The following is a 66787-nucleotide window of genomic DNA, read 5'->3' on the forward strand; positions in this document are numbered from 1 at the left end:
GTCAGCTGGCTTTATCCACAAAGTTGAGTAGAATTGAGCAATAACTTCATCATTCCAATCATATTGGAATGTCATGATACTCTTCATCTTTTTCCTTTCACAGGCCCTCAATGCCTGTGTCATCTCTGGGTCCCCAATGGCCTCACAACCTTCCCAGTTGATATAGCGTTGAAGCAGGATAGGTTGATGCTTCTTGGGGAGAATCACGGAATTATAAAAATCCACGTGATGAAGCGTCCAAAAGCGGTTTCCATCAATCCTGGCATCGCGAATGCGCAATGCAGGATTTTGGAAACGGAGATCCTGAAGGAGAGCAGAACCTCCACTGGCAGTGAAATCAGTTACTGGCTCATTGCCAGCACGCCGAGCCTCCGCCCGGTGGAGGACCAGCCCACGAATCACAGGGGCGTGGGCCGGGGGAAGATCAACTTCATCATCCTTCCCGCCTTCATCATCACTCGTAGCCTCCCACGCCTGCGGATTCGTCGCGGGTCGGGACCGACCGGAAGGATTCCGGGATGTCCGACAGCGAGCACTTTGAGACCCGGAGGCCTCAGCACCTTGCATGACATTTCCGCTTCCTCGCCCACGCTTGGATCGAGAGCGTGGGGGAGTCCATGTATTTCTTAGTCATCCGAGGAGTCGGATTCAACCACGGACGGGTTCCTCCGACGCACCATTCTAAGAAACAAAAATAGAACCTATGATGAACAAGGATCAAACATGTTTGAGTAGAAACGCATAAGATATTGAGCATGCACTTCAACCGTTCATATGAGCGGTTCAACTACAACGAACAATATCAAATCGCTAAACTCAAACAGTATCCGTGATAAATGAAGATAATCTAAGTGTTGCAAGCACTTAAACTAAAATGTACCGAACGAATGATACATTAGATAATCAAGAACACGTAGGATCGAGTAAAAGGAAATGAAATAGGGCAATACCTCGATCCGGAGATTTAGTCAAGAAATCCCAACGAGATTGAGGAAGATGATGGAGAACGCCGGGATGAACGGATCTCCAACAGCTCTTCCAAAGATGAGAGGGCACAAGAGAGTTTTTGGAGTGGAGTGTGAAGGAGAGAGAGGAAGAAGAGTGGGCGGCGGCGGCTGGAAAATGAAACTGAGAAGAAGAGAAGAGGAGAGAGGAAGAGAAATAAAAGGGGGAAGTCGGCCGGTCAGAATTCAGAAAACCGGTTCAACTGGTTCAAAAACCGGTTCAACCGGTTTCTGGTCAAACTGCGCAGTAAAAGCGCGCAGAAAAAGGTGTTGACTACGCGAAATTTCTGGTAGTCTGACAGCGCAGACTGCGAAACTGACAGCGCAGACTACGCAACTGACAGCGCAGACTGCGCGCAGACTGACGGCGCGGAGGTCAAAACCGGTTCAACCGGTTTTTATACCGGTTCAACCGGTTTCCACCAGGGGAAAACCGGTTGAGTGGCCTACTCAGCTGGTTTACTCAACCAGTTTCCAGATATTGCCCAGAAGGGCTAAAATAGCACTTAGCAAATATGACATGAGAGATTTTAATGATAAAAATGTTATTTCTCATTTCATATTGCTCAAGTAATCAATTTACATCCATCAAATTTGATCAAAATTTTAGTTATTAAGACACGTTTCGAGAATCCAAGATATTTAGCTCACTCCTAAGAAAACAAAACCTAGTCTCATCAAGGGGTTTTGTGAAGATATCGGCTAGTTGATTTTCGGTGCTCACATGAAACAGTTCGATATCTCCTTTGGCTTCATGGTCTCTCAAGAAATGGTGTCTGATGTCAATATGTTTAGTTCTAGAGTATAGCACCGGATTGTTTGCAAGTTTTATGGCACTTTCATTGTCACACAAAAGTGGAATTTTGTTGAACTCACAACCAAAATCTCTAAGGGTTTGCTTCATCCATAACAACTGTGCACAACATGCCCCAGCTGCTATGTACTCAGCTTCTGCAGTGGAAAGTGCAACACAATTTTGTTTCTTGGAACTCCATGACACTAAGGACCGCCCAAGGAATTGACAAGTCCCAGTAGTGCTTTTTCGATCTACTTTGCAACCGGCATAATCTGAGTCAGAGTAGCCAAGCAAATCGAAAAGGGAGCCTTTGGGATACCATAATCCTAGGTTTTGGGTGTGGACTAAGTATCTTAGAATTCTCTTAACGGCTACAAGATGGCAATCTTTAGGGTTTGCTTGAAAACGTGCACACATGCAGACACTCAACATTATATCAGGTCTAGATGCACATAAGTAAAGCAGTGATCCTATCATTGATCTATATAATTTTTGATCTACAGGTTTACCTTCCTCATTTAGGTCGAGATGTCCATTTGATGACATTGGAGTCTTGGCGTGTTTTGCTTTTTCCATGCCAAACTTCTTGAGCATATCTTGTGTATATTTGGTTTGGCATAGAAAAGTACCTTCCTTGAGCTGTTTGACTTGAAATCCCAGGAAGTATTTAAGCTCGCCCATCATAGACATCTCAAACCTGTTCGTCATTACTTTGCTAAACTCTTCACAAAATTTTTCATTAGTACTACCAAATATAATGTCATCAACATATATTTGGCACACAAATAATTCATTGTCAACTTTTCGAGTAAATAAAGTAGAGTCACCTTTTCCTATTTTAAACCCATTCTTAATCAAAAATCTTTAAGACAGTCATACCAAGCTCTAGGGGCTTGTTTAAGCCCGTAGAGTGCCTTGTGAAGTAGATAAACATGATTTGGCTTCTTTGGATCTTCAAAACCCGGTGGTTGCTCCACATATACCCTCTCTTGTAGTGGTCCATTTAGAAATGCGCTCTTGACATCCATTTGATATAGTATTCTTTGCCTTGGGATCAAATTGGTTATTGGGCAGTCAAAATTGTTACAGGTGTACCCGAAGCTATTCCGGTAATAGGGTCCCCTTTAGTGGAATTATTACGTGGAAGTGCTAGTGTGGGCCAATCCACTTTGACTCGTTGAAATCATGGTTAGTAGCATAGGCAATTAATATTCTAATTGATTCTAACCTTGCTATCGGCGCATATGTTTCACCAAAATCAAGTCCTTCCACTTGAGTGTAGCCTTGGGCAACCAACCATGCCTTGTTTCTTGTAACCACGCCATGTTCATCTTGTTTGTTCCTAAAGACCCATTTAGTCCCAATCACATTTTGTTTGGGTCTTTGGACTAAGGACCAGACTTCATTCCGAGTGAAGTTGTTCAACTCCTCTTGCATGGCAATTATCCAATCCGGATCACCCAATGCTTCTTCAACCTTAAGTGGCTCAAGAGAGGAAACAAACGAGTAAAATCCACAAAAATTAGCTAAACGAGATCGAGTCGTTACCCCTCTCCTGATGCTACCCAGGATGTTGTCCACCGGATGATCCCTTTGAATTGTATGATGAAGTCTAGGATGAGGCACTGATGGTTGTCTTTGTATTTGCTCCTCCTCATCATTCACTTGATCAAGAGGCACTTCACCATCAATACTTTCGTGTTCATCTTCTACCACTGTTGGCATCCTTTGATGATTTTCTTCATGGCTTGGATGACTTGAGGTTGATGGGTTTGCTTGGGTGGAGACTTTGTCACTCACCACCCTTGCACCCACATCAACAACCTCATTGGTCATCCAGAAAGTTCCTTCCTCGTCATCCTTTTCTTGTGGTCTCACTTCACCTATCGCAAGTTTCTTTATGGCCTCACAAGGTAGCTCTTCATTTCCTGCAGTGTCATTAGAAACATGCCCTTGTGAGCCATTAGACTCATCAAATGTCACGTCTATCGCTATTTCAACAAGACCGGTGGTATTGTTGAAAACACGATAACCATGCGCATTTGATGCATAACCAAGCAAGAAACCCTCGTCCACTCTAGGAGCAAACTTTGAGCTCTTGACTTTCTTGTTAAGAATAAAACACTTACAACCAAATACTCTAAAATAATCAACTTTAGGTTTGTTACCAGTGAGAAGCTCATAAGCAGTCTTTTTGTAGATCTTGTGAAGATAGAGACGGTTGATTGCATGACAGGCGGTGTTGACCGCCTCTGCCCAAAAGTTGTCCGGTGTCTTGTACTCATCCAACATGGTTCTAGCTGCTTCAATTAAAGTTCGGTTCTTTCTTTCCACAACACCATTTTGTTGTGGAGTGTAAGGAACCGAGAACTCATGTTTGATTCCTTCTTCTCCTAAGAATTCTTCGACACCTGTGTTCTTGAATTCCGTCCCATTATCACTTCTCACTTTCTTGATTTTGAGCTCAAATTCATTTTGAGCTCTCCTCATGAATTTCTTCAATATTTCTTGAGTTTCACCTTTATCACTCAAAAAGAAAACCCAGGTGAATCGAGAAAAATCATCAACAATGACTAAACCATACTTACTACCACCAATGCTAATGTAGGCCACAGGTCCGAAGAGGTCCATGTGAAGAAGCTCCAATGGCCTCTTTGTTGTGACCACATTCTTTGATTGACGTGGGACTCCATGTTGCTTTCCAGCTTGGCATGCGCCACAAACCCTATCTTTCTCAAATACAACATTTGTTAGTCCAATGATGTGATTATCCTTTTGAAGTTTGGCCAAATTCCTCATACCGACATGGGCTAACCGGCGATGCCATAGCCAACCCTTGTCGGACTTAGCCACTAAACAAGTCTCAGGCGTTACTTTAGTTGTTGTGAAATCAACAAGATAAAGTTTGCCCTTCAAGCGACCCGTAAAGGCAACTGAGGAATCCTCCCTTCTAAGGATCTTCACATCCACATCAGAGATTAAACAATTATAACCCATTCCACAAAGTTGTGAAACGGACAACAAATTATAGCTTAAAGAATCTACCAATAAAACATTTGAAAGTGATTGTTGGTCAGAGATAGGAATTTTACCAATACCAATCACCTTACTCTTGCCACTATCTCCAAACACTATTTCTTGTGCTTCTTGAGTTAGTTGCAATGAATGAAACATGTCTTTCTCCCCGGTCATGTGATTTGTACATCCACTGTCAAGCACCCAACTTGACCCACCAGAGGAGTAGACCTGCAAAACAAGTTTAGGCTATGCTTTTAGGTACCCAAATTGAATTGGGTCCTATAGTGTTAGTTATCGCCTTGGGTACCCACACACTTCTTTTCATGACTTTTCTTTTAGTGTAGGCACCCACATATTTCACAACAAATTTCCCTAAATCCTAAGTCAACATATAATCACAAAGATAAGAGTGGGAAATGGGAGCATTAAATTGTTGTCCACTTGAGGATCCCACTTCCTTCATCTTACTCTTTGTGGAACTCAAGTTTACCTTTACCTGAGGTGACTTGTCATTTGAGGAGTGAATCCTCCCCAAGGCATCATATAGGGTGGTTCCCTCTATGAACTTGGGGGATCTCCACCCCTTATGCACTGTGCTAGGGTTTTCCTTGGATGAGTTGAACCCAAGCCCCCTTCTTCCATTGTTGGGCTTAAGGGACTTGTACTTGGGTTCAACTTTCTTTAACCCATCATTGCTAGAGCATCTTTTCAAAATTTCTTTGACCTTCACCTGTGGGCTATTCTTCCTTGCATGGTTAGTTAGACAACAAGAAGCATGATATTTGGCACAATGTTTGCAAGAATTATCATTTGAGGAGCTAGACTTAGATTCAATTACTAAAGATGAGGCATTGATGTTCTTGCAATTTTCAAGTTGCACTTGAAGTTCTTGATTTTGAACATTCAAGCTTAACATGCTTGTTTCAAGTGCATTCTTTTCATTTGCAAGATTAGCTATAGAGGTTTTCATATTAATTACTTCTTTATCTTTATTCTCTATAGTTATCTTGACTAAAGAGACTTCCTTAGTCAAGACATCTAGCATTTCATCTTTATTGTGAATCAACTCTTGAAGCTCTAGGTTTCTTTCCTTTTCAAGGATAAGCAAGTCTTCTTGAGCATCAAGAGTTGCTTTTCTTTTATCTAGCTTCTCCATTAATTTGGTGATAACATTGTATCCATTCAAGCCAAATTCTTTAATCATTTTATTTTTTATGGCAATTTGATCATCATCATCATCATTTGGAAAATCATTACTAAATAAGGTTACCTTATCTCCCTTTGCCATGAGGCAAGTCGGAGTGTAGGAGTCGTCTTGTAGGTTGGTGAAGAGTTGCGCGCTTGATGTAGATTGGATGGCCACATTTGCCACCACTTCCTCTTCCTCGGAGCTAGAACTCTCTTCATCGGAGTTCCATTCTTCACCAATATGGGCTTGACCATATTTCTTCTTCTTGAAGTATCCCTTGGTCTTGCCTCCCTTTTTAAACTTGTCCTTCTTGTATTCCTTCTTGGCTTCTTGTTCCTTCTTGTTAGGACAATCCGCTATGAAATGATCGGTTTGGCCACATTCATAGCATGCCCTCTTCTTTCCTTTCCTTTGGAACTTGTCATTCTTCCTTACAAATTTCTTGAATGTTTTGATGAACATAGCTGTGTCTTCATCACTTGAGCTATCTTCATCACTTGAGATCTCGACCACTTTCTTTGCTTTGTGGTCTTTGTTCTTCTTGGGGTTGTCTTGTTCATTTGTGATCAAGGCATGAGAGTCTCTTGTCTTGATGGGGGCTTCTTCGGACTCGTGTTGTTGAATTTTTGCAAATAATTGATGAGGCGTCATATCCTCATAGTCATCACGATCCCTTATCATCCTTGCAAGACTCTTATCCTTTTCTTTATAAGCTCTCATGAACAATCTTGTGACCTTGGAGTCACTCCAATCTTCACTCCCAAGTACTCTTATTTTGTTGACCAACACCATCAACCGATCAAAGAGTGATTGAAGCGACTCACCCTTTGTCCAATCATATCTTGCAAGCTCACTTTCCAAAGCTTCAACTCTATGTCTCTTAGCTTTGGGATCTCCTTCATGTGACATTTTAAGAATATTCCAAATGTCACGGGCATCTTCTCTTCCTTGAACTTTCCGGTATTCTTCCGGACAAAGACTTCCTTTAATTATGCTCACTGCTTGAGCATTGCGATGAACCTCTTGCATCATTTTCGGAGTCATCTCTTCTCCTTGGGCGGGCTTATACATACCTACATTAACAATCTCCCAAGACTAGGATGCACACCGATTAAATGCGACTTCATCTTGTCGGCCCACTCGTCATAGTTCAACTCACTAAGAGTTGGTAACTTTCCAAGTGGGGAGGAAGAGAAGTTAGGAATATAATTTCTAGAGTAATCGAATTGAACTTTGCTAAATTCGTTACCTTTGCTTTTGGTAGATGATCCTTCGGTGTTGAGACTTACTTGCTCAATACCTTAGACACCAAAAGATCCACTAGATCGTCATTGTAATCAAATGTTCCCTTACCTTTATCTTCTTCGGCCTTTCTTCTTGATTCTTCTTCTTTGGCCTTTTTCTTAGCATCTTCCTCTTTCATTTTGAGGAACATTCTCTCCGCAATCTTCATGGCGAGGTCGAGGACCTTGGGGTACACTTCCTCACCGGAAGATGTGACGGGGATTTCCTCGAGGAGAGGATCCACATGGTCCCGTTGTGTAGACATGATCGTTTCCTCACGCAGTTAAGCGTAAAAAGAGGTACGAAGCTTTGATACCAATTGAAAGTAGCCTAGAGGGGGGTGAATAGGCTACACCTGAAAATTTTCACTAAAAACTTCGAGATAGGTTAAATTAAAGTTGCACTGGTGCAAACAGGTTCAGTCGATTTTAATTACAACTGAACAAGTTTGAACCTGCTCAACTTAAAATAGATAATCTATTGAACAAATACGAAGTAGTGAAGAATATAGCTAAAGACTTGCCCTACACAAAATCTACTCGAATGAATAATATGAACCAACCACCGAATATAAAGCGCTTAACAAGAACACACAAGAACACGCGATATAACCCGAGGTTCAGCAACCACCACAAAGGTGTCCTACTCCTCGTTGAGGAACCCACAAAGGGCCGGGTATTTTCCAACCCTAATCCTCCACAAGCCGACCACAAAGGTCAAGGCAATCTCTTCTCAAATCAGCTCAAAGAGCGGGTGATACAAACTTCTTGGGGTCGTCCACAAATTTGGAGACTCCCAAGCAACCTCTAACCGTCAAGGAACACGAGGTTCCAAGAGTAACAAATCCGCACAAGGTTAAGTTTGCAACGAGCTCAAGAACAAAGAGAATGGGAGAATCGAGATGAAATTGACAGCGAGTTCGATCGAGTTCACCTCACACCAAGGGTCCTTCAAATGATTGAAGGAGATGCGATTGCGGGTGTGAAAGGTGAAATGAATGCGCTTGTTTGAAGGTTGGTCAGCCAAGAATTCGTGGGAGAGACCGGAGTAAATGAGAGAGAGAGTGTGAGGGGGTATATAAAGGATCCCCCAAAAGCTGGCGGCCGTTGGGAGAAAAGAAGTAAAAACCGGTTGAACCGGTTTTCAGACCGATTGAACCGGTTTCTACCAGGGGGATCCCGGTCCACTGAGCTACTCAGCCGGAGACTCAACCGGTTTCAAAACCGGCTGAGTAAGGAAAAATTTCGGCTCAACCGGTTTTAGAAAAATATCTGCTGCGACTTTTCTGACAGCTCTGACTGTCAGACATGTCAGAGCAGAGGTGGCAGGCGAACAGTACCAAAACCGGTTGAACCGGTTTCAGGACCGATTGAACCGGTTTTGGGGGCTGAAACCAAATTTTGAGTATTTTGAAGAGAACAAAAGTGGAGTCTTTGTGGGAAGTAAAATTTGTTTTTCTCAAGGGCATTCATGATCTGGAAAATGTTCTCCAAGATGTTTTCAAAAGATTTTGAACTTGGCTCATTGCACAACTTACTTAACCGTCGCGGATCCCTCTTAATTGCACGGTGATTCCTATGACTCAAGAATTATAAATTTAGCACTGCCGTTGTTTCTAAGCACTTGGAGTCCGCTGTGCTTTATACTTTTATGCTCGTAAGATCTGTGCTTCTCCTGTCTATAGAATTTCTGTGTATATGCTAGGAGCAAACTTGTTAGAATCTCAGTTTGTTTTGTCATTAATCACCAAAACCCTTAATTAGGGTTGATTGCACTTACAGCACCGGACAGTCCGGTGCACACCGGACATGTCCGGTGCGCCAGCCACGTCACCAAAGCCGTTGGGTTCCGACCGTTGGAGCTCTGTCTTCTGGGCCCGCCTGGATGTTCGGTGGCGCACCGGACATGCACTGTAGAGTGTCCGGTGCGCCAGCATGGGCGTGCCTGACTTCTGCGCGCGCTGGCGCGCATTCAATGCGCTGCAGGTAGCCGTTGGCGCCGAAGTATCCGTTGCTTCGATGTCACACCGGACAGTCCGGTGTACATCGGACATGTCCGGTGAATTATAGCGGACTAGCCGTTGTGAATTCCCGAAGCTGGCAAGTTCCAGAGCCGCTCTTTCTTGGAGCACCAGACACTGTCCGGTGTACACCGGACAGTCCGGTGAATTATAGCGGAGCGCCTCTGGATTTTCCCGAAGGTGACGAGTTTGACTTGGAGTCCTCTGGTGCACCGGACACTGTCCGGTGGCACACCGGACAGTCCGATGCGCCAGACCAGAGGTGCCTTCGGTTATCTCTTTGCTCTTTTGTTGAACCCAATACTTAGTCTTTTTATTGGCTAAGTGTGGACCTTTAGCACCTGTATAACTTATAAGCTAGAGCAAACTAGTTAGTCCAATTATTTGTGTTGGGCAATTCAACCACCAAAATCATTTAGGAAATAGGTGTAAGCCTAATTCCCTTTCAAGGACGACGATTTCGGAGGCCTGCTCTCCCACTCTCTCTGTGCTCACATAAGGTGGGACGGGAATGGGCGGTGTGCAACTCGTCTAAGAATCTGTTCACGTGGTGTAACCAGAAGCAGACTCACCTCCTCCGTATATGTACACGCGCAGAGGGAAGCAAACGATGAGTAACAGTCGCTATCAGAGCTACCGTTACAGCCAGCCAGAAACTGACGCCATCAGAGACGTCTGTTACTAGCCGATAGCCATTACAGCCCGTCCATTACTAGCCATAACACAGGAAACAGTCAGTAACGGACGATAGTAATGGACGGTCATCACTCCAAGCAAAATACACACCGTTAGGAAGGAATATTCGAATCAAGGTCCAATTTACCACGGCCTCAGCCACGGCCCAGCCGGCAGCATGCGCGTGTGGTAGTCCTTTATCCTTTTCTCAACTTCTCAATAGATGCAACAATGGTCCACTTATTTAAGTTGATTGATTTGTTCCTTGAACTTTCGGTATGATACTAAAATATTAATACACCGTAGCATTAAAGTGGACCTTTAGCATTGACTATTATTGAATATTAATTTAGGTCAGGGCCACAGTATGGTTTCTATGGTTTATGAGTTAAACTAATGATTAATGAATTATTTTTGTGTTAAATTGATATATGCAAATATAATTGTGAGTTAAACTGATGAACATGTTTGTGAATTGATAAGTGATAAGTTATGTTAATTTGGTGTTACATTGATGTGGTATGTGAAATTATGAGTATAATTATTATTTTTTATTGTTAAATTAGTTTGAAATTAAATAGAAATTGATTATTATCGCGAGCTAAACGAGCTAGCTCAAGCTCGTAAACGAGTCGAGCCAAACCGAACTGACTCTATAGCTCATTAGTTTAATGAGCCGAGCAAGCTCGTTAGTTTAACAAGCTAGTTCGAATTCGGATGAGCCGAGCCATACTAGCTCGATATCTGACCCTAGTTGTGAGAATGCAACTTGACGTATATTTGTCTACACGTCACCACACAATCCACGAGTGTGATGATTGGCACTGTGTGAGAGAGGACGGTTTTATGTCCTCATAGCATAAATAGTTGGTCTCAGCGCGCGAGGCAGGCAGCACATGAACAACACAGTATTGCCGTCGGCCTCAGGCTCTTAGCTGCACAGCAGGAAAAGCGTTATATCCCTTCAAACTAATGTTAACTTGGTACTTCCTCCGTTCTCCTAAAATATAGTTACTTCTAGCCCATTTTTTCTGTTCATATACATTCAAATGATAATTAATATAGATATATATACAAACTCCATTGGTATATAATTAATCTAAAACGAATTATTATATTTTAGGATAGAGGTATTGTTTATCATTTAAAGCAGTTTATTTAGTTAGAAAGGGATTCGAAGAGATTGAGAGATAAATTAGTTTATTTCTTCCTCAATCCTCTCCTATTCCATTCAATCCCCTTCTAAGCAAAGGGATGTCACATAAAAAAAGAAATTTTATCGATAAAGCTGACCCAAAGGATGCTTAAGGAGCAAAAGGGAAATCATTCGAACAGTAGCTAGTGCCTATTCCAGCGACTATAAGTAACTATCGAACTCTCGAGGGAACTGGCCTTGAGGATGGAATATGTAAGTTTTGTAATCCAAATAATCCTAGAGTTCGGAACATGCGGCTTGCAAAACATCGTTCAGGCTAACACAAAGGGGAGCTACTCTAGGTAAAAAGGATCATGATCGCATCACCACTCTCACACTGACAACAACTTAACGGCCGCTGCTTTCACAAAACAATTGTTTGCATTGGCCACGGCATGTCATCCCCTGGTCCCACATATGACCGCATCATCAGAAAGATGTCAAGGCACGCAAGACGTAGCCCGCCCCCTCGCAGAGTTTTCCCTTGGATATGTCGATACTAAACCGTGAAGCTGCCTTCATGCTTCATTTGCTGCGCTTCAGATCATACACCACGCATGCGTCCGCAGCAGTTTTCATCTGTACGCAGAAAATACATGGATGTCAAAAATATCCGGATTCTAAAAAAACTCAGCCAGCCGGTAGTGGAAAGACAGCCCCACCGGTATTATATTAAGAAGTTCAATCAAAACCACGACCGAGAAAGGTCACGAAAGTTGCCCCGATGTATCATGAGGGTCTAACCTCTATGGGCTAGATCTTTACTTGTACTTTGAGCCCTCTCATACCCTACACGAGGATCCACCCTAATAGGTCGGTCCATCTCATGTGCACCATGGTTCTTAAGGCGGTAAGGCAAGATAAGGCGCTGGACCACCGCCTAGACGCTAGGCGACGCCTTATCAACCTGAGAATCAGCAAAACAGCCCCATGGAGGAGGAAGAAAAAGAAAAAAAGAAAAAAAAAGGAGAAGGAAGGGGTAGGAGGCCCAGCCCACCAGTCAACCCATATAATCCTTCCTCTGGCAACCCTAGGTTGCCTCTCTCCCCCACCATTCAGCTGCCGCTGCCCCCGATTGAGCCGCCGCCGCCTCAGATTCGCCGTCGCCGCCGACGATTTGGACGCGGCCGCCAACGATTCAGCCTCCGCCGCCCTGGATTTGGCCTCCGCCGCTCCCGATTCGGCGCTGCCACCCCGAAACAGCGCCGCCCCTTTCCCTTCCCCTCTGCCCTATGCCCTCTTGCTGCTTCTTACCTAGGCGACGGGGACGCCTTGGATCTTTCGGGCGCCTGGACGCCTAGGCGACGCCTTTAAAACAAGGATGTGCACACAACGAGGAGAACCAGCGAGTGATCTTTTTTAACCTCAGTCTAAAATTCGCTCCTACTGGGATCCGAACTCAGAACCTGAGTGTTACTCAGACCAACTAACCAACTCAGTTAAAGACCCTTTTACAAAATCTTAGACTTCTCACTAAATCCACTATCAAATTGCATTTTGAGAACCATGTAGAACATGCAGCACAGCAACAGTTCTAACACCATATACAGATCTAAACCCAGCTATTTAGATATACTGTTGTAATGACCAGGTTCGGGTTAAATGCGTGCAAATGTGTACATTGCAATTGCAATAAGCTGCAGGAAAATTCAAGCACCGATACCTGGATGACGTTGGTGGCTTGCTTCACTGCCCAGCCAACTAGAGTGGAAACAAACACCAAGATAACGACGGGACTTTGGTTCAGGATGCCTTTGCATACCTGTTAAAATGTTTATTAATAATACAGAAATGTCAAGTGCTAGATAACTCGCATGCCAACTCGGAATGGCAATATATAGAAATGATGCAATCTTACACTAAGCAAGCTTGTTGACTCCTCATCAGCAAAGAGAAACAGGAAAATATATAAAACCTGTAAGTTTAGTCCAAAGAAATAGTTTAGAGGGTGAACTATAAAGGCATGTTTTGCTAGCTGTGTAAAAAATTGCTGGATGTGATTGTGCTGAGACATTATTCAATCCACAATACAACATTCAACCCCTAATTTTCTACTCCCCACATTCCAAATTACAAGATGTTCTAACTTATTAAAACTCGACCTGCGGGGGGTAAGACAACCCCCGAGTATTATATTAAGAAGAAAACCTTCTCACATAGGTCGAGAAAACCCCCGAACCCCTGCCCCACCCATACACAGCGGCATCGAAGTCCATGTGAGAACGACCGCGACTGGGGCTGAGCCTTAGACCCGAGCTTTGGCGTGGGACAGGCGAGGGGATTTTTTTAACCACAGCCTGAGATTCGCTCCCACGAGGAGTCGAACCCAGGACCTGAGGAGTGCTACTCAGACCACCTAACCAACTCAGCTAGAGGCCCTTTCGCGTTTTAACTTAATAGATACATAGCTTTTGTTACGCATTTACAATTTTGCATCCTAGATACATAGTAAAAGCAATGCATCTAGAAAAGCTAAAATACATAGTAAAAGCAAATGCATCTAGAAAAGCTAAACGTCTTATAATTTGGAATGGAGGGAGTACATTGGAATGAATTCAAACTGCACAAGGATCGCAATCTTGAGGATATCACACAGTATGAACGATGACATACCTCACAAGAAACACAGCAGAAGGCCATGAATGGCCTGTACCCATAATATAATTTCAGAAGCCAATTGCCTGTGTGTTTTACATCCTTGTGGCTAGTCTTACCTGACAAGAAAGAACTAGTATAGAAAATATGGCATTACATAGTTAGCAAGTACTCCATTTCTGGCTTTTAGGTACATAACTTTTGCTACATATCTAGATATATATTGTGTCTAGATACAAGGTGAAAACTATGTACTAGAAAAGCCACGAAGACTTATAATTTGGAATTGAAGGACTAATAAATAAGTAAAAAATAATTGAAAGTGAGAAACTCTTGAATAGAACGCATGCATAATGAAACCATCAGGCAATTATTGAAAATGTAATTGCTAACAGATTAATTCTGTTGCCTTGACTACCTAAAGAACAGGATTAGGTGCTGACTAGAAAACAAACTGGGAACTTGCAAAAACTGAACAAAATGGTAGAGGAAACTGACCTGTACATTTGAAACCAGTGGCTCGTAATATCCAATCCAAGCAATATCAAGAAGACTAAACCAGGTCTGTAACAATGCTTGCAATTAGGATTTGTACTAGACATTGAGATACAAGACAAATCAATACAAGCTCTTCTGCTTTTGATACCTGTAAAACTGGGAGAGAAGGGCCAACAAACAAGCAGTGCTAACCCTGAAGAAAAACAATGTGAGCTGTAAAATTATTTCAGTCTGTAGAATACTATAATGTATTCACCCTGCATATCCAGAGTTTAAAGATTCATTCAAGGAGTACCTATCTGTAACCATGTCTAACACAGCTCCAAAGGTTGATGCTGATTCATAGAATGAAATAAACTGATCAGATAATGTTATAACTTAACAGATAGCTTATATACTGTGTGGAAAAAAGGAAAAAGAGATTTAGCTGAGATCAATCTTTACACATAACCATTTGAAAGTTGGTCTCCAGCACACAATGCAAGGAAATTTCATTATAGCAAAGATGGGTATTAACCTTCTTCACATAATGACAGGCTACATGACTTGAAAACAGGGAGAATGTGAATTATTACCTTGATTGAACTTCCTTGCAAACCAACCATCCACACCATCAAGGACAAAGCTAGCATGTTTGTAAAGATGTTAGAACAATATACATAAATCATTGGCAACCTCAAGAAGTTTGCAGATATAAGACGCTCACCTGATGAAGTACAGGATAGCAAAGAGAGCCTTGTTGGAATAGCAAACCGCAAATGCAATGAAATTTATGATGATCCTAAAATACCCTGTGTGATAATGACAATTCTTGGAATTTTAGTCACATAGGCTTCTGTTTTTCATTCATGCTAAAAGCAGTAGATAAACATATTGTCTCGTTGGTTAAACTATGTGTCCTCTACTAAATTTATGGTTCCATTTATGTAGCTATACTTGGGCAGCAAAGTGGCAACAAAACTAAAACGCAGTATGTGGATGTTGCTTCTGCACTGCATAGCAAACTGGCAACATAACTAGAATGAAGTACAAAATCAATGACAGAAAGTAGGCAATGTTTCCAGTTGCACGAATCATTACTCATTAGTACAATTATCCAGACTTTGAGATATAAGTAACAAAAAAAATATAAATATTATATAATAGGTTTTGGAACAGCAAAATAGAATGTCAATAGATAACCATCCAGAGGCGTACCGATAATGTTAGGGATGTAAAGATAAACTGATGGCATTTTGCCAGAGGGCAATTGTGCCTAGTCGCCTAGAGAAGATCAGGAGTAACCAAGAGCTTGAGGTCCGTAAGTTCTGCCCTTAAATTGGTGAGCATAAATAAACTTAACGGGATTCCTGTCAGATGAGTATATCGTTTATATATTGATCCAAAAAAACAAAGTTTTTACAAGAAAATCAAGTACAGTGTTAGTATAACCCTTGTACCTTTTACAAACTAAAAAAACTCGTATTTATATGTCCCAATGAAATATCAACATAATCGCTGGTTTTCCAAAAGAGGAGATGAAAGCAAACATTTATTTTTTGCCCATAGCAGTACAGATGACTACGGTGGCAAAATATCTGAATTGTGGCAAATAAAGCTTGAACTAGGCATGATTAAAGCATTTGCTTCTTTGCTAGTATATAAATCTAGAAGCATCCGATATCATATTTAAGCCTGTAATATGCCTAGTTTTTGCATCATGGAGTTCGGCGGAGCCAATACAACACGTAGACCCGATAGTTTTTGCCAAAAAAAACAAGCTATTAGTAGGCACAATACATAAACATACCTAGTGGTTATCAGATCTGATCCGAATACAGATAGCCAAATAGGTTAAATTAGGGTTCAGGTGCACATTTTGCACAGAAGGGAAGAGAAGGGGCAGGCATACCTGGTGTGGCAGGCGCTCGTCGCCGACGCCGCAGGCAAAGGGCCCGACGAAGACCTGGGCAGCTGGGAGAAGGGCGGCAGCGGTCGCCGGCGTGTTCGGTTGCGCTGACGCTAGGCCCGGACCCAGTAATGCAGGCACCTGGCCCCCGTGGAAACGGCGGGGGGAATCGAGCGTGTAAAGGGAGAAAACGGCAAACAGGGTGTGAACGCACGACTTCTCTTTTTTGTATCTCTCGTTCTTTTTTCATTCTATTGCCATGACACGTTTTTTTTCGGTTTTTATTCCGCTTGTACCTAATTTTATTATTATAAGTCCTGCCTCATAAAAATCATTTCTTTTTTATCCACAATTGAAGCTTTTTTTCCCATTGCCCTAGTGGTAATTTTTTTTTGTCAGTCTTTTAAAAGTTGTGCTCTAACTAACTTAGAATCTTTTCATTTCACATAAATATGTCATAAGACTTTTCTATTAAATATGTAACATTTTTCTTGTGCCTGTAGAATGTTTTTCTCGAGAATTTGGAAAAAGTTTACTCATAATGGTGGTATAAATTTCCTTTTAGCATGGAATGTTTTGGTCATGAGCTGCATCATTTTGCTAGTGAAACTATAATGTGTTCCTTCAAGAAGTAGAACATTGTTTTATTTTAAGAAAAAATCTTAAGTTGGAACATTTTGTTTTAAAGCTACCACATTTTCCTTTTGAATGTAGTATTTAAGGGCAAACACCAAAAAAATATAATTGATGTTAACATTACTCCCTTCCAAACTATAAGATAATTTGACCCTTTTAGATTCACCATTTTTCTATACATTTAGATGTACACTATATCAACATAATTTGACCCTAAAAATTAAAAATGCTTTATAATTTAAAATTGAGAGGGTATAAGTATAGATGTACAGAAAACACGAAAGCTCGGTCTGAAGCATGTTTTTTTGGTCTGGTACGAGCCCGGTCCAGCCCGCATTTATACGGGCCCGGACCAGCCCGGCACAAATAAGCGGGCCGGACCCCGACAGGAAACTAAGCACGGTGGGCTAGCTCGGCACGACCCGTTTACCTTTAAACCCGTCAAGCCCGCCTTTTTACACTAAATCGTACTTACCGACCTGTTTTTGGTCTGCTTTTTTCGTGCTTACCGGGTCGGTCCGACCCGTTTAGGCTCATAGCGGGCCGTGCTCGGACAGGGAAACGAGCCCACGGGCTTAGACAGTCTGGCCCGGTTTTCTAACCGTGCCTAGCGAGCCGGGCCCAAAACGGGTCGGGCGGCCATTTGGCCATCTCTAAGTATAAGTCATTAGGATTTTGTTGGGAAAATATCCTATGCAATCACTTATCCTGGTGCAAGCATGCAATCAAGCGATCTGGTACATCCGATCTAGATATAATGATAACTGTTATTTTACATTTAACCCCTTCCACCTGAAACCTAGTGTCTATTTTACATTTAACCACTTCCATATAAAACCGTTGCATCTAGACTGGATGCTCTGGATAGTTTGATTGCACGCTTGCACCAAAATGAGTGATTGCACAGGATATGTCCTCGATTTTGTTATGACAAAATATTATTTAAACTAGTGCACTAAAAGTAATGTAAAAACCCTAAACCAATATTACATGCCTCAATCTTTTACTACATATTATAACGTTAAATAAAAATATCTAGTGGAATCTATTAGTAAAATATTTGGTAGAATCTGAAAAGATTTTGACGCTTGGTGCTAGCAGCGAGAAACATTTTAGTTTTTCAACAAAATTACTGTCAAACACCGCAAAGGAGACAAACGTTTCGAGGATGATTATTTGGAACCGATTATCATTTGTACACTAGAAACAAACGTAATATAGTTTCTCATTTAGTTCTAGCTTCAAACTTCCAGCGAACTACCCAATGCAAAATCTAATCTGGATGCAAAATGTTTTTACGAGAAACCTGCCAAATGCACCCTATGATCCATCCAATTCTGACGAGCTTATAAAGCTGATCCTCATTCTTTCCCCTAGGTTTGTAATAGAAAATCGTGCAATCAATATAGGCTCCAAGTAATGAATTATTCTATATAGGATTATTCTCACTATGTGCCAGCAGTACGGTTACAAGGCAAGAAAAAAAAGGTGAAGCAACAAGCTACAAGCCCGCATGCCAAACATACGATCGCAGAAGCGTGCGGTAATGCATGCTTTTACAGAGGTAAACCTCATGGAAAGGGGGAGAAGTTAGGACGATTTCACTAATCTAATGTGATCCGCCGGATCTTGCAGACCAGATGGGTAGTAGGGAGGTCGAGCTGGCTTGCACCATCAGATTTGATCAGATCACGGACCTGGTCCCTCGGGGTGGAGACGCAGGCGTGGAAGGTAGACAGGAATGGAGGGATTGGCATCGAGAGCGCAGAGAGGACATTGTTTAGGTACTCAATGTCAGCAGCGAGCTGCTGTGAACCTCGGTCGGTGATGTAGTGGATTCCTCGGAGCTGCTCCATGAACAAAGCAGTGGCACCTTCGGCGACCTGGTACATGGAAGCAGAGATGATAATCAAGACTGAATGTTCCAACATCAACAGAAGTGGTGCTATGAATTATGATTAAAACATGGGAAGATTCGAAATAGCCTTCTATTCAATCGTATCTTCCTACATGATGTGCAAGTGACCTTTTGCATACGTGTAGAAAGATTTCGCGTTTATTACCTTAAAAATCCACTCGGTGGCAAAGAACTGGGCCTCATCGTTGCCAGCCTCATTGCCTGAGATACCTTCCGCGAGTGGCTCCAGCTGCTGTGGTAAAGTGAGGAGATACTCCCCAACGCTGGTCACGTATGCTTGCGGGTAGGCACTGAAGCTTGGAAGAGGAAGACCACCCTGTTCCTCCACGGATGACCAGATTGGAAGGCGTGCGACCTCACTGAGACGCTGCCGAACCTTAGATATGAGCACATCATAGACGAGTTCATTTACTGTGTCTGAGAAGGCTGCAACTCTTTGTGATGTGAGAGGAAGAGCATGGAATCTTGGATCTTTTGACTGTAAAAATTAAATAAATAAAAATGTTAGCAACATGAGGGCAACTAAATTTAGTTGGGTGGGAAATTTGCAGGTTATGAGTAGGTTCTATGAACAGATCTGATTAACTAGTGATGTGGAGCAGAAGAGGCAAATGAAAATGATTAGATCTCAGCTTCATGTGAAACTAGATGTTCAAGATGTACCACGAAATGTAGTCCTTATGTTTCTACACTGACTAAAACAAGGGAATATGGAAAAGGAACCAAATGAGTCATTTGTCTGGACTGCATAATTTTCATCGAAAACAACCAAGGGCATGTTTATGTATTGTAGTTTTCGGAAAATATAGTATCATAAAACTGTGGTGCAAGCCAAAGAGATAAAAAAAAACCATGATTTAGAAAAAGTTAGTCATGATTGGAGTTATTAAAACTTCAAAAATACTACAGTTTTAACAAAATCATGGTTTTAGAAACTACTAAGTTTACTGTATCCAAACACCCAACAGCTTTTGAAACCATGGTATTGCTCCAATACTTTAAAATACTCCAACCCAAAATAAGTGCACTTCTACAATTCAAAATTTGTCCTAAAATAAGTGGACATCCAGCTATAGACTAGCTAACTTCAGTAGCTTTCTTAACTTTATTTCTTCCTAAGGTTTAATTATTACATGGTGGAGCAACCTTTATAGAGTATATATGTAATTTTACTACTATCTTTGGTATCTCCTACTAAATCTAAAAATACATTTGTTTTGGGATGGAGGGGGTACTCTGCATCCAAACAGGGCCTAATATGTGTTTTGCAAAAATACAGACACAAGGTGAGTCAACCCAACTTGAAATGATGCAATCTGGACCGTGGATCAAAGATCAGATAGTTCAGGACTTGGTTCTATAGAAAAATAAGAAAGATTCATTCATCAAGTTCTATCAGGTGATGATTGACATTGACTGCAGATCATGCATCACTATGCAAGTTTCAATCAATATTCAGATATACAGTTACAACCCAGAGACATAAGTGATGACTCCTGTGTTGTAAGTTGTAACAGAAAATTTGAAAATTTAAAACAACAAAACCTACCTGTTCTAGCACAGTTAAGAACTTCTTAGACTTATCTGGCAGATCACTTAAGCGAATAGCTGCAATGTCCAGCGCAGCCCTCCCAGCAAAAGACAAGTCTGCATTCTCATCAGCAGTTGCTGCAGGTGATTTATCCAGGCTTGAGCCAAATCCAGAAACAGAAAAGTTTGTTCCAATCCTGGCAAGTGTAGCTCTTAAAGAAGCTTCAAAGACTGAGGTTCTGCTAGTTAGGCAATCAGCAACTGTAAGAATTTGCAAAGCACCTTGGACAATAGACCATTCTTCCTCTTCAGAAACATCCACCAATCGTTGTACTTCCTTTTTCTCTAAACCTGCATCTTTTTTCAAGGCATCACTATCCAGTCCACAGATTATCCTCAGGGACTTCAATGTTTCTTGGAGATTAGATATGTACTGCAGCATGACGTCATCAAGAGCCAGTACCAGTTCATCTGCTTCTGAACCACCAGTCAGACTAATGCATCTCTCCACAGCTGCCTCAAGGAGTACTATCATTTCTGGGATGGATTCCTCCATTCTGCGGACAGTTTCGCTCAGCTCTATACCCTGTGCACCAACACCACGAGGGACGGCCCCACGGATGTCGATACTTGTCATCTCAGCAGAGAGTATAGCACGCTCCATCTGCCCATACCTACATGACACCCAATAAAAAGACACGCAGCACCAAATGATCATTGCCATACATCAATTGCATCAAAGAAATCTCATAAATGCAGCTGGTAACGAGATGCAAAACAATTTTTTCCTTTGGTGGTTGTGTGTGCATTGACCAATTGATTTAAGTATTTACCTTCCTTTAAAGGTTTCATATGGGGGAATAAATAGCTTTCGACCAATTGATCTAAGTATTTACCTTGCTTTAAAGGTTTCATATGGAGAATAAATAGCTTTCAAAGTATTCAGCACAACTGCAAGATCTGATTCTGAAAATAAGTACTGAATGTTCCTAGCAAAAGTGCCAGTCATATTGTGCAGTTCAATTAGCGCTTGAAGATGCTTATTCTGCAATTTGGTGCTTTTTGGTAAGTCACCTGATAGAACATCCAATATACCTGGATACAGAGAACAAAAACACAATTCTCTGTTAGGAAAACAAGCAAGATTAAGCAAACAAAACTAATAGCTTGTTAAAGCACAAAAATATATGTGATAAAACCATGGGATAGATGTAGGTCAAAATAAAATTAATGAGCAATCTATGCATTACCTTTGGCAATAGATCTGGTTTCAGGAATAACATCCCCGGTTGCTATATTTATACGAGAGACAAAGCTTGAATTCAACTCACTCATGGTCTCAGTAAGTACTTTTGGTACAAGTGATTTGTATTCGTCAGGGAAAGCAGTCAAGCACCTGTGAGCATCACCATTTCCATTTAGAGCAACCACAGGCTAAATTGCAGTTCTGATAGGGAAAAATAAGTGTTATATTTTTTGGTCTAAACAATGTGTTTTATTCATTATGCCAGATATTGCTTAAGGGCTGCTTCTAAAAACTGACTTCCGCTTAACCACTTTAGAACTAGTCCTAGGTATATTTAACTCAGATCAAAGGTGAAGATCACCATGAACATACCACTTCCACTCTTGTTCAAGGTAAAGCAGTGTCTCATCATAGAAATTAGGCAGCCAACTAGAGAATGAGAGGCCACTAATGCTTTCACCACTGAGTTTCTCCATGTCTACCTTGCTGGATCTTTGCTTTAGCTCAAAATCATCCCAGAGTTTCTTTAGAGGCTTAACATGGATCTTAGTGTATTGCACTTCCAGTGACTTGAACCTATTGATACGGATCAGTATACCACGAAGATCTTGCACGGCATCAACCTTTCAAAAAAGAAACAGGTTCCGAGTAAAATAGAGATCCTCAATGTAACAAACCACTACCTCCGCTTTGAGTTGAAAGTCGTGTTGTTATTTCTAGATATATAGCTTTTACTACGTATCAAGACATAATGTATTTTAGGTGCATAGCAGAAATTATGTATCTAGAAAAGCCAAAACGACTTAAAATTCGGAACGGAGAGAGTATTGTTTTGTGGGGATTATACCTTGCGATTAGAAAGTGCATCTACTAATCGAGGCTGCACCATTTCATCTAGCCTTTCTTCCAATACTTCAAGTTGTTTTCTGACGTTTGCAAACTCGGCAACCTGAAAGAAACCTTGTTATAAGCAAAACAAACAGGCTGTGTATGCAGCTCATGGCTTTTTACAGAGAGTATGACACCTCTCCAACTGCTGACAAGCAATGTCTCATAGTTGCCAGGGTTTCTGCAGCTTTTGGAAGATTGCCACTAGAAAACACATCCTCAACACTCTGGCTCAACTGAGCTAACCCAGCAGCATCCTGCCATTCCATCAAATGAACTCTTAAAAATAATAAACAAGAATTTACCACATTAGTAAAACTATACTCCAGTGGTGTGCCATGGTCTACAACTCCAGATAGACCTTACCTGCAATGTTGTGTATGCGGCTTCCATGCGCTGTTTCACAGTGTCAATACGCGCTAGTGCAGCTATTGATTCTGCGGATGAGCCCTCAGCCTGGATGGAAATATATTATATAACCATGAATACTTTGTTAGTTGTCGCCTTAGCAAAAATGTAGCTGGAACAGAATACAGTATATCAAGATAGAGTGAGCTTGGGCAGAGGGATAGACTGCAAACCCCCGAGAGATTAGTTTGGTGTACAAGAATGGTTCTCTCACGGTCACACAATGACACAACTGAAGGCCAAGATTTTATTTTCCTTGCATATTGTTGTACTGGAATTTTTATCACCTCAGTATGTAAGCATTACTAGAACTCCATGGCTCTTTGCCTTTTTTTTGGCAAGCAAAGAAAAGTTCTATGCAGATTGCCTTCGAATCTGAATGTCTGAATTGCTCCTAATTTTAACTCTTACAATACGCTCAAGTTTGTAAGTACATAAAATGACAATATCCAAATTAGTCCGCATGACATCTAATGCAACTATGTCAGAGTGTAGCTTAGTTTCACAAAACCCGGAGGCCCAAAACATTTCGAGATAAACTTTCAACTGGTAGCAGATTTGGGCAACGAAATCTGAACATAAACTAATCAAACTAAATGACTCACTCGTGAATTTCGTACTACTTGTACGCTAGTACGCTACAATTGTACTCATGTCGTATCCAAGGTGAAACCCAGGCAGATGAAATCAGACTTGACTAGACATGGATGTGAGATCCAGATCCATCTGAAATATACGTGCGAAGAGACTACGCGCGGTAAGCTATTCCAGAGCTCGAAGCAATCCATCTCGGTTTCGCGTAATAAACCCACGGGATTGTTAGTGAGTCCCAGATCCAATAAGGAGAAAGCCACAGGGACGGAGGCGCGTACCAGGGAGAGGGACTGGAGGACGGAGGCGAGGTGGGAGCGTAGGGCGACGGCGTCGTCGCGGAGGCGCAGCGCGTCGCGGCATGCCAACGGGACGCGGCGGAGGGCGTCGCCGCTATCCCTCTCGAGCGCGGCCGCGGCGTCGTCGGCCGCGGAACGCAGGCGCTCCTCGGCGTCGGCGAGGAAGCGATCGAGAGGCTCCGACGGGTGCCGCGCGTCCAGCGCCGCGTTGATCCACCGCTTCGGGTCGAAGCCCTCCGCCCCGAACTCCGACGCGTCCACGACCACCATTTCCGGTGCACGTCGGGAGAAAGCGCGCGGGTTCCCTTCACTGCTTCTCTGTCTCGGCTCCTCGGGTGTCTGCACACTGCACTCTGCAGGGGAGTAGGGACGAAGAGTTTTTTTTTTTTTTTTGTTTGCTATTATAAACCTTATTAGAGCATCTCCAACAACGTGAACTATAAAAATGCCTTATAATTTAAAAATAAGTAAATTTTATAGAATTTAGGGCACCAACAAAACACCCCGCTCCAACAGTAAAGCCCCAAATCTAGATTATAGGGCAGCCCACTACGGTGTAGTATATTTGAGGCACTTGAGAGGGTGCCCTATAGTTTTTTGACAAAATTTGTTGAATTGAGGCACTGTTGGAGTAGTTTTTCCTGTGTAGAGCACTATATTTCAATTTGAGGCATTAGTTTGAGGCATTGTTGGAGATGCTCTTATATAACCGGCTTCGACACAATAATATATATAATTTAGGGCGTGTTTAGTATGACTTCAGAGCAAAACTCTAAAGAGGAGCTGGTAGAGTATGTCAAACACCTTAACTCCAGAGTTGTAAACTCTATGGAGTTTTTGGAGTTGCAGTATAATTTTTTGGAGTACCTCTTTTGCTGCTCCGAAAACTCCAAAAAAACAACGAGATTGGAGTTATTTACCCGCCACTACCACCGGTTATGAGAAACAATTTAAACTCTAGAGCAGAGCTGCTCCATCCAGAGTTTTGGAGTAGAGCTGTTCTAAGATGGAGCAGAGCAATGCCAAACACGCCTTAGTCTTCAATAAAACAACAATCTCCACTGTGATACACCATTATAATAAAATTATGGATCAATTTAAATCTTTTTTATTTTATTTCCCCTTTTTCTGTGACACGAGTAGACTATTTTGTCCTCTCTGTGCATCGTATCTCTGGCATCGGATGCCATTGTAGAGTTCTGATATCTCACCAATTGCTTGCCAGCTGCTTGTAAAAATTGAGACTGTGGCACAAGAAGACCATGAGAAGACTTGTGAAAAATTCATTGCCAGTTGCAAAAACCTGAGACTGTTTACAAAAAATCTGAAACTGGTTGTAAAAACTGAAGACTGGTTTCTTGCCCGATACAATTAAATAGGACTATCGGCAAAATTTATTGTACTGAGCAACAATTAAATAGGACGCTATTGTTACCCCTTGTAACATCTCACACGAATTAAATAGCAACAATTAAATAGCACCATATAAGGTCTCACACGAATAAGCTTTCACAAAAAGTTTTCACAAGAATAAGTTTCCAGCAACGATGCTGCTACGGCGCAAGTTTTCACAAGAATAAGCTCGTTTGGACGCCTAGAGATGAAACCTTTTCCAAGAAATAAATTTCAAGAAATGTATTATATAGAATTCAATCGACTAGAAAGTGATTCAATTCCATTATTTTTGTTTGGTTGTACAAGCAATTGAATTCCTAGAATTAAATTCTAGATGTTGTTTGGATACTTTGCACACGAATTTGAATACAAACAAGAATATCTTGACTTTGCATCTGCTTAAAAATAAGCATGAACAATTTACAACTATCAGAAACTATTAAGTTCACAAATAACAGTTCTACAAAGACAAGTCACACATAACAGTTTCACAAAGTCATCAAGTTCGCACATAAAAGTTCTACAAAGACATCAAATTTTCACATAGCAGTTTCACAAAGCCATCAAATTTGCACACAACAGTTTCACATAGTCATCAAGTTCGCACACAAAAGATTCACAAAGACAAGTTCACACAATCTGTTCAACACAGAGATCTAAGTTCACATATAAGTTGTTTCACTTCCTTAGCTGCATCATAAGCCACCTCTTCCTCCTTTCCATTGGGAGTGCCATCATCGACTCAAACTTGCGTGCATTAGAGGTGAGGATGTCATAAAGCTCAAGTTATGTGTCTTCATCAAGTCCCTCAACCTCTTGTAATGCGGCGAGAACTTTGGCCGAAGAGGGTAGCTTTGGACCGTCATCTTTCAATGCAGATGTAAGCATGTCAAACTTATCACACCACATAGAGTTAAATGAATCATCTGATCTCTGTCTTTTTAAACTACTCGAGGAAGATACAGAATATGGAGCATCCTTGCCTCCAGTATCATTCTCTTTTGCCATTTCCTTTGAACTTTCAGCTGTTATTTTAGCACCCTCTCCATTTGCTTGGTCTTTATTGTACACTAGGCTGAGTAGATCCCAAAACTTCACAATCTTATGTCTATATCCTTTTGCTTCCTTATTCCTCTGCAAAAAATTGTTACAAAGATACATCAACAAATAAAGTTGGAATTGAAACATAAACTAAACTACAAAAATGGAATAAACTGAACTGCAAAAAACTGAACTACAAAAATTGGACTGCAAAAACTAAAGATTTTGTAGTGCAAAATTTATACTACAAAAATTGAACTACAAAAATTTTCTTACCTCAACGTACTCATCACATATAGTGTCACTATCAACTTTGAGCTTGTTCTTCTCCCAATCCCATCCAAAACCACTAGTGGACAACAAACCATTAACGATATTGTAGTGCTTATCAAAGGTCTTGCTGCGAGAGCTAATATTTTCCTTTATAATGGTGACATTACACTTCCCACAAACATTCTTCACAGCAGTTGTGTATACATGAGACTTCCACCCATTCTGACATCTATCACCTTTATTGTAATAGTCCACAAATGTATCAAGGAGTACCTTATCCATCTCATCATTCCAAGGAACGTAGCCCCTTGTTTTCTTGTCCTACAATCAAAGAACCACACATATAAAAACATAAACACAAAAATTCAGAAAATACGAAGACATAGAAAACAGAAGCATACAACTATGAGCTTTGACCATGCCTCGCTTGATAATCAGCAAACATTTCACTAGCTTTGGTGTCTCTAAAATCACCCCACTCATTAGTTGATTGAACATGCGTAATCAAACTCATTTCTCCTTGATTTTCAGTAGGAGCAGCATAGATGAGACTATCAACTTCATGTATTAGAATATCGTCCATATCTCTTTGTCTATCCCTTAAAAAATTATGCAATATGCAGCAAGCATGGATGATCCTAATCTACATAGAATAATATGGCTAAGTCAATACACAATTTTAAAACTAACAATTGAATTTTAATTGAATACCTACTACGTTATACCTGGTTTTCTAAATCAAAATATGAGCTGGTCCTCAAGATTGCCCATCTCATCTTCAATAGCCCAAAAGTTCTCTCTATCACATTCCTAGTTGTTGCATGGCATAGGTTGAATAACTCTCTCGCAGTAGATGGATTGTTGCCTTGAATAGCCCATTCATTCAAGTGGTACCGTGTAGATCGGTACAGGGCAAGAAATCTCGGACCATTTGTATATCCAGCATCCACTAGATAGTATTTACCACTAGGAACAACAAATGAGTCCTCCCGTTACATGGCATCACGTAGTATGCGTGAATCCGAAGCCGACCCTTCCCATCCAGCCAAGACATACAGAAACTTCATTTGTCAATCACAAACCCCTAATACATTAGTGGTGATTCGTTGCTTCCTATTTCTATACCTACCTAGGTCAGTCAATGGAACATTCACATCGATATGGGTGCCATATAGTGCACCTAGACAGTCCTCAAACCATTTCCACTTTGGATCCTCAGGTAGAGTGGTTTCTGGATTAGGAAGCTTGATGAACTCATGAATTAAAGATAGAATCCCTCTAAGCACTTCGTTGAAGTGTCGACTGATTGGTTCAAGGGACCACCCATAAGTGCTACGGATCAGCCTCATTTTGGTGTTATGACCTACTATAAGCAAAAAAATTGCAAGATTTTCTTCTACCGACACATTTAGGGTATCCTGTAGGTCACTCTTTTCTCGTAAGATGGCACTCAAGTCACTAAAAGATCTCTTAGTTAGGTGCAAACTGTCATAGCAATAGACATTTGAACTGTGGTACATATTACGTATCATTTGTTTTCTGCACTCGACATTTCTCTCTTGAACTTCGTTAGCATCTACGATGTGTCTAGGTCTCCTCCGTTGATACCGGTTTGCAATAATAGCCATAATAGACACAACTAATACAACAAGTCTCTTTCGCTTCTTTCTCTTCCTTTTAATTTCCTCCTCGTTAGTATATTGAGTTGATATCTAGAACACATAATTTATATGCAATTAGACATGCTAGTTGAAAGCAAAATGCTCTACTCAAGAATAAAAACACTACTAGTAGGAGCACAAGGTGGAATAGGAGAAGTACCGATGTAGCCATGGAGATTGAAGGATTTGTTGGAGGTAACTAGATGAAACTTGAGGCGGCAAATCCCAAAACAGCGAGCTATTTTAACACTCCTGCAAATGACTCTATGGCAAATAGGTCATTAGATGAAACTGCAAAAAAACTTTGTTGGAAACATTACTTGCCAACAGACTTGTATATGAGACTACAAAACACCCTTTTCCAGTTTCAATTTTTTATTTTGATTCGTTAGAAGTGCATACAGTAGGAAAAAAAGAAAGAATGAGTTCTCTTGGAGCAACACAAAACTTGTATATGAGTATAGGATTTTGGTAGAAAGAAATCAATGGATGAAACAAATTCAGCTTCTCTGTTGGCTAAATCACTCGCTTCGTTTCAAAACTTCAATCGACAACTTCTTCTTCACTATCATCCTAAACCCAATCTAAGCGTCGCTCCCCCTCTCCCACAGGTTCTCTCGCACGCTCGTCCTGCCTGTGCAGTCGTGGGAGGCATCGAGCCGAAGGGAGACGAGTCTGGCGGAGGAACAGTCCCGCAGCGATTCAGTGGCGAAGGAACAGGGAGCAGAGCGATTCAGTGACTCTAAAAGCTCATCTCACCTCGTCGTCGTCGATGCCACCGTCGGCCAGGAATAGGGAGCAGAGCGGCATGAGCAGTCAACCAGGAACAGGGAGCAGAGCGGCTAGGAACAAGGAGCCGTCGGCGATGCAGAGCGATGTCGTGAGCAAGGAGCAGAGCGGCGAGCGATGCGGGGCGGCTAACCCTAGCCACCTTTCTGACGCTTTTCGATGGGTGATAATCTGAAATGAGTCAAGGCCAAATTTATAGGGACGAGAAATGGGCTGAAATGGCCAATTCAATTCTAAGGGGATCCAAACAGGCCAAGACATTGAATTTGATTCAATTTGGACCAATTCTAGGGAACCAAACAGGCTGTTATTGGATTTCGTCGTGGACATGCTGACGTACTCGAAGATTGAAAGGTCCCTTATGGGTTTTGGTGTTTTGGATGACAACACAATTAAAGGTCTAATCAGGGTGTTATGTGTTGGACAGGTTCTAAGTGAAAAAACTAAGAGGTTCAACACATGGAGACATGTGTGATGATCCACACAACCTGAGATGACTATGGTTTGTGAACATCACACATAAAGTTAAAGGATGGATAATGACTATGTTGAAGTTGATGTTTATAACTTGGAGTTAACTAGTCCAACCAAGGATGGAGGCAAGGATATCTTCAAGGTACGAGAGTAAGGGAGAAAGTCAAGAGGACTGAGGTACCTAAAGCCAAGGTGAAAAAGAGGCTCTTGCAAAGTCAACACTGATCGAGTTGAGAAAGGTTATGGTGCATCGAGGACCATGACATAGGACATGACTTGGAACCATTGAATAAGTTCCTAGGTTTATGGTTCAAGCCATAAGGTTCAAGATCCTAGCTCAAGTAGTAGGACATGGTCATAAGAAAGTGGAGAAGTATCAAAGTCAAAACCAGGAAGGGACCCAAAAGAGTTAAGTGTGACACTTTCACTTTTAGTTTGGGTCATTCCTGTGTTTGGAGATGTTCTTTATGACTACTGCAGAGTGTTGGAGCTCATAGATGACCATTAAGTTCAAGTTATGGCAACTTGAGGATTTGTAGTCCAACCCCAAGCTCAAATAGGCCAAAAGGCCAAAACTATGAAAAAGGTTAAGTATGCAAGGTTTGAGTGTTTGAATATGTTACATACACCTTTTACTATGCATTTGGCACTTTGGTTTGCTCTCTAACCTAGTTTGTAGAGAAAGTGCCACTTCGGGCCCTGTTTGATAAGAAACAGAAAAGCTGGGGAAAGAATGAGAAAGACGTAAGATTATGTGACTTAGTAAATTGGATTATACACTAATTATGTATGGCTAAGTCACAAGAAGATCCTCCAAAGAGTTGAAGTCAATTGGAGAGACCCGGAGCGCCCTCCAACGGATACTTCCCACAAGTGTGGCTGGCTAACGACTAGCTGACATGGCACCTAGTCCACAGGTGCATCGGATTGGCTCGGTGCCAGTCAGCTATAGAAAGGACCCAACTAGATCTCGAAGATGGTGCAAATGGACCCGGTCCGGTGGTGCACCGAACCGAACTAGTTTGGTACCATGACTCCATTTGATGATTCTAAAGATCTATTGGGGGGTTTGAAGTTCTATTTGTAGGGAACCCGGGGTTCAGGCATTCAAAAGAAGGGAAATGAGGAAGGCAAGGGCAGATGAAATCGTGCGGAGGAAGGGAAGTGGAATGAGCTTTTAAATCGAGTGGGTGATGAAAACAACACAGAGTACCGCCTTGCTAAGCCAAAATTTCATTTTTACTAGCACTTTTAGGGTGAATTGACCACTTTGGTAAGCGTGCACTGCCTCCCATCTAACATTGCAGGTACCTCGAGGCACCCCCATGACTCACCCAATCGTTCCTCAAAGAACAGGCTGATAAAATGCACCCTTCCAAGGGTTGTTCCGGTAAGAAGGGATACAAGACTATATACGCCCCTATGACCCATTAACAACCCAAGAGTTTGAAGGCTTCAATAGATGCCCTAGGGCACCACTTGAGTGAGGGATGGAACAGATGGGCCCCACCAGCCAGTACCTGGATGCCCAAAGTGACTTAAGGGCATCCCAACTCGTGTTCAAGTCCTGACTTCCGACCCATCGTCATTTCCTCGAAAAAGGCACCAATCCCTCGTAGTCGATCAAACTACCCTGATAAATATATGAGGGGTGAAAATCGGTAATTTTGATGCTTGATCACCATCTGATCCATCGGAGCCCTTCGAAAGGGACCAGGTCATCACTCGGTCGAACTCGTTTGCAGCTCACCAGACTCCTCACTTTGTACCAGCCCCTCCGTCTTTAGCGAATGAGACGCGGATGGGATGGCGACGAAGACATCAAAATGACTCTTTGATTGGTCCACCATAGCGAGCGGAGGCTCATGAGTCGACATTGCAAAACAAGAATGAAAGCACAATCAAAGAACGATGTCCTCGAGCAAAACATGTACCACACCCTAGTTGAAGGACCCTCAAAACAAACCCACTGTCCCTTCGAATGCTCGATGGCTAGACTCACTGAGTTCGCTCGCATGTCCTCAATAAGGGTGCTGGGGCGAAGGCTGACTGCCCCCTCACTTGGTTCATTCATAACGAGAGCAGGATAAATCAAGACGGAGGGAAAGCGAATCTGCTCCAACCAAGCGAAGGCCCTATGATGGAGGGAGAGTCCAAGATAGGCGAAGGCTTTGACGTTTCCTAGTGCGGCCATGAACGACGAAGGCCTTGCCGACTTCCAAAGACCCGGCTCACGCTACACGAAGGCTACTGTCACTACCCGCGCGTTGTTGTTAAAGCGGGCCTGCGGGGAACTGCCCTGGGTCGCCTGGCCCCACTTGTAAGTCACAGTGTGGGTAGGGTTAACGGTGTGTCCATCCGTGTTGTACTTAATCACATTGTAATGATTTGTAATAACCCTTGAAGGGGGTATTCTAGGAATAACGTAGATAACCAGGGGCACAATTGTATTTATCAAAGTGAGACCGTCCCCTGGTTACCTATAAATACCCCCGCACAGTACCCTGACGGGGGACGGAGAAAAACAATGTTGCCCTAATTCACTGTGTTGTTAAGCATCAAAACACTCCCGCTCTCTCGATGTTTGGATTCGCTCAGCCACGTGTCGGCGAGTTCCATCATGAGGCACTCGAGGATGAGGCAGTCAACAGCAAGCGACATCGCCAAGAGAATCCGCCCACCCCAGAAGGCACCATTCGCACATGCAGCTCTGAGGGACTACCTCGAGCACCTCTGCTAGGCTTCACCCCTAGAGGCTGATGACATCACTGAAGACGATGAAGTCCTAGGCATCTCAGTCGAGGACCAGCTCAAGTTGCGAGCCCTTTGTATCAAGAACAATCACCTACAGAAGCAGAAGGAGATACTTGCATCCAAGCGCCAGCGCATCACCATGCAGGCCAAGGTCAGGCAGAAGATACTAGATGAGGAACAGAAGGCCAAAGAGCTGGAGCAACAAATCGCACATATGCAAGACAAAGGCCACCATCAACTACAACAAAACCCTATCCATATACCAGTCCTAACCCCAGCTACTTTCCAAGGACTAAAGTACCTTGACGAGTGAAGCCCTCTTGCTCCATGGCTCCAAGCCTCACCTTGGCCTAACAATTTCAGGGCAGGTACCTACCCCAAGTACAACAACAGCACCGACCTAGCACAGTACATCATGAGCTACCAAGTTGTGGTCGCATCATCCGGAGGGGACGACGCCACCATGGAAAAATCCTTCATTATCACCCTCGAAAGTGTGACCCTCACATGGTATACAAGATTGCCACCATTATCAATCGACTCATGGAAACACTTCACGACAAGTTCTTGTTAAATTTTCAAGGGTATAGGCCAGACACAAATGCCCTGGCGGAATTATCACTCTGCATGCAGTAGGAGAAAGAGACCCTTCAGGAGTACTATAAGAAATTCTTCCTCTTGAAGTCGCAACTGCCTTCAGTCGACGACCACATAGCCATTCACTACGCAATCAACGGTCTACGCGCCTGTGTTATATACAATCACTGCATAAGTGACCCACCCAAAAACTTGCAAGAGCTATATCAGCTGTTCGAAAACTATGCCCGATCTGAAGAGCTCCACCAAAGAAAAATCGAGTCACAGCAAAATCCCAAGGACACTCTATAGTCCAGCAGGACATGGGTGAGGCCCTCGCAACCGCACTCAAGCCGGCAAAACGGTAACCAGTCCCAGGTGCACACCATCGCCAATCAGCAGCAGACTGGGGACACCACTCGTCGTCCTGAATACCCTCTGTAGCAACAAGGCCACAACGGTAACACCAAAGGCAGGGGCAGAGGCCGAGGCCCACAACAACGAAGGTTCTATTGCCTTTTCCATGGCGAAGACTCGGCACACCCAACCAGGGACTGCCTTGAAACCAAAGCCACAAAGGATCGAATGGCCAGAAACCAACCGACTGACAACCAAAGGGTTGTCGCCCACACATACCATCCCCAACAATACAACAAACACTGATTCCACAATAAACATTACCATCCTCACCAACAAAACCACAACATATATCAGCAACACCAAGAGACTCCAGCTCTACCACCCCCACCACCACCACATCATCCAAATCAACCATTACCTCCACCACCAACACCAAAACAAGAGGACTTCGCCGATCAACCCTATCGAGGGGTCATTCACATGATCACCGGACGATCCATCTCCGAGTTCGACACGAAACGGCGGAAGAAAGACAACTATCGAAGGGTCAATCAAGTAGCCCTCACCGGGCCAATCGTTCAAACAAAGTAGTCCCACATACCACTCACCTTCGACACAAGGAACATCGATCTCCACAGTGTACCCCATGCCGATGCCATGGTGATAAATTGTCGAGTAGCAGGATGGGATCTACATAAGGTACTCGTCGATAATGGCATCCAGGCAGATATCATTTTCTTGCACGCCTTCGATCGCATGGGCATAAGCCACAGTCTACTCAAGCCAGCAGATAACCCTCTCTATGGCTTCGGAGGAAAAGGAACCTTCCCAATTAGAAAAATTGAGCTACTACTATCATTCAGCACTCCGCCGAGTGCGCAAAGTGAGCAGGTCACCTTCGACATAGTCGACATGGTATATCCGCCATCATGGGGCGAGGGTCCATCAACAAATTCGAGGCAGCAATACACGGGTTGTACTGTAAATGAAAATCCTAGACCCCCAGGGCACAATCACCATATATGGAGATCAACAGGTAGCCAGGAACATAGAAAGATACTTCGTCCCCAGCCAGCGCAACGTACATTGTCTCACAACAGAATTCAAAGACACCAGCAGCCCTCGCACAAACAAAGGAAAAAAGACCAATGCACAACTCTAGAGTAATGAGGGAGTCAAAACAGTCCCCCTGGAGTCCGTCACCCCCAAGCAAACAGTTCTAGTCAGCGAATACCTTCTACCAGCAGAAGAAAAAAGGCTTCTCTCTTGTCTCAATTGCAATAAGGATGTCTTCGCACGGTCCTCCCTAGACCTTGTCGGCGTCAGCCGCACCATCATTGAACACAGCTTGGGCATTGATCCCACCGTGCGCCCCAAGAAGCAAAAGCTACGAAAAATATTTGATGAAAAAACAAAAGCGATGAAGGCAGAAGTCCATCGTTTACTGGAAGCAAAATTCATCGAACCAATTGCTTATCCCACCTGGCTCGCCAATGTTGTCATGGTGCAAAAGAAAAATATAAAATGGAGAATGTGCATCGACTTCACTAATCTCAACAAAGCTTGTCCAAAGGACAATTTCCCTTTACCAAGAATCGACAAAATCATTGATTCCGCGATCGAATGCGAAGTGATGTCCCTGCTAGATTGCTTTTCGGGCTATCATCAAATATACATGAAAGAGGAAGACAAGCCCAAAACAAGTCTCATCACGCCCTTCGGCACATACTGCTTTGTGCGAATGCCCAAAGGCCTCAAAAATACCAGGTCAACATTTTCACGGCTCACCAAAACCATTCTTGAGAGTCTGATGGACCGCAACATTTTCATATATGTTGATGACATAGTCGTTGCGAGCAAAAACAAAGAAGACCATCGTTCCGACCTTGCAGAAACATTCGCCAACGTGGGCGAAGCCAGACTCAGGGATAGACCGTGGGAGCGCATCCGAGACTCACCTGCACCGGGGGAAATCATGCATCGTCGGAATTTCTCATCGATGTGGGTCTCTACTCCGACATCCACCCCACACCGTGGGCAAGGGAACCGCAGCGTCGACACCGGTAATGATTTTCCCTATTGCGTTCATCATCGTTCGCACTACGAATATCTCTCTTCGGATTATATTTAGAATGTCGGGTCTTGGATGGATGCTTCACCGGAGTAGCTCCGTCGCGAGGGGTGAGCGTCGTCGTGAGATTCTATTCCGCCGCCGGGGTCCGGTCGATTTGGGTGAACCACCCTCGACCGTTGATCCGCGCGTGAACGATTCAGATTAGACCAGTGTGCTGCTTTGCCAGGGCATCATCTTGGCCATAAGTCCTTTGATGAACGGTCGAAAGTCGATCATGCAGTAATTAAACCGGAACCGTAGATTCGTGATCCGAGGGGCGCGTTCGGATCTCAAGTGATTAAATCTCGGTTGTCGATCTGTCCGTCAACGGTCGGTGAGCGCATATCGCTTCATAACCCCGCCACTAGGATCATGACCATCCACTCATGATCTGGCGCCAGGGTTTCTGGATGCCCCTTCGACCCGACCCTTTTTACTAAAGAGACCTCGGACTTATTCACAATTAACCCACCGTCCTTAGCCGTGAGGGAATAATTGAAGTTTAGTCCTAAAATTTATAATTCTTTGCGCAGTCCAGAGGGTTGGAAGATAGGATAAAATCAATATAGAAAATAATTTTAGTATTAAAATAATTCTAGAAACTTGTTTAAATCATAGTAAATTCATTTTAATTCCTTTTTGACCCATTCCAGTTGCTATAATCTTGTTTTAATATTTTTTAGCACCTGGTAACTCTGTTTTGTCATGAAACATAGATTAAAATTATTCATTTGGTTTAATCTATATCAATTACTTAATAACTTCAGAAAATCATAACTTGAAAACCGTAACTCCGAATTTAGTGATTCATTTTCCTACGATCTCGTTGCGATGCATAGAATATTATCATGTAGTATATTCTCCTATTTGGTGTGATGATTAATTTCCCTTGTACCATGTTTGTTTGTATTGTGGTGAGTAGACGAGCAAGTGATTGAGGATCCAAGTGTTCAGCACGTAGAAGTTGCTGAGCAGGAGCTCATTGAAGGCAAGTTGTGCCCTTGCCACTTTTATTTACCCAATAATATTCTTTATATCATTTTGGCATGCATAGGCTTAATTTTGATGGGACCCAATAGGTCACCCTAGTTTGGTCATCTTTACACCTTGTTTATCCCTGAACTTTTGGGTAGTCTTTGCCATTGCTATATATGGTTTTGGGTGTTGAGATAACTATTACACATAGTCGTTCTTTATTATTATTGTTCTATTCTGTTCATGATAAGACTATTATATTAATTGGAACATGAAGCTTAACTTGAGAAACACGTGCCACCACAAGGCTGGAATGGGATGCCATTGGCTGACAAATTAGGAAAGCTAATGGAGGTCTACCTTACCCGAAAGGGGCAAGGGCAGTAGGGGAGTTGGCGGTGTAGGGAGGTTCTCGGGTTGATTTTGCTACGATGGCAGTCAGACGGGGGATCCTGCATTTGCGCTCCCTAGAAACTATAGCGGGTTTTTTGAAGCCAGTGGAACTTTGTAAAGGCATCGTAGTGTTACCCTGCCTCGCTTCCTTGGTAGAGGTGTATGGGGCCCGTACAACCCCGTGGCAAATGGGTAACATGATTTGTGGGTAAAGGGTACAACCTCTGCAAAGTGTAAAACTGGTATACTAGTCATGCTCGCGGTCATGAATAAATTATGGAATTAAATTCATTTTATCATTTACATCGCATTGTGGTTTATTATTAATTTTGATCTATTATTACTCTGGTTTTGTATCTACTTACATTTAGTAACTGCTAATAAAATTTGACCAACTTACTAAAAGCAATGCTCAGCTTTAACCCTTATTTATAGATCAGCCTTACACTTCACATGATGTAGCACCCCGAAAATTCAAATCTTGAAATTTCCTCAAACTTGCTCTAAATTCAAAATGAATTTTAAATTTTGTTTCAAAATGTTTGTTTGTGAGTTGATATCAACAAATAAAATATAGTGGTCTATATTATCTCCAAAACCCTCCTCAAAATATCCTACAAATATTTCCTGAGTGACCCCCTCAAATTCTTTGCAGAAATACTGCCCAAATATTCCACCGATAATTCTCCAAATATTTTCCTCCTCAGAAATACCTTCAGAATCATTTTAAAGTCTCTACAAATATTTTCTCCATAATTTTCCTCATGATCATACGTATATGTACGCCTCTGGTGTCATACAGTGAGCTCTACAAACTAATTTCACTTATACATGACTAATACATGCTTATCTCCCACTAATCCTCGCATCCTCCCACTAATCCTCGCCTCCTCCCCTTAATCCCCCACCTAGCCTATAAATAGTGGGGCAAGGGCCTCCCCTCAAGCCACACCAAGTCATTTCATGGCAACTCTCTCCCCCCACTCTCACTCCCACACAAGCGCAACACAAGCACAAGGATCGTTCGGTTGTTCATTCGATCGTTCGTCCACCTGTTCTTAGTTTGTCTATTCGTTCATCCGATCGTTCGATCGTTCATGGTTCATTCGTCCGTTCGTCTGATCGTTCGTCCGTTCGTTCATCCAAATAATCTTTGTTTAGTCGTTATGCTGCCAAAATTTCAATCGTTCGTTCGTCCGATCATTCGATCGTTCGTCCATTCGTTCGTCTAAATAATCTATGTTCAGCCGTTATGTTGCCGAAATTTTCCGACCGTTCGTTCGTCCGATCATTCAATCATTCGTCTGTTCGTTCATAGTTTCTATTCATCGTTCATAGTCCCTATTCATCGTTCGTTCATAGTCCCTATTCATCATTCATAGTCCCTATTCATCGTTCGTTCATAGTCCCTATTCATCATTCATAGTCCCTATTCATCGTTCGTTCATAGTCCCTATTCATCGTTCATAGTCCCTATTCATCGTTCATAGTCCCTATTCATTGTTCATCATTTGTTCATAGTCCCTATTCATCGTTCATCGTCCGTTCATAGTCACTATTCATCGGTCATCGTTCGTTCATACGACTATTCACCATTACTATTCACCGTTACTATTTTATCGTCACTATTCATCATCGTTGCTATTCATCGATGATATTTATCGTTACTATTTTATTGTCACTATTCATCATTACTATTCGTCGTTGCTATTCATCGATCGTCCGATCACCCCAAATTTCAACTGCTCATCCATCATGTTGTCCAGCTCACCTAAGACCTGCCAGACCAATATTCTAGTCATACGAACTCCGGTGACTGCGATTTTCCTTCCAATAAGAACTTCTCATCTGGTCACTCATCCCAGATTTCTCCAAGTTGAGCACGCTTAACTTTGGGATTCTTTCGAGCCAGGCTTCCAAACTCAGATTCCAATAATTCTTGTTTCTAAATTCTTATCAAATTATTACCTATCCAACCATGTCATCCCTTAAGTATGGTTCGTATTCCAAAACTCTCTCAAAATGCTCTTGTCCCATATTCTGCCTATAATTTCCCTATTAAGACTAAGTAAGACGATTCATTCGTCACTATTCTCACCAACAGTGAACTCTACTGTACTACACCACATACACCCAGCTATAAATAGACCCAGCTACCCTCTCCCTCTTCACACACTCAACACCCTCAGCCAAGGAAAACACCCTACCCACTCAGTTACTCTACTCTGCCGGCTACACGCATAGTGTTGCTTCGCCTCTAATCCACCCTCCTAGTAAGCACCTCCGCTCCACCACCAGTAATATTACAACACTACATGACACAGATTCTGCTCAAGACTCTACCCATCCATATATCGCCATTCTAACCACTATACTAAATATTTGATGATATACTTGGTGGTTTGTATGTTTGCTTGTTCATATTGCATAGTTATCGGAGCGTTCGTGCTATCTCGTGAAGGCCAGATCTACAAGTCTACGCCAGATGGTGGAGCCAGAAGCCAGTTCCGCGAGCTCTCACCCTCCTCTAGGCGACTTTCATATAGTGACCACTTGCTTCAAGTGTGGTGAGGTTGGGCACTATGCCAATGCTTATCCGAAGAGGATTCCCAACACACCCGCTCGCAGCAATGTCCAAGGCAAGCAACCAACTCTAGGTTCTGGCAAGGGATTTAGCATTGCCAGAGTCAACCAATAGTCAGTGCTGATGCTACCGCTGATGGAGATGATATCGCTATTGGTACGTTTTACATTAATTCAGTTCCTACAACCATATTATTTGATTCTGGAGCTACGCATTCGTTTATTTCTGCTCGCTATGCCAACACAAATGAGTTACCACTTACAACTATGCAAAAGCCACTTATAGTAATTACCGCTAAAGGGCCTATTGAAGCAAACTATATGACCAACATATTAAAATTGACAATCATGGGCAGGCAATTCTGGTCTACGCCTATAGTATTAGAGGAAAGCAGTATAGATATGATACTTGGTATGCCATGGTTAAGAAAGGTAAAGGCAGTTATACATTGTGCTAGGGGAACCGTAGAACTCACCAGTCCAAAAGGAGAAAGATTCAAAGTAACTATTACCATAATCGCCTCTACTAGACACGCCGTATATCTAGTAGATGGGAAATTTGTGGGCAGAAACATCCGTGTGGTTAGAGATTTCCCCAATGTATTTGAAAGGTAATTAGGCTTACACCTATTTTCCTAATTAATTTTGGTGGTTGAATTGCCCAACACAAATAATTGGACTAACTAGTTAGCTCTAGTGTACAAATTATACAGGTGCCAAAGGTTCACACTTAGCCAATAAAAAGACCAAGTATTGGGTTCAACAAAAGAGCAAAGGGACAACCGAAGGCACCTCTGGTCTGGCGCACCGGACTGTCCGGTGCACCACCGGACATGTCCGGTGCACCAGAGGACTCTCCAAGTCGAACTCGTCACCTTCGGGAAAATCCAGAGGCTCTTCGCTATAATTCACCGGACTGTCCGGTGTACACCGGACAGTGTCCGGTGCTCCAAGGAAGGGCGGCTCTGGAACTCGCCCGCTTCGGGAAATCGCAACGGCTGCTCCGCTATAATTCATCGGACATGTCCAGTGTACACCGGACTGTCCGGTGTAACTGCGGAGCAACAGATACTTCGGCGCCAACGGCTACCTGCAGCGCATTAAATGCGCGCCAGCGCGCGCAGAAGTCAGGCACGCCCATGCTGGCGCACCAGACACTCTACAGTACATGTCCGGTGCGCCACCGGACATCCAGGCGGGCCCAGAAGACAGAGCTCCAACGGTCGGAACCCAACGGCTTTGGTGACGTGGCTGGCACACCGGACATGTCCGGTGTGCACCGGACTGTCCGGTGCACCATACGACAGTCAGCCCCACCAAACGGCTAGTTTGGTGGTTGGGGCTATAAATACCCCCAACCACCCACCATTCATTGCATCCAAGTTTTCACACTTCCAACCACTTACAAGAGCTAGGCATTCAATTCTAGACACACTCAAGAGATCAAATCCTCTCCCAAATTCCACACAAAGCTTTAGTGACTAGTGAGAGAGATTTGATTGTGTTCTTTCGAGCTCTTGCGCTTGGATTGCTTTCTTCTTTCTTTGATTCTTCATTGCGATCAAACTCACTTGTAATTGAGGAAAGAGACACCAATCTTGTGGTGGTCCTTGTGGGAACTTTGTGTTCCAAGTGATTGAGAAGAGAAAGCTCACTCGGTCCGAGGGACCGTTTGAGAGAGGGAAAGGGTTGAAAGAGACCCGGTCTTTGTGACCACCTCAACGGGGAGTAGGTTTGCGAGAACCGAACCTCGGTAAAACAAATCCGCGTGTCACACCTCTTATTTGCTTGCGATTTGTTTTGCACCCTCTCTCGCGGACTCGATTATATTTCTAACGCTAACCCGGCTTGTAGTTGTGATTATTTTGAGAATTTCAGTTTCGCCCTATTCACCCCCCTTCTAGGCGACTTTCAATTGGTATCAGAGCCCGGTGCTTCATTAGAGCCTAACCGCTCAAAGTGATGTCGGGAGAACTCGCCAAGAAGGAGATGGAGACCGGCGAAAAGCCCACTACAAGTCACGGGAAGGCTTCATTGGGAGAGTCCCACAACAAGGAGAAGAAGAAGGAGAATAAGAAGGAGAAGAAGACTTCTTCTCACAAGTCGCATCGGAGTGGCGATAAAATAAAGAAGATGAGGAAGGTGGTCTACTACGAGACCGACACTTCATCACCTTCCACCTCCGGCTCCGACGCACCCTCCATAACTTCTAAGCGCCATGAGCGCAAGAAGTTTAGTAAGATCCCCCTACGCTACCCTCGCATTCCTAAACATACACCTTTACTTTCCGTCCCATTAGGCAAACCACCAACTTTTGATGGTGAAGATTATGCTAGGTGGAGTGATTTAATGCGATTTCATCTAACCTCACTCCACAAAAGTATATGGGATGTCGTTGAGTTTGGTGTGCAGGTACCATCCGTAGGGGATGAAGACTATGATGTGGATGAAGTGGCCCAAATCGAGCACTTCAACTCCCAAGCCACAACAATACTCCTCGCCTCTCTAAGTAGGGAGGAGTACAACAAAGTGCAAGGATTAAAAAGCGCCAAAGAAGTTTGGGACGTGCTCAAGACCGCGCACGAGGGTGATGAACTCACCAAAATCACCAAGCGGGAAACGATCGAGGGGAGCTCGGTCGATTTCGTCTTCGCCAAGGGGAGGAGCCACAAGATATGTACAACCGGCTCAAAACCTTGGTGAACCAAGTGCGCAACCTCGGGAGCAAGAAATGGGATGACCACGAGGTGGTTAAGGTTATTCTAAGATCACTTATTTTCCTTAACCCCACTCAAGTACAATTAATTCGTGGCAACCCAAGATATACACTAATGACTCCTGAGGAAGTAATCGGGAATTTTGTAAGCTTTGAATTTATGATCAAGGGCTCACGGAAGATCAACGATCTTGACGGTCCCTCCACGTCCGAAGCTCAACCGGTTGCATTTAAGGCGACAGAGGAGAAGAAGGAGGAGTCTACACCAAGTAGACAACCAATCGACGCCTCCAAGCTCGACAATGAGGAGATGGCGCTTGTCATCAAAAGCTTTCGCCAAATCCTCAAGCAAAGGAGGGGGAAGGATTACAAGCCCCGCTCCAAAAAGGTTTGCTACAAGTGTGGTAAGCCCGGTCACTTTATCGCAAAATGTCCTATTTCTAGTGACAGTGACAGGGGCGATGACAAGAAGGGGAGAAGAAAGGAGAAGAAGAGATACTACAAGAAGAAGGGCGGCGATGCCCATGTTTGTCGCGAGTGGGACTCCGACGAAAGCTCGAGCGACTCCTCCGACGACAAGGACGCCGCCAACATCGCCGTCACCAAGGGCCTTCTCTTCCCCAACATCGGCCACAAGTGCCTCATGGCAAAGGACGGCAAAAAGAAGAAGGTTAAATCTAAATCCTCCACTAGATATGAGTCCTCTAGTGATGAAAATGCTAGTGATGAGGAAGATAACTTACGCACTCTTTTTGCCAACTTAAACATGCAACAAAAAGAGAAATTAAATGAATTGATTAGTGCCATCCATGAGAAGGATGACCTCTTGGACTCCCAAGAGGACTTCCTAATCAAGGAAAACAAAAAGCATGTTAAAGTTAAAAATGCTTATGCTCTAGAAGTTGAAAAATGTGAAAAATTATCTAGTGAGCTAAGCACTTGCCATGAGACAATCGACAACCTTAGAAATGAAAATGCTAACTTATTAGCTAAGGTTGATTCAAATGTTTGTAATGTTTCAATTCCCAATTTTAGAACTGATAATGATGATTTGCTTGCTAAGATTGAAGAATTGAATATGTCTCTTGCTAGCCTTAGGTTTGAAAATGAAAAATTGTCTGCTAAGGCTAAAGAATTAGATGTTTGCAATGCTACTATTTCCGACCTTAGAAGTAAAAATGAAATATTGCATGCTAAGGTTGTAGAGCTAAAATCTTGCAAACCCTCTACATCTACCGTTGAGCACACTTCTATTTGCACTAGATGTAGAGATATTGATATTAATGCTATTCATGATCACATGGCTTTAATTAAACAACAAAATGATCATATAGCTAAATTAGATGCTAAAATTGCCGAGCATGACTTAGAAAATGAAAAATTTAAATTTGCTAGAAGCATGCTTTATAGTGGGAGACGCCCTGGCATTAAGGATGGCATTGGCTTCCAACAGGAAGGCAATGTCAAAATTAATGCCCCTCCTAAGAAATTATCAAACTTTGTTAAGGGCAAGGCTCCCATGCCTCAGGATAACGAGGGTTACATTTTATACCCTGCCGGCTATCCTGAGAGCAAAATTAGGAGAATTCACTCTAGGAAGTCTCACTCTGGCCCTAACCATGCTTTTATATATAAGGGTGAGACATCTAGTTCTAGGCAACCAACCCGTGCTAAGTTGCCTAAGAAGAAAACTCCTAGTGCATCAAATAATCATGACATTTCATTTAAAACTTTTGATGCATCTTATGTTTTGACTAACAAATCCGGCAAGGTAGTTGCCAAGTATGTTGGGGGCAAACACAAGAGCTCCAAGACTTGTGTTTGGGTACCCAAAGTTCTTGTTTCTAATGCCAAAGGACCCAAAACCGTTTGGGTACCTAAAGTCAAGAACTAAACTTGTTTTGTAGGTTTATGCATCCGGGGGCTCAAGTTGGATTATCGACAGCGGGTGCACAAACCACATGACAGGGGAGAAGAAGATGTTCTCCTCTTATGAGAAAAACCAAGATCCCCAACGAGCTATCACATTTGGGGATGGAAATCAAGATTTGGTCAAAGGATTGGGTAAAATTGCTATATCTCCTGACCATTCTATTTCCAATGTTTTCTTGTAGATTCATTAGATTACAATTTGCTTTCTGTATCTCAATTATGCAAAATGGGCTACAACTGTTTATTCACTGATGTAGGTGTCACTGTCTTTAGAAGAAGTGATGATTCAATAGCATTTAAGGGAGTGTTAGAGGGTCAGCTATACTTGGTAGATTTTGATAGAGCTGAACTCGACACTTGCTTAATTGCTAAGACTAACATGGGTTGGCTCTGGCACCGCCGACTAGCCCATGTTGGGATGAAGAATCTTCATAAGCTTCTAAAGGGAGAGCACATTTTAGGATTAACCAATGTTTATTTTGAGAAAGACAGGGTTTGTAGCGCGTGCCAAGGAGGAAAGCAAGTTGCTGCCCATCATCCACACAAGAACATCATGACAACCGACAGGCCACTGGAGCTCCTACACATGGACCTATTCGGCCCGATCGCTTACATAAGCATCGGCGGGAGTAAGTACTGTCTAGTTATTGTGGATGATTATTCTCGCTTCACTTGGGTGTTCTTTTTGCAGGAAAAATCTCATACCCAAGAAACATTAAAGGGATTCTTGAGACGGGCTCAAAACGAGTTCGGCTTAAGGATCAAGAAAATTAGAAGCGACAACGGGACGGAGTTCAAGAACTCACAAATTGAAGGCTTCCTTGAGGAGGAGGGCATCAAGCATGAGTTCTCTTCTCCCTACACTCCACAACAAAATGGTGTAGTGGAGAGGAAGAATAGAACTCTATTGGACATGGCAAGAACCATGCTTGATGAGTACAAGACTTCGGATCGGTTTTGGGCCGAGGAGGTCAACACCGTCTGCTACGTCATCAACCGGTTATATCTACACCGAATCCTCAAGAAGACATCTTATGAACTCCTAACCGGTAAAAAGCCCAACATTTCATATTTTAGAGTCTTTGGTAGCAAATGCTTTATTCTTGTTAAAAGAGGTAGAAAATCTAAATTTGCTCCTAAGACTGTAGAAGGCTTTTTACTAGGATATGATTCAAACACAAGGGCATATAGAGTCTTTAACAAGTCCACTGGACAAGTTGAAGTTTCTTGTGATGTTGTGTTTGATGAGACTAACGGCTCTCAAGTAGAGCAAGTTGATCTTGATGAGATAGGTATTGAAGAGGCTCTGTGCATCGCGCTAAGGAACATGTCCCTTGGGGATGTGTGTCCTAAGGAATCCGAAGAGCCTCCAAATGCACAAGATCAACCATCCTCCTCCACGCAAGCATCCCCACCAACTCAAAATGAGAATGAGGCTCAAGTTGATGAAGGATAAGATCAAGCAAATGAGCCACCTCAAGATGACGGCAATGATCAAGGGGGAGATGCGAATGATCAAGACAAGGAGGATGAAGAACAAAGGCCGCCACACCTAAGAGTCCACCAAGCAATCCAACGAGATCACCCCGTCGACACCATCCTCGGCGACATTCATAAGGGGGTAACTACTAGATCTCGTGTTGCACATTTTTGTGAACATTACTCTTTTGTTTCCTCTATTGAGCCACATAGGATAGAGGAAGCTCTTCAAGATTCGGATTGGGTGGTGGCGATGCAAGAGGAGCTCAACAACTTCACAAGGAATGAGGTATGGCATTTAGTTCCACGTCCTAATCAAAATGTTGTAGGAACCAAATGGGTCTTCCGCAACAAGCAAGACGAACATGGTGTGGTGACAAGGAACAAAGCCCGACTTGTGGCCAAGGGATACTCCCAAGTCGAAGGTTTGGATTTCGGTGAAACCTATGAACCCGTAGCTAGGCTTGAGTCAATTCGTATATTATTGGCCTATGCTACTTACCATGGCTTTAAGCTTTACCAAATGGACGTGAAAAGTACCTTCCTCAATGGACCAATCAAGGAAGAGGTCTATGTTGAGCAACCTCCCGGCTTTGAAGATAGTGAGTACCCTAACCATGTTTATAAACTCTCTAAGGCGCTTTATGGGCTTAAGCAAGCCCCAAGAGCATGGTATGAATGCCTTAGAGATTTCCTTATCACTAATGGTTTCAAAGTCGGCAAGGCCGATCCTACTTTATTCACTAAAACTCTTGAAAATGACTTGTTTGTATGCCAAATTTATGTTGATGATATTATATTTGGGTCTACTAACGAGTCTACATGTGAAGAATTTAGTGGGATCATGACACAAAAATTCGAGATGTCTATGATGGGGGAGTTGAAGTATTTCTTAGGATTTCAAGTGAAGCAACTCCAAGAAGGCACCTTCCTAAGCCAAACGAAGTATACTCAAGATATTCTAAGCAAGTTTGGAATGAAGGATGCCAAACCCATCAAGACACCCATGGGAACCAATGGGCATCTCGACCTCGACGAGGGAGGTAAATCAGTCGATCTAAAGGTATACCGGTCAATGATAGGCTCTTTACTCTATTTATGTGCATCTCGACCGGATATTATGCTTTCCGTATGCATGTGTGCAAGATTCCAAGCCGACCCTAAGGAAGCTCACCTTACGGCCGTAAAACGAATCTTGAGATATTTAGTTTATACTCCTAAGTTTGGGCTTTGATATCCTAGGGGATCCACATTTGATTTAATTGGTTATTCGGATGCCGATTGGGCGGGGTGTAAAATTAATAGAAAGAGCACATCGGGGACTTGCCAGTTCTTAGGAAGATCCTTGGTGTCTTGGGCTTCAAAGAAGCAAAATTCGGTCGCTCTTTCTACCGCCGAAGCCGAGTACATTGCCGCAGGCCATTGTTGCGCGCAATTGCTTTGGATGAGGCAAACCCTTAGGGACTATGGTTACAAATTAACCAAAGTTCCTCTTCTATGTGACAATGAGAGTGCAATCCGCATGGCGGATAATCCCGTTGAACATAGCCGCACTAAACACATAGCCATTCGGTATCACTTTTTAAGGGATCACCAACAAAAGGGAGATATCGAGATTTCTTACATTAATACTAAAGATCAATTAGCCGATATCTTTACCAAGCCTCTTGATGAACAAACCTTTAACAAACTTATGCATGAGCTAAATATTCTTGATTCTAGGAACTTCTTCTGTTAATTTGCACACATAGCTCATTTATATACCTTTGATCATATCTCTTTCATATGCTATGACTAATGTGTTCTCAAGTCTATTTCAAACCAAGTCATAGGTGTATTGAAAGGGAATTGGAGTCTTCGGCGAAGACAAAGGCTTCCACTCCGTAACTTATCCTTCGCCATCACTCCGAGCAACTCTCCATCTTTGGGGGAGCAAAGGACTCCGTCTTTGGTATAATCTTCACTCATTTATTTATGACCAAAGGGGGAGAGAGTAATTCAAGGGCTCTAATGACTCCGTTTTTGGCGATTCATGCCAAAGGGGGAGAAAGTAATAGCCCAAAGCAAAAAGGACCGCACCACCACCTAATTTTAAAAAGAGTTTTTTCAATTGGTATGATTCTCAATTGATAAATTTTAAATTGGTATCTTATTGTGTTCAAAAGGGGGAGAAACTAGTATTTCAAAATTGATATATCAAAACCCTCTTGAACACTAAGAGGAGAATTTCATTTAGGGGGAGTTTTGTTTAGTCAAAGGAAAAGCATTTGAAACAGGGGGAGAAAATTTCAAATCTTGAAAATGCTTCACAAAATCTTATTCATTTACCCTTTGACTATTTGCATAAGAACTTTACAAAAGAATTTGCAAAAACAAAACATGTGGTGCAAGCGTGGTCCAAAATGTTAAAAATGAAGAAACAATCCATGCATATCTTATAAGTATTTATATTGGCTCAATTCCAAGCAACCTTTGCACTTACATTATGCAAACTAGTTCAATTATACACTTCTATATTTGCTTTGGTTTGTGTTGGCATCAATCACCAAAAAGGGGGGAGATTGAAAGGGAATTAGGCTTACACCTATTTTCCTAATTAATTTTGGTGGTTGAATTGCCCAACACAAATAATTGGACTAACTAGTTTTCTCTAGTGTACAAATTATACAGGTGCCAAAGGTTCACACTTAGCCAATAAAAAGACCAAGTATTGGGTTCAACAAAAGAGCAAAGGGACAACCGAAGGCACCTCTGGTCTGGCGCACCGGACTGTCCGGTGTGCCACCGGACAGTGTCCGGTGCACCAGAGGACTCTCCAAGTCGAACTCGTCACCTTCAGGAAAATCCAGAGGCGCTTCGCTATAATTCACCGGACTGTCCGGTGTACACCGGACAGTGTCCGGTGCTCCAAGGAAGGGCGGCTCTGGAACTCGCCCGCTTCGGGAAATCGCAACGGCTGCTCCGCTATAATTCATCGGACATGTCCGGTGTAACTGCGGAGCAACGGATACTTCGGCGCCAACAGCTACCTGCAGCGCATTAAATGCGCGCCAGCGCGCGCAGAAGTCAGGCACGCCTATGCTGGCGCACCGGACACTCTACAGTACATGTCCGGTGCGCCACCGGACATCCAGGCGGGCCCAGAAGACAGAGCTCCAACGGTCGGAACCCAACGGCTTTGGTGACGTGGCTGGCACACCGGACATGTCCGGTGTGCACCGGACTGTCCGGTGTGCCATACGACAGTCAGCCCCACCAAACGGCTAGTTTGGTGGTTGGGGCTATAAATACCCCCAACCACCCACCATTCATTTCATCCAAGTTTTCACACTTCCAACCACTTACAAGAGCTAGGCATTCAATTCTAGACACACTCAAGAGATCAAATCCTCTCCCAAATTCCACACAAAGCTTTAGTGACTAGTGAGAGAGATTTGCTTGTGTTCTTTCGAGCTCTTGCGCTTGGATTGCTTTCTTCTTTCTTTGATTCTTCATTGCGATCAAACTCACTTGTAATTGAGGCAAGAGACACCAATCTTGTGGTGGTCCTTGTGGGAACTTTGTGTTCCAAGTGATTGAGAAGAGAAAGCTCACTCGGTCTGAGGGACCGTTTGAGAGAGGGAAAGGGTTGAAAGAGACCCGGTCTTTGTGACCACCTCAACGGGGAGTAGGTTTGCGAGAACCGAACCTCGGTAAAACAAATCCGCGTGTCACACCTCTTATTTGCTTGCGATTTGTTTTGCACCCTCTCTCGCGGACTCGATTATATTTCTAACGCTAACCCAGCTTGTAGTTGTGATTATTTTGAGAATTTCAGTTTCGCCCTATTCACCCCCCTCTAGGCGACTTTCAGTATTTACAGAGGAGTTACCCGGAATGCCATCAGATATGGAAGTTGAGTTTGTTATTGATTTATTACCTGGAACCGATCCTATTTCAAAAAGGCCATACAGGATGTCAGTAGAAGAACTAAAAGAACTTAAGAAACAGTTAACAGAGTTACAAGAGGTGGGGTACATTCGTCCGAGTTCCTCACCTTGGGGAGCACAAGTTCTGTTTGTACAGGAGAAGGATGGTTCACAAAGGATGTGTGTGGATTATAGATCACTTAATGATGTCGCCATTAAGAACAAGTATCCATTACCTCGTATTGAAGACTTATTTGATCAAATGAGAGGTGCCAGAGTATTCTCTAAGATTGATCTCCGATCGGGTTACCACCAAATGAAGATTAGGCCTTCTGATATTTCGAAGACGACTTTCTCTACCCGATATGGTCTATATGAGTTCACAGTCATGTCGTTTAGCTTTAACTAATGCACTGGCCTACTTCACGAATCTGATGAACAAGGTGTTCATGGAGTATCTCGATAGATTCATCGTGGTATTCATTGACGACATTCTTATTTATTCCAAGAATGATAGTGATCATGAGGAATATCTGTAGATGGTTCTACAAAAGTTACGGGATAATCAACTTTATGCCAAGTATAGCAAGTGTGAGTTCTAGATTGATGAAGTGACATTCCTTGGACACATCATCTCTAATGGAGGAATATCAGTGGATCCTGCTAAAGTGAGAGAGATAGTAGGATGGAAGATACCAAGTTCAATTACTGAAATCCAGAGTTTCTTGGGACTCATAGGGTATTATCGACGATTTATTGAAGGATTCTCCAAGATTGCTAAGCATATGACCTCACTATTAGAGAAGGGAAAGGAGATTAATTGGTCTCGTGAATGTCAAGATAGTTTCAATCAACTGAAGTTAAGATTGATGTCACTCCCAGTGTTGATTATGCCATATCTGTAAAGGGATTTGATATATATTGTGATGTGTGCCGCCAGGGCTTGGGATGTGTTCTTATGCAAGAGGGACATGTGATCGCCTACGCGTCTCGCCAGTTGTGGAAACATGGGTTGAACTACCCCACTCATGACTTAGAACTAGCAGCCGTAGTGCATGCTCTCAAGATTTGGAGGCATTATATAATGGGAACTAAGTGCCAAGTCTACACTGATCACAAGAGCTTAAATTATATCTTCACTCAGAAAGATCTGAACCTTAGGCAACGTCGTTGGTTGGAGCTCATCAAAGATTATGACTTGGAGATTCACTATCACCCTGGCAAGGCGAATCTAGTTGCGGATGCCTTGAGTCAGAAGGAGCATGTTCATGCAGCCATTGTCACCCAGTTACCCGATGAGTTAGTAGAAGATTTTAGAAGACTCAACCTAGGCATATTTGCACATACTGAAGGAATCACTATCGAAGTGGAACCTACTCTGGAGCAAGAAATACGCAAGGGTTAGATCGGTGATGCTAAAATCCAAGAAATCAAAGATCTGATGGCTGAAGGTAGAGGTCCAGACTTCAAGGAGGATGAACAAGGCACAATATGGTTCAAGAACCGGATATGTGTTCTTAAGATAGACATCCTCCAAGAAACTATTCTGAAGGAAGACCATTACTCTGATTACTCTATTCATCCTGGTAGCACTAAGATGTATCAATATCTGAAGCAGAAGTATTGGTGCTATGGGCTGAAAAGAGATGTAGCTACACACGTGGTTGTATGTGATGTATGTCAAAGAGTCAAAGCTGAATATCAAAGACCAGTTGGACTGATACACCCGATAAAGTACCTGAATGGAAGTGGGAAGAAATTGGTATGGATTTCTGAAAGGGAATTAGGCCTACACCTGTTTCCTAATTGATTTTGGTGGTTGAATTGCCCAACACAAATAATTGGACTAACTAGTTTGCTCTAGTCTATAAGTTCTATAGGTGCCAAAGGTTCACAATAAGCCAATAAAAAGACCAAGAAAGGGTTCAAACGAAGAGAGCAAAAGACATCCCAAAAGGCACCCTGGTCTGGCGCACCGAACTGTCCGGTGTGCCACCGGACAGTGTCCGGTGCACCACGGCACTCGAAGCTCAACTCGCTACCTTCGGGAAAATCAGAGGGCGCTCCGCTATAATTCACCGGACTGTCCGGTGCACACCGGACTGTCCGGTGTGCTAGTGGAGCAACGACTACCTCACGCGCAACGGTCGTCTGCAACCGCATTCAATGCACTACAGTGCGCGCCAGAGTCAGAGCACACACAGTTGGCGCACCGGACAGTCTACAGGACCTGTCCGGTGCATCACCGGACAGCCCAGAGGCCCCACAAGTCAGAGCTCCAACGGTCGAACCCCAACGGCTGGCTGACGTGGCTGGCGCACCGGACAGTGTCCGGTGGCGCACCGGACTGTCCGGTGTGCCATGCGACAACAGCCTTCCAACGACCATTTTTGGTGGTTGGGGCTATAAATACCCCAACCACCCCACATTCAATAGCATCCAAGTTTTCCACCTTCAACACATTACAAGAGCTATAGCATTCAATTCTAGACACTCCAAAGAGATCAAATCCTCTCCCAAGTCCGGAATCACTCCAAATCAAATAGTGACTAGAGAGAGCGACATTTGTGTTCTTTTGAGCTCTTGCGCTTGGATCGCTTCTTTTCTTTCTCATTCTTCTTGTGATCAAACTCATTTGTAATCAAGGCAAGAGACACCAATTGTGTGGTGGTCCTTGCAGGAACTTTGTGTTCCGATTGATTGAGAAGAGAAGCTCACTCGGTCTAAGTGACCGTTTGAGAGAGGGAAAGGGTTGAAAGAGACCCGGTCTTTGTGACCACCTCAACGGGGAGTAGGTTTGCAAGAACCGAACCTCGGTAAAACAAATCATCGTGTCTCACTCTTTATTCGCTCACGATTTATTTTTCGCCCTCTCTCTCGGACTCGTTTATATTTCTAACGCTAACCCGGCTTGTAGTTGTGCTTCAGTTTATAAATTTCAGATTCGCCCTATTCACCCCCCTCTAGGCGACTTTCAATTTCATTGTCGGGCTGCCTCGCACCCCGAAGGGTTACGATTCTATTTGGGTGATCGTGGATAGACTGACCAAAGTGGCTCACTTCATTCTGGTCAAGATTATTTATAAAGGTTCTCAGTTGGCAGAGTTATACATGGCTCGAATTATGTGCTTACACGGTGTACCGAAGAAGATTGTTTCTGATCGAGGATCTCAATTCACCTCAAGGTTTCGGAAGAGTCTTCATGAGAACATGGATACGAAGTTGAACTTCGGTTCAGACTATCATCCTCAAACCGATGGTCAGACTGAGAGAACTAACCGGGTACTAGAGGATATGTTAAGAGCTTGTACCCTTAAGCATGGAGGAAGTTGGGACAATAGTCTACAATAGTCCCAACAGACAAAAGATTATTGGTCAGGGGGCATCTACAAAGATGTCGCGAGCACAAGAGTAAGATCAGATCTAATAGATTGAGAAATGTTAGACCATAATATAATAAAATACTTTTGGCAAGGGGACATATAGAAGCACAACATAGAATTAGTCAAGGTGACTAATATTTGAAACAACATCAAGGATGAGGTGAAGTCAAAATCAATAAGTTCTTAAAACGACCAGTGTTACGCTAGGATAGTGGTCCTACAGTCAGCAAGGCTTTGATACCACTTATGTCACACCCGATTTTGGAAGGTAAACCGAATGCGAACCATGTACGTGCTAGGATCAGAAGTTCACGTATACGGCGATTACATAAATAACTCATCATAGCACAATGCTTTGAATAATAATAAAGAGTAAGTAATAATATGAAAGAATAGAGTCATTTACATAATATAATCAAAGTACACATAATAGGAACGTAGCCAACGTAAATAAACCCACCACAGGCAGCTGACTGGGGGAGGTCCCTAGCCTAATCCTCAAACTCGTCGAAGTCCTAGAGATCCGCCTCGACGCCTTCTTCTTTACCTGAGCATAGATTGCACCAAAGGCAACCTGGTGTTTTGTGAAAGCAAGAGGGTGAGTACACATAAACGTACTCAGCAAATGTCCCGTTTGGCTAAGGTGGACAAGCTTTATGTGGAGTTAAGCTCAAGTAGTTGCTTTTAGTTGGTCAGGTATTTGTTATTAGTAGAAGCCAAGTTTTATCATATAACCAACCTGTGAATGACTTCCTCCTCGAGGAACATCATGATCATCATCGAACCAAAAACATAAATAGAACCATTGTATCTCGATCCATCTGTATCTCTAATCAAAGATGATCCCAAGGCCGCTCGTAACCGTGAGCACGGCTAATATATCGATTTCTAACCCTCTGTAGAGGTCGCAGACTTTACCCACAAGCCGTGATTCCCATTCTGCCCGGAGATCATGATTCCTCATTGATCACTACCAAGGTGACCTAGCAGGGTCTCACTACGTAGCCTTTATAAAGATTTCCCAAAGGTCATAGCCACCAGTTAGGTTTCTCCAGTTTGATAAACACAGTACCTCTTCCCAAAGGAAGGGTGACTAACAAAACCAAATCAAGAACCTCTGCAACCAGCCTCGGCAGAGCAAGTATTGTGCCCGGACCCCATTGACGGCCCTACGGCGAAGCCAACTACTCCTCTGGTTCCTCTAATTAATCAGCTAAGGGTGTCCCATTCCACCCTCATGGTTGCACTGTTATCCCGGGTTATCACTCCACGAACAGGTCCTTACGGAGAGGTACTCAGGAAAAAGGCCTGAGCCCCCTAAAATATCACAAGATCATCAGCATAATCAAGATATCATCGTACCATAAGTGTTCACATCATATTCATTGATTAAAGTAGAGCAATAGCATGAAGCTAACCATAATAACCCAAAAAGCTAATCAAGGACAAGGTAAATAGAAAGCTAGTCAATCCTTAGGTTTCAATTAAGTAATGCGGGATAGTGAATTATAAAGTAAATAGGACGTAATGAGTCAGAGGACACTTGCCTTCACCAAACAGATGCTCAGGGTCTTCGATCTCGTAGAACTCGAGGAGATTGATCTTTTGGTCGCCAACGCTTGATCGTCGATTCCTCGAAGCGCGGAAACAAATCGCGATCTAATCGCAACGCGAAGCGAAGACGAACAAGCACAAGCATACAAACATATATATATATATATGCATAAGAACATTACACCATATAAGGTAAAATATTATAAAAACGTGCAACATAAACGAAACAGCATGACGAAACGTCGAATTCGAAGGTACAGTTGAGAAGTTAGCGCGTTAACGTTAAACAAGTATTAACTATAACATTTAATTCGACAATATCAAATATAAATAATTTCTACCATTTAGTTTCGATTAATCTGCTACACTAACATCTATCAGTTAAATAAATAATTTAAATAACATTAGCGACTCTAAGCAGGACGAATTAGTGGAGTGAGACGAAACACGCAACGCGTGAAACATCACGACAACATGCAAACGACGCGCAGACACGTGCGACATAGCACGCTGACGACACACGAAACAGCATGCGCGACGGGCGCAAACACGCACAAATCAGCACGCGACCACGGACACATCACGCACGAACAACCCGCAGACAGCACGTGCATGACGCGCGAAGCAGCACGCCACCGCGCGCGGAACAGCACCCGCGACAGACGAGAATAACACATGAACTATACGCACGAACAACACGGCGACGGCGAGCGTCACACGTGCGAACAACGCGTAGACAGTGCGACGATGCGCACGACTCACAAGAGTCGCTAACAGACATCGTGTTTATACTAAACACTAAATACATAATAAATACCATGTCTAAATTATTAAAATCACATTACCACCTATTTACAGTCGCCTGAATAAAATCATAATTTTTATCCGATTGAGTATTCAGTTTACTGACAGACAATTAACTAGGAAATTAATTAGTGCATGGGGATAGACGAGGTAGACGGGGGTAGACGGATGTCGTCTAGGGGTAGACGGATGTCGTCTAGGGAGGTAGACCCCGACGACACGCTGCGCGTACGCGAAACAGCGCGCACAACAGCGTGCGACACGCGCGAGTCGACACGACTACGCGCGCGAATAGCACTGTCGGGGACCATAATTAGGGGTACCCTCAAGACGCCTAATTCTCAGCTGGTAACCCCCATCAGCATAAAGCTGCAAAGGCCTAATGGGTACGATTGAGTCAGGGATCAAGTCCACACGAGTGACTCGATCACGCTTCGTCCGAGCCTAGCCTCTGCCAAGGGCAGCCGACCTCGAGAGACTTCCGTCTCGCCCGAGGCCCCCCTTTTAACGGTGGACACACCTCCGGCTCGCCCGAGGCCTTGGCTTCGCTTAGAAGCAACCCTGACTAAATCGCCGCACCGACTGACCAAGTTGCAGGAGCATTTAACGCAAAGGTGGCCTAACACCTCTATCCTGACGCGCGCCCCGGCAGAGCCGAAGTGACCGCCGTCACTCCGCCGCCCCACTGACCAGTCTGACAGAAGGACAGCGCCGCCTGCGCCACTCCGACTGCAGCGCCACTCGACAGAGTGAGTCTGACAGGCAGTCAGGCCTTGCCAAAGGCGCCATGGGAAACTCTGCTCCGCCCGACCCCAGGGCTCGGACTCGGGCTAAGACCCGGAAGACGGCGAACTCCGCTCCGCCCGACCCCAGGGCTCGGACTCGGGCTAAGACCCGGAAGACGACGAACTCCGCTCCGCCCGACCCTAGGGCTCGGACTCGGGCTAAGACCCGGAAGACGGCGAACTCCGCTCCGCCCGACCCTAGGGCTCGGACTCGGGCTAAGACCCGGAAGACGGCGAACTCCGCTCCGCCCGACCCCAGGGTTCGGACTCGGGCTCAGCCCCAGAAGACGACGAAACTCCGCCTCGCCCGACCCCAGGGCTCGGACTCCGCCCTGGCCTCGGCCGAACAATCTCCGCCTCGCCCGACCCCAGGGCTCGGGCTCCGCCCTGGCCTCGGCCGAACGATCTCCGCCTCGCCCGACCCGGAGGCTCGGGCTCGGCCTCGGCCACGGAAGACAGACTCGACCTCGGCCTCGGAGGAGCTCCCACGTCGCCCGACCTAGGGCACAGGCCCGCCACGTCAACGGGAAGCGCCATCATCATCCTACCCCGAGCCGACTCGGGTCACGGAGAACAAGACCGGCGTCCCATCTGGCCAGCTCCGCCAGATGGGCAATGATGGCGCCCCACAAGCTCTGTGACGACGGCGGCTCTCAGCTCTCTTACGGAAGCAGGGCAACGTCAGCAAGGACTCGACCGCTCCAACAGCTGTCCCTCCGCCAGGCTCCGTCGCTCCTCCGACAGCCACGACATCACGCCAGCAAGGTGCCAAGACCTCTCCGGCTGCCACATTGGCATGTACCCACGGCGCTAGCTCTCTCTCTCCGCTAGACACGTAGCACTCTGCTACCCCCCATTGTACACCTGGATCCTCTCCTTACGACTATAAAAGGAAGGACCAGGGCCTTCTTAGAGAGGGTTGGCCGCGCGGGACCGAGGACGGGACAGGCGCTCTCTTAGGGCCGCTCGCTTCCCTCACCCGCGTGGACGCTTGTAACCCCCCTACTGCAAGCGCACCCGACCTGGGCGCGGGACGAACACGAAGGCCGCGAGACTTCCACCTCTCTCACGCTCGTCTCCGGCCGCCTCGCCTCTCCCCCCTTCGCGCTCGCCCACGCGCTCGACCCATCTGGGCTGGGGCACGCAGCACACTCACTCGTCGGCTCGGGGACCCCCCGGTCTCGAAACGCCGACAGTTGGCGCGCCAGGTAGGGGCCTGCTGCGTGCTGACGAACAGCTTCCCGTCAAGCTCCAGATGGGCAGTCTCCAGCAACCTCTCCGGCCCGGGACGGTGCTTCGTTTCGGGAGTCTTGAGTTCATGTCCTTCGACGGCAGCTACGACATGATACTTCTTCCATCGCCGCGCGACAACGACAATGGCGGCCGACAACCCGCCCGCCGGTGGCGGAATCGACGACACCTTCCCCGCGTGGTGGAAGAACAACATTCGAGCTCGCTCCGTTCTCTCCCCCGCCAACGGAGGAGGAGGCGGGGCCATCAAGGCCAAGCGGGAGGCCGCGCTTCGTTGGCCGTCGAGCGAATCGACGCCCCCGACGCCCCGACGGAAGGCACGCCGGACGTCGACCTCGCGTTCGAGACGAAGGCAAGCGCCGTCCCCCCGCGACACGCTGACCCCGAGCAAGAAGACGACGCCAGCGCGCTCGCGGAAAGCCTGCAGGACGTCGCCCTCGCACCTGGGATGACGGTGCAACCAGTCCCCGATGTGACTACGTCGCTCCTCGTCGACCAAAAGGTACCGACTAACTCCCATCTTACGTCATTTCGACTCGGCCTCAACCCGCCAAGCGACCTCGCTTTGGCGGGCGCTCTCATCGAGGCGAGTGCAACCCCACTGGGGTTTCGTATGCGGTCGCCTTGGGACCGGTTGACGGACGTCTCAACCTACGGGCCCTCTGGGTCCGAGGAAGATGACGATCCCAGCATCTGTTGGGATTTCTCCGGACTTGGCAACCCCAGTGCCATGCGGGACTTCATGACCGCATGTGACTACTGCCTCTCCGACTGTTCCGACGGAAGCCGCAGCCTAGACGACGAGGGCTGCGGCCCAAGCCGCGAATGTTTCCACATCGAGCTAGGGGATCCCTCCGAAGGCAACCATCTCGGCATGCCGGAGGACGGTGATCTTCCTAGGCCGGTGCCTCGCGCCGACATCCCGCGGGAGCTAGCTGTGGTCCCCGCTCCGGCGGGGGGTTACGACCCACAACTCGAGCAAGTCCGCGAGGCGCAGGCCAGGCTCAATGAGGGAACAGGAGCGCTTGAGCCGATCCGTCGGGACGTCGGGCAGGTATGGGCGGGCCAACCCCCGGCCGGAGAAATACGTCACCTGCCCCAAGGTCTCCAGCACCGCGTCGCCAACGATGTCAGGGTCAGGCCGCCGCCCGCATCCAGCGGGGTTGGCCAGAATCTGGCAGCCGCAGCGATGCTCCTCCGCGCGATGCCGGAGCCATCAACCACCGAGGGTCGGCGAATCCAGGGAGAGCTCAAGAATCTCCTGGAAGGCGCTGCGGCCCGACGGGCCGAGAGCACTGCCTCCCGAAGGCAGGGATATCCCTCGGAACCTCATGCCGCGACTTCCCGATTCATGCGGGAAGCCTCGGTCTACACAGGGCGCACGCGCAACACCGCGCCTGCGGCCCCGGGCCACCTCGGCAACGAGCACCATCGACATGACCGTCAGGCCCACCTCGACGAAAGGGTGCGCCGAGGCTACCACCCCAGGCGTGGGGGGCGCTACGACAACGGGGAGGATCGGAGTCCCTCGCCCGAACCACCCGGTCCGCAGGCCTTCAGTCGGGCCATCCGACGGGCACCATTCCCGACCCGGTTCCGACCCCCGACTACTATCACGAAGTACTCGGGGGAAACGAGACCGGAACTGTGGCTCGCGGACTACCGCCTTGCCTGCCAACTGGGTGGGACGGACGACGACAACCTCATCATCCGTAACCTCCCCCTGTTCCTCTCCGACACTGCTCGCGCCTGGTTGGAGCACCTGCCTCCGGGGCAGATCTCCAACTGGGACGACTTGGTCCAAGCCTTCGCTGGCAATTTCCAGGGCACATACGTGCGCCCCGGGAATTCCTGGGACCTTCGAAGCTGCCGGCAACAGCCGGGGGAGTCGCTCCGGGACTACATCCGGCGATTCTCGAAGCAGCGCACCGAGCTGCCCAACATCACCGATTCGGATGTCATCGGCGCGTTCCTCGCTGGCACCACCTGCCGCGACCTGGTGAGCAAGCTGGGTCGCAAGACCCCCACCAGGGCGAGCGAGCTGATGGACATCACCACCAAGTTCGCCTCTGGCCAGGAGGCGGTCGAGGCTATCTTCCGAAAGGACAAGCGGCCCCAGGGTCGCCCATCGGAAGAGGCTCCCGAGGCGTCTACTCCGCGCGGCGCCAAGAAGAAAGGCAAGAAGAAGTCGCAATCGAAACGCGACGCCGCCGACGCGGACCTTGTCGCCGCCGCCGAGTACAAAAACCCTCGGAAGCCCCCCGGAGGTGCAAACCTTTTCGACAAGATGCTCAAGGAGCCGTGCCCCTACCATCAGGGGCCCGTCAAGCACACTCCCGAGGAGTGCGTCATGCTTCGGCGCCACTTCCACAGGGCCGGTCCACCCGCCGAGGGTGGCAGGGCCCGCGACGACGACAAGAACGAAGATCACCAAGCAGGAGAGTTCCCCGAGGTCCACGACTGCTTCATGATCTACGGAGGGCATGCGGCGAATGTCTCAGCTCGGCATCGCAAGCAAGAGCGCCGGGAGGTCTGCTCGGTGAAGGTGGCGGCGTCAGTCTACCTAGACTGGTCTGACAAGCCCATCACCTTCGACCAGGCCGACCACCCCGACCATGTGCCGAGCCCGGGAAAATACCCGCTCGTCGTTGACCCCGTCGTCGGCAACGTCAGGCTCACCAAGGTCCTGATGGATGGGGGCAGCTGCCTCAACATCATCTACGCCGAGACCCTCAAGCTCCTGCGCGTCGATCTGTCCTCCGTCCGAGCAGGCGCTGCGCCCTTCCACGGGATCATCCCTGGGAAGCGCGTCCAGCCCCTCGGACGACTCGACCTCCCCGTCTGCTTCGGGACGCCCTCCAACTTCCGAAGGGAGACCTTGACGTTCGAGGTGGTCGGGTTCCGAGGAACCTACCACGCTGTACTGGGGAGGCCATGCTACGCGAAGTTCATGGCCGTCCCCAACTACACCTACCTGAAGCTCAAGATGCCGGGCCCCAACGGGGTCATCACCGTCGGCCCCACGTACAAACACGCGTTCGAATGCGACGTGGAGCGCGTGGAGTACGCCGAGGCCCTCGCCGAGTCCGAGGCCCTCATCGCCGACCTGGAGAACCTCTCCAAGGAGGTGCCAGATGTGAAGCGCCATGCCGGCAACTTCGAGCCAGCGGAGACGGTTAAGGCCGTCCCACTCGACCCCAGTGGCGACACCTCCAAGCAGATCCGGATCGGTTCCGGGCTCGACCCCAAATAGGAAGCAGTGCTTGTCGACTTTCTCCGCGCAAACGCCGACGTCTTTGCGTGGAGTCCCTCGGACATGCCTGGCATACCGAGGGATGTCGCCGAGCACTCGCTGGATATCCGGGCCGGAGCCCGACCCGTCAGGCAGCCTCTGCGCCGATTCGACGAGGAGAAGCGCAGAGTGATTGGCGAAGAGATCCACAAGCTAATGGCGGCAGGGTTCATCAAAGAGGTATCCATCCCGAATGGCTTGCCAACCCTGTGCTTGTGAGGAAGAAAGGGGGGAAATGGCGGATTTGCGTAGACTACACTGGTCTCAACAAAGCATGTCCGAAGGTTCCCTACCCTCTGTCTCGCATCGATCAAATCGTGGATTCCACTACTGGGTGCGAAACCCTGTCCTTCCTCGATGCCTACTCAGGGTATCACCAAATCCGGATGAAAGAGTTCGACCAGCTCGCGACTTCTTTCATCACGTCGTTCGGCATGTACTGCTATGTCACCATGCCGTTCGGTTTGAGGAATGTGGGCGCGACGTACCAGCGGTGCATGAACCATGTGTTCGGCGAACACATCGGATGCACAGTCGAGGCCTACGTCGATGACATCGTAGTCAAGACAAGGAAGGCCTCCGACCTCCTCTCCAACCTTGAAGCGACATTCCGATGTCTCAAGGCGAAAGGAGTCAAGCTCAATCCTGAGAAGTGTGTCTTCGGGGTGCCCCGGGGCATGCTCCTGGGGTTCATCGTCTCCGAGCGAGGCATCGAAGCCAACCCGGAGAAGATCGCAGCCATCACCAGCATGGGACCCATCAAGGACTTAAAAGGCGTACAGAGGGTCATGGGATGCCTCGCGGCCCTGAGCTGCTTCATCTCACGCCTCGGCGAAAGAGGTCTGCCTCTGTACCGCCTCTTAAGGAAGGCCGAGTGTTTCGCTTGGACCCCTGAGGCCGAGGAAGCCCTCGGGAACCTGAAGGCGCTCCTTACAAAGGCGCCTGTCTTGGTGCCCCCAGCTGATGGAGAAGCCCTTTTGGTCTACGTCGCCGCGACCACTCAGGTGGTTAGCGCCGCGATTGTGGTCGAGAGGCAAGAGGAAGGGCATGCATTGCCCGTTCAGAGGCCAGTCTACTTCGTTAGCGAAGTACTGTCTGAAACCAAGATCCGCTACCCACAAGTTCAGAAGCTGCTGTATGCTGTGATCCTGACAAGACGGAAGTTACGACACTACTTCGAGTCTCATCCGGTAACTGTGGTGTCATCCTTCCCCCTGGGGGAGATCATCCAGTGCCGAGAGGCCTCCGGCAGGATCGCAAAGTGGGCGGTGGAAATCATGGGCGAAACAATCTCGTTCGCCCCTCGGAAGGCCATCAAGTCCCAGGTGTTGGCGGACTTTGTGGCCGAATGGGTCGACACCCAGCTGCCGACGGCTCCGATCCAACCGGAGCTCTGGACCATGTTTTTCGACGGGTCGCTGATGAAGACGGGAGCCGGCGCGGGCCTGCTCTTCATCTCGCCCCTCGGGAAGCACCTACGCTACGTGCTACGCCTCCATTTTCCGGCGTCCAACAATGTGGCTGAGTACGAGGCTCTGGTCAACGGGTTGCGGATCGCCATCGAGCTGGGGGTCAGATGCCTCGATGCTCGCGGTGACTCGCAGCTCGTCATTGACCAAGTCATGAAGAACTCTCACTGCCGTGACCCGAAGATGGAGGCCTACTGCGATGAGGTTCGACGCCTGGAAGACAAGTTCTACGGGCTCGAGCTCAGCCACATCGCTCGGCGCTTCAACGAGACTGCGGACGAGCTGGCTAAAATAGCCTCGGGGCGAACAACGGTTCCCCCGGACGTCTTCTCCCGGGATCTCCATCAACCCTCCGTCAAGATCGATGACGCTCCCGAGCCCGAGGCGCCCTCGGCACAGCCCGAGGCGCCCTCGGCACAGCCCGAGGCGCCCTCGGCGCAGCCCGAGGCACCCTCGGCTCAGTCCGAGGTACCCTCGGCCCCCGAGGCCGAGGCACTAGACGTCGAGGAGGAGCGGAGCAGGGCCACGCCTGATCGAGATTGGCAGGCCCCGTACCTGCAATATCTCAGCCGAGGAGAGCTACCCCCCGACCAAGCCGAGGCTCGGCGGGTAGCGCGACGCGCGAAGTCGTTCGTCTTGCTGGGCGATGAAGAGGAGCTCTACCATCGCTGCCCCTCGGGCATCCTCCAGCGATGCATCTCCATCGCCGAAGGACAGGAACTACTGCAAGAAATACACTCGGGGGCTTGCGGCCATCACGCGGCGCCCCGAGCCCTTGTTGGGAATGCTTTCTGGCAAGGCTTCTACTGGCCAACGGTGGTGGCTGACGCCACTAGAATTGTCCGCACCTGCGAAGGGTGCCAATTCTATGCGAAGCAGACCCACCTGCCCGCTCAGGCTCTGCAGACCATTCCCATCACCTGGCCCTTTGCCGTATGGGGTCTGGACCTCGTCGGTCCCTTGCAGAAGGCGCCCGGGGGCTACACGCACCTGCTGGTCACCATCGACAAATTCTCCAAGTGGATCGAGGTCCGACCCCTGAACAGCATCAGGTCCGAGCAGGCGGTGGCGTTCTTCACCAACATCATCCATCGCTTCGGGGTCCCAAACTCCATCATCACCGACAACGGTACCCAGTTCACCGGCAAAAAATTCTTGGATTTTTGCGAGGATCACCACATCCGGGTGGACTGGGCCGCCGTGGCTCATCCCATGTCGAATGGGCAAGTAGAGCGTGCCAACGGCATGATTCTACAAGGGCTCAAGCCTCGGATCTACAACGGCCTCAACAAGTTCGGCAAGCGATGGATGAAGGAACTCCCCTCGGTGGTCTGGAGCCTAAGGACGACGCCGAGTCGTGCCACGGGTTTCACGCCGTTCTTCCTGGTCTACGGGGCCGAGGCCATCTTGCCCACCGACCTGGAATATGGCTCCCCGAGGACGAGGGCCTACAACGATCAAAGCAACCAAGCTAGCCGAGAAGAATCGCTAGACCAGCTGGAAGAGGCTCGGGACAGGGCCTTACTACACTCGGCGCGGTACCAGCAGTCCCTGCGACGCTACCACGCCCGAGGGGTCCGGTCCCGAGACCTCCGGGTGGGCGATCTGGTGCTTCGGCTGCGGCAAGACGCCCGAGGGAGGCACAAGCTCACGCCCCCCTGGGAGGGGCCATTCGTCATCGCCAAAGTTCTGAAGCCCGGAACATACAAGCTGGCCAACAATCAAGGCGAGATCTACGGCAACGCTTGGAACATCAAACAGCTACGTCGCTTCTACCCTTAAGATGTTTTCAAGTTATTCATATACCTCGCACCAACGCAAAGTTTAGTCGTCAAGGAAGGGTCGGCCTCGCCTCGGCAAAGCCCGACCCTCCCTCGGGGGCTAAAAGGGGGGAGACCCCCTCTGCGTCGAATTTTTCCTCGAAAAAAGGATCTCTTTTTAGCAGAATTTCTTTCGTGCTTCTCGACTACTTCGGAAAGCGGATCCTGGAAACGACGGAGTACACGTAAGCAGCCAAGGCTGACCGAGCCGAGGGACTCCTACGCCTCCGGGATACGGATACCTCACTCATCACCTTCTGCGATAAGTAACTCGCGTTCAGATAAAGCGACTCCGTGGACCGAACAAGTTTTCACGTTCGGAAGCTCTTCTACCAAAGTGGTCCCTCAAGCTTTCTCGACTAAGTCGGGGACAGGGCCTCATGGACGGGTGAAAGTACGCGTAAGCGGCAAGGCCGACCGAGCCGAGGGACTCCTACGCCTCCGGGATACGGATACCTCACTCGTCACCTTCCGCGAGAAGCAACTCTCGCTCGCGCAAACACCCCCGTTACCGACGGAAAGTCCAGATGCTCGAAACAAGAGGAAAAAAGACGCAGCTTCACAAGCGCAGCGAGGGTGTGTTTTCCTGGCCTCGGCGGCCGCAGAAGGCACACGCTACAAGACGATCTGATCCTGCAGGCTCGGGTCTTCACGCTGAAGGGAGCCGAAGCACCCTCGGCATCGACGACGCCTTCAGCGAGGTCCGACCCAGCCTCGGACGGCGACGCGGTCTAGGGACTTCTCCGGGAATCCGGCCCGAGCAGGCGGCTCGGCCGGTTACCCCTGGGGCCTCGGCCAAGCATCTTCCAAGGGCGCCGGCCTGACCCGAGGCCTCGGCTGATCAACTCCGACGTCGACCCCCGCTGACGGACAACCCAGCTAGGCTCCGGCCAACCAGGTTCCCATTCTCGAGCCAACTCCGCCTCTGTTCGTACTGATATCGCTACCCCTGGCCTCGGCTCATCGAAGAGCGGCCGAGGGGTCTCTTTAACTAAGCTAGAGGAGCCTCAGACGACAAGGTCGATCCAGCCGAGGGATTCCTACGCCTCCGGGATACGGATACCTCACTCGTCACCTTGACACGGGGCGACTCATGCTTGGTGAAGCGGTTCAGATAATCAACAGGCGAGACTTACTGCTCGAAAATGAGGAAAAAACACGGCTCCGTGCCGAAATTACATACATGTTCAGGCCTCGACAGCCACAATGAACAAAAAACACTGGCATTCGAAGTGCCATTACAAATGGAACTCCGGTTCCCCCTCCGCAGGTACGAACAACCCCACTCCGAGGGGGAAGGCCTGCGGAGCAACGGAAGGCCGACGAACGGCGCGCTGTCACCTACTCCAGCAGCAGCGACGACGACGACTTCTGCTCCGGGGGGTCGAACAGCGGCAGCACTGACCTCAGGGCGGATGCTGCTGCCAGGAGGCCCCCGCCCACGCCAAAACTCGTGAGGCAAGGACGGGCAGAAGGCCGTAGAGTTGGAGGTCAGTCCGTGGCCGGCCCCGGTTATCTCGCCGGCAGCAGAACCTCTTCAAGCTGCCGTGGCGGATGCCGGCACCGCGAGCGGCTCCGAAGCCACTCGCGCCCGAAAGCCAGGCACGCTGCAGCTGCCAGCGCCACGGACGACGGCCGCCCTTCCCTCCGATCACTGAGTGAAGGAGCGGGCCACCGCCCGCGTAGGGGCCGACCCCAACTCGGCACTCTCCCCTCCCCAGCCTTGGTGATGAAAATCCTTGAGGCTGAGGGAGGGGCAGAGGCCGCAGCCCGGCTCGCTTTCCCCCACCATCAAGCCGGAGGTCGCCATCTCGGGCGATCGCCGGTGGAGGGGTGCAGCCGGGCTGCGTGATGAAAATCCTTGAAGCCGAACGATGGCTGAGAGGTACCAACTCCCATGGAGTTGCGTTCCTCCAACGAGGAGGCGGAAAGGCGGCGGATACCCCCCATCCGGGGGCTTGGAAGATGGGAAGACACGACGCATAAGGGAGGAAGAAGACATGGTTGCCTTCTGAAAGGAGTCTCCCTCCTTTTAAAGGCAACTCTCCCTACGTGCGCCCCCAGACGCCACAGGCTGAGTCTTCTCCAACACGCTCCAAGGTCCTCCCCTGCGACTCGGGGGCTGGGTCCCACATGTCATGCAAACCGGCTCAGAGCAGAAGAAGCCAAACCGCCGCGCGTGGTGCTTGCAACCGCCCAGCGGTTACAAGCAACCCCCCACTTTTGCCCAGACCAACGGGCGGAAGGGGCGGGCAGCCATGCAGGCGGCATGCAACCGCGCCAGGTGGACGCGCTTCTCCGACTTCTGACATGCCAGCTTGGAGGCCCAGGCCCACGCGTCGCGCAACCAGCGCGCCAGTTGCTGCATGCAACCAACCGCGCCACCACTTGTGCCACTGTCGCGCCTCTTCGGTTGCGGAGCCTATGCCGCGACTCGAGGCGACCAGCGCACGACCCAGCGGCGCCAGCCTGGCACGACGGTCAATGCGGCCGAAAGTGGGCCGACAGTAATGACGGTGGCAGGCGGGCGGGAGCAGCAGTCACGTCGTCAGCCAGGCTCACGTCCCGTCCGGGGACAGCGAGGGAGCCTCCTCCCACGGCGTGATGACGGTGCACCCGTGACCCATTCCTCGAACGGATCGCGCACGCGCAACGGCCGCCCCGCCAACCACTCGCCCCGTCGCATTAACTCCGCGGCGGGACAGGCGACGCTTCTGGCAGGAGAAGCGGACAACGCTTCGCCTTCGCCGTAATAACTGCGTCAAAAAAGGTACGCCACGTCGTTCGATTTCGTACCCTTTTCCTTTTTCCTCTTTCTCTATCTCTTGCAACAGGGACCGGGAAAGGGGGATACCCCGAAAAGGATCCTTCTCCGCGAAGGAACCGGGCTCCGAGCCCCCCCCTACTGATCAGAAGTTCGAAGACTGGCCCTCCGAGGGGTTCAACAGTCGCCTCAGATCGCGTGGGCCCGACACCCACTACTGGTCAGGGGTTCGAAGGCCAGCCCCCCGAAGGGCTCCATGGCCGCCTCAGGCTACTCGGGCTCCGCGCCCATTACTGATCAGGGGTTCGAAGGCTGGCCCCCGAAGGGTTCACAGTCGCCTCAGACGCCGAGCGAGGGATGACCAGGGGTACGTTCGATACATAACCGAGGCTCGGGCTGCGCTCCCGAGGTACCCTAGGACATTTCCGAGACCAGCGGGAACGATCTTGTAACAGAATCCCATCGGAGGGAGGCATCGAGCCCTCGGACCCCGTCGCCAGGGGACCGGGTCCGGCAAATCACCCGCAGGTACTTTTGGGCGTGCCTCTGGGCCCCTAGCCGACCC

At 46.5% G+C, this 66787-nt stretch overlaps 3 protein-coding genes across 3 annotated transcripts; all 3 read right to left on the bottom strand.

Moving 5' to 3' along the window:
- Nucleotides 1-11375: 11375 nt before the first annotated feature.
- LOC542548 (phosphatidylinositol synthase) lies at nucleotides 11376-16347 on the bottom strand. Its single transcript, NM_001112089.2, has 11 exons — nucleotides 16166-16347; nucleotides 15472-15623; nucleotides 14981-15065; nucleotides 14850-14899; nucleotides 14570-14609; nucleotides 14423-14467; nucleotides 14275-14340; nucleotides 13795-13909; nucleotides 13040-13096; nucleotides 12845-12943; nucleotides 11376-11760 (listed from the first exon to the last, which is right to left on the bottom strand). The coding sequence occupies exons 2-11, from the start codon at nucleotides 15506-15508 to the stop codon at nucleotides 11707-11709; spliced, it is 648 nt and encodes a 215-aa protein (NP_001105559.2). The 5' UTR covers nucleotides 15509-15623; nucleotides 16166-16347; the 3' UTR covers nucleotides 11376-11706.
- A 1857-nt stretch (nucleotides 16348-18204) lies between these two features.
- LOC100193995 (oligomeric Golgi complex component-related protein) lies at nucleotides 18205-23948 on the bottom strand. The gene is made up of 10 exons (NM_001352022.1): nucleotides 23661-23948; nucleotides 22747-22836; nucleotides 22518-22637; nucleotides 22340-22441; nucleotides 21865-22115; nucleotides 21497-21642; nucleotides 21143-21341; nucleotides 20266-20920; nucleotides 18862-19194; nucleotides 18205-18681 (listed from the first exon to the last, which is right to left on the bottom strand). Exons 1-10 carry the CDS (start codon nucleotides 23946-23948, stop codon nucleotides 18403-18405), a joined length of 2463 nt encoding a protein of 820 aa, NP_001338951.1. The 3' UTR covers nucleotides 18205-18402.
- Nucleotides 23949-25707: 1759 nt separating this feature from the next.
- On the bottom strand, nucleotides 25708-28220 carry LOC109942338 (uncharacterized). Its single transcript, XM_020544259.1, has 3 exons — nucleotides 28209-28220; nucleotides 26391-26708; nucleotides 25708-26207 (listed from the first exon to the last, which is right to left on the bottom strand). The coding sequence occupies exons 1-3, from the start codon at nucleotides 28218-28220 to the stop codon at nucleotides 25860-25862; spliced, it is 678 nt and encodes a 225-aa protein (XP_020399848.1). The 3' UTR covers nucleotides 25708-25859.
- Nucleotides 28221-66787: the final 38567 nt, after the last annotated feature.

The sequence above is a fragment of the Zea mays genome, chromosome 9 (genome assembly GCF_902167145.1).
Source record: "Zea mays cultivar B73 chromosome 9, Zm-B73-REFERENCE-NAM-5.0, whole genome shotgun sequence".
Classification (NCBI taxonomy): domain Eukaryota; kingdom Viridiplantae; phylum Streptophyta; class Magnoliopsida; order Poales; family Poaceae; genus Zea; species Zea mays.

Coding starts and splice junctions, on each gene's coding strand:
- LOC100193995 (NM_001352022.1), bottom strand. CDS start 23,948: ATGGTGGTCGTGGACGCGTCGGAGTTCGGGGCGGAGGGCTTCGACCCG. Junction 22,116..22,339: donor ATGCACTTTCTAATCGCAAG/GTATAATCCCCA, acceptor CTTTTTTGAAAG/GTTGATGCCGTGCAAGATCT. Junction 21,342..21,496: donor AACCAGATCTATTGCCAAAG/GTAATGCATAGA, acceptor CTCTGTATCCAG/GTATATTGGATGTTCTATCA.
- LOC542548 (NM_001112089.2), bottom strand. CDS start 15,508: ATGCCATCAGTTTATCTTTACATCCCTAACATTATCG. Junction 14,610..14,849: donor TGCAAGGAAGTTCAATCAAG/GTAATAATTCAC, acceptor TCTATGAATCAG/CATCAACCTTTGGAGCTGTG. Junction 14,468..14,569: donor TTAGACATGGTTACAGATAG/GTACTCCTTGAA, acceptor GTTTTTCTTCAG/GGTTAGCACTGCTTGTTTGT.
- LOC109942338 (XM_020544259.1), bottom strand. Junction 26,208..26,390: donor TATGTGATGAGTACGTTGAG/GTAAGAAAATTT, acceptor AATTTTTTGCAG/AGGAATAAGGAAGCAAAAGG.